Genomic DNA, 60,948 nt, shown 5'->3' on the forward strand with positions numbered 1-60,948 from the left:
AGACGTACGTACGTTCTGATTTCCAAAAGGTGCGTTCTCCCTCTCTCTCATCCCTTTTATACGTCCCTCCATCCACGGGCCCTATTCTTGTGGGCCGGGCTTTTAGGCCCAACATGGGCGAACGGGCCTTAAGCCCATCATTAATAAAACCATCATCTCCCACTCGCACATGGTGGGCTGAATAAGATTCTCTTTACCTCTCTTCAACATTCTTACCGGTGAATAATCTGTGCGACCAGCATACTTTGAGAGCTCGTTGCTATACATATGTTAGGAATATATAGCAGCTCATAATGGGCGTCACAATATGAGTAGATTTAGTATGCAAAAGCCTAAATCAATCGATCACATTTATATCTCTCTTGATCTCTTTCAAACAATGATATATATATTGTATTCACAATTATAATTATCCCAAAGACAGTCATAATTGGTCGACCAGTGAACACAAAACTTAAAATGTGATTCTCCATATTCGATCTTCCTCTTTCCTTCAAACTCTCAATTTCAGTTTAGCTTGCTTTTCTAGAAATGTCCAATTAGATCGAATCAACTCATGACCATTGGCAACATCTTAAGATATCAAACACTAAATAGAAACCTTGAGAATAAGTAAAAGTCATGAGGGCACTAAAATTAAGGAACTATTTTCCTCAAGAGTCTCACACGACATAAAAGTTGAGATCAAAACTTTTGCCACTCTTATTGATTGTTTCATGCATACGTAGTATGAAATACATATTACGGTATTAACTGCTTTCCCATGGAGCGTATGTCTACACCTTCAATACCGTACAGATGATAGTTCAGACATATCAAATGTCTAACTTGAGTTCACGTATCTACTCATTCACAAAAATTCATCAGAACTCACATCTGGCATCATAGACAGATAAAGTAAAATATATGGGTTATTTTACTTTTGGACATAGTAAGTATTATGTCCTCATCTTAACACTCAGTTAAGGCGACATACGTATTTTAAGCTTGAGCTCTCGATTATCACCTAGAAAATAAGCTTAAAAACAGTATTATCTCTATTTATCACACAGTAAATAGAGGTGATTACCCGTGTGAGTGGGCTAATCTTTTATTTGTCCGACATACTTTCTCAACTTAAAATAATGCACTGAGCATTAAGATGCATAAAGATCAAACAAACATTCATAGGCATTAACAATGAAAAAACAAAAGTTCATAAATGTGAACAACTCAGGAAAATTACAATCCAGTACATCAGACTCTACACAATCCTAGAGATTTTACATGACCACAAAACACATCTCTAGATATTGGTTTTGTCATAGGATCTGCTACCATTCTATGTGTAGATATGTACTGTAAGTTCACATCCTTTCGTGCAACCATATCCTTGACAAAGTTATACTTGGTATCTATATGTTTGGTCTTGCCATGATATTTTGGATCTTTGGTGTACGCTATAACTGCTTGGCTATCACAGTTAACCAATAATGGATTTGCAGCTTTCTCAATAACACCTAAATGATCCAAAAATCTCTTAAGCCAAACTCATTCTTGTACTGCTGCTGATAATGTCACGAACTCAACTTCCATCATGGATAAGGCTATACACGTTTGCTTCTTACTACTCCATGATATGGCGCCATTGTTCAAGAAGAGCAAATCCTGAGGTAGATTTTCTTTTATCTAAATCTCCTCCCAACCAGCATCTGAATAGCCTTCAAGTCGCAGATCTTTTCCTTGGTAATTCAACTTGTAATCAGCAGTTCCCTTCAGATACCTCAGTATTCTCTTAATGGCTTTCCAATGTGCTGGACCTGGATTGGATTGGTATCTACTTACCATTCCAACTGCAAAACATATGTCGGGTCTTGTACACATCATAACGTACATCAAGCTCTCAATAACACTAGTATAAGGAACATGTTTCATTTGTTCCTTCTCTTGTGGAGTCATTGGACACAGTCTATGGCTCAATCCTTCACCTTTTGCAATGGGAGTGTTTATGGGTTTACAATCTTGCATACGAAATCGTTCAAGAACCTTGTTTATATATATTTCTTGCGAAAGAGAAAACGATCTCTTTGAACGATCTCTTGAAATCTTAACTCCAAGAATGTATGCAGCCTCGCCCATATCTTTCATCTCAAAGTTGGAAGACAACCAACTCTTGACAGTATGAACAAACTCCATATTACTTCCGGCAATTAGTATATCATCAACATATAATGATATGATCACAAATTGATCCTTGGATCTTTTGATATATACACAATGATCCTCATCAATTATTGTAAAATCATATGCCATTACGACATTATGAAAACGTATATACCATTGTCTCGATGACTGCTTGAGGCCATATATCGATATCAAAAGTCGACATACCTTTTCTTCTTGACCTTTTACTATGAAACCAGCAGGTCGTTCTATATATATTTCTTCATCTAATTCTCCATTGAAGAAAACAGTCTTTACATCCATATGATGTAATTCAAGATCCATACCAGCCACTATTGCCAGAATAATGCGAATCGAGGTAAATCTCACCACAGGAGAAAACGTATCTTCATAATCAATTCCATCCTGTTGATTATACCCCTTCGCCACAAGGCGAGCCTTATGCCTTTCTATCGAGCCATCAGCCTTTCGCTTTACTTTGAGAACCCACTTATTCCCAATTGCTCTGCGTCCTTTTGGAAGATCAACCAATTCCCAAACTTTGTTTGATTTCATTAACTCCATTTCCTCTTCCATTGCATGAATCCATTTTTCCTTACCAGGGCAATTCAGAACCTCATCAATATTTCTTGGCTCATTCTCATCTTGTGGAGCAACCATAAAAGTTTCCCCTTCAATGTCAAAATGTCGACGGGGAATACTTTGGTGACTTGTTCGCCGTATGGGAGATTGTATACTTTGCACATCATTCCCCATTATGCTCCCACTTAGATTAGATAATGATGATGTCGTCTCATTATGTGGTTGTAATTGAGAATGAGTTGAATTCAATTCATCACTTCTCATATTACTCCCACTTGGATGAACTCCACTAATATCATTATCTTGATCCAAGGTTTCAAATAAGGAGTGATCTTCCCTTATTTCTCCCTTCTTAGGAAATTCATCCTCTAAAAATGTGACATCCCGTGATTCAAATTCAGTTATACTCTCACTTTCCTGCTCACCTATGAACACATACCATTTCGAGTGTTCCGAGTATCTTATGAAAATACTCTTATTTCCTTGGGACCCAATTTCCCAAACTTGTGAGAGGACTCAAGTGTATAGGCAGCACAATCCCATGGCTTAAGAAAACTTAAGTCCGGTTTTTCTACCTGTCCATAACTCATATGGAGTAGAAGTAACTGATTTGGAAGGCACCCGGTTAAGTATATAGGCAGCAGTTAACAACGCATCACTCCAAAAAGTAATAGGTAAATTAGCATGCGCCATCATGGACCTAACCATTTCCAGTAGGGTTCTGTTTCTTCTCTCCGCAACACCATTTTGTTGAGGAGTATACAGAATAGACAACTGTCTTTCTATTCCTTTTTCATCACATAATTTTCTGAGCTCAATAGATAAATATTCTCGACCTCGATCGGATCTCAATGTTTTTATTTTCTTGTCTAATTGATTTTCTACCAGGTTCATAAACCTTTTGAAACAACTTATTGCTTCAGATTTATGAGAAATCAAATAGACATATCCGAATCGAGTATAATCATCTATAAAAGTGATGAAATAAACAGCCCCATGCCTTCCTCTTACATTCATTGGACCATAGACATCAGAATGGATTAAATGTAGAGGAAATTCAACTCTTTTACCTTTTCCAAATGGTTTCCTTGTCGTTTTCCCTTCTAGGCAATGCTTACATTTGGGCAAATCGACTTTTTCAATGTTGCCCAACAAGCCATCTTTGGCTAGTCTATTCATACGCTGTTGGCCAATGTGACCAAGTCTAGCATGCCACACATTCACATAATTATCATATGTATTAGGAGACATGTGAAGGGAATAACAAACATTTGCATTAACATAATCAATATCTAATACAATGAAACCATCTAGAAAATAACCGCAACCATAGTAATTTGTATTCAAAAACAAATCCACACCTCTATTATAGAAGTTCATATTAAAACCTAATTTAACCAACACTAAAACAAACACTAAATTTCGACGAATCTCCGGAGCATACAACACATCATGTAGGAACAAAGTGCGTCCACCACGCATATTCAATTGGTATGTGCCAATTCCTTTCACTTCAGCTCTGGAGTTATTTCCCACATAGATCCACTTAGTTCCAGTTGGTACTCGTCGGAATTCCACGAAGGATCCTCTATCCTTCGTTACATGGTATGTCGCTCCTGAATCCACAGTCCACAAAGGATTAGACTCAATTAAGAACACAGAACTCGACACAAAAGCAAATTTCTGAAAAGTACAAGGGGTGCATACCTTCTTTGGCTCATGACAGTCGCGAGTATAGTGACCCTTCTTGTCACAGTTGTAGCATTTCACCCTTGCAAGCTTTTTCATGCGAGGACGCTTTCCTCTTTCATGTTAGTTAAACTTGGGTTTATTCCCTGAAGGACCTGCTTCCTTGCCTTTCCCTTTATCAAGCCAGTTAGGACGTTTGCGCTTGGAGCTTGAAGCTCTATGTGAGCTAGAACTAGCATGATAGAGTTTAGCATTCGGCTTAGCCGCTAAAAGGCGGTCCTCTTCCAGCTCAAGATGGCGCATTGCATCCTCAAAAGTTTTGATATGTTCATTATGGGTCAGGTGCACCTTTATATGCTCCCAACTCTGAGGCAAGGAACGAATCACTACTTGCACTTGCTGCTTATTTGTGAGGACATGGTCAGCATCTTTCAGCTCATTTATCATGTTTGACATATTTCTAAGATGTTGCTTCATGGTCTGACCATGAGGCTTATTGTAAAAGTCAAACCTAATAGTGAGCTGTCTTAGTCTGGTCACCGAAGTATGACCAAATCTAGCTGCCAATGCCTCCCACATTTCTTTGGCATTGTCAAAACGGCTAAACTCTCGCATGATGTCATTTTCCATGCTGCTTAGCAACGTGATGCAAGCAAGAGAGTTCTTTCTTTTCCATGCAGCAAAAGCTTCCTTATCTCTCTTGTGCTGTGCAGTATTTCCTTCTTCAGGTTCTACCATGGTCAAGTTAAGAGCTTCAAGTGCTTCTTACTCTTCCAGCACATATTGGATTTTCATGTGCCATATCTCATAGTTGTCGCCATTGAGCTTTTCACCTTTATTCAGCTCGACAACTATGCTCTTCGTGGCTGAAGCCATTGATCTAAACACATCAGACATACATGCACGAATTATTAATGCTTATCATTTATGCATCACTTTTGCACAGACCCATCATATTAATGAACAATTTCAAGTAAGGTTTCAGATTCAAAATGTCACTAAGTTTTCAATCATCCTCCAAAAAACCTAACTTAAAACTATCATTAATATAATTGTCTTATGCAAAATAAATTCTATGAAGTTACAAAAACTTCTATAACTACCCACAGCAACTAGCAATAACAGAAAGCAACAGATAATTGACATCCAATAAAACAATAATGCTTTCAACTAATACAACCAAGATATCGGTTGCTACATCAACAACAATCAGATAGTAAACATTACATAATATGTCCACAAAGCACACTTAACAACGATCAGCCAATACAACTAACACCAAGTCAACACACGAACTGGGAAAGATCATCTTTTGTTCAATTTCTTGATCTTTTCCCTTGTAATAATCTAGTAATATTCATTTACAAAATCCATCACAATTTTCTTATAAGAAGCAGCTCTGTTGACATCCCATATGCGATTCAACACTCCTTGCCATTCAGGTGGAAGGGTGTTCATTAAAAATCGCACAATCTCTGACTGTGGCATAGGACGGCAATTCCATATGACCTTTTGAATTTTTTTTTTATTGACCTCAAGGACATGATCAATTAAGTCACCACTCTCCTGTCGATGATCAGTCAGCTCAGCTATCAACTTATAAAGCCTTTCCTTTTGTTCATCGGTAATTGCGCGAATAGGTGTGCGCAACCTGAGGGGAGGCATTTTTCCTGCAACAAATGCAGAACAAATAAGGTATCACAAATAATCCACATAGACTTAATTGAAAAAGAAACACATTCTTTTCCTCTTTCTTTTTTTTTTGAGTCAACGGTCGTCGATCAACGGTCAACAGTCAACGGGTCAACGGACAACGGCCAGAGGTCGTCGGTCGTCGGACCAGTCGGATTGGGTTGGAAGAACCGACCGCACGTGCCGCCCGCGTGCGCGGGCTGACGTCACGCAAACGTCAGCTGGCACGTGCCGCGCATGTGCCGCGCGCGTGCGCGAGCTGACGTCACGCAGACGCCAGCCGACACGTGCCGCGCACGTGCCAGGCGTCCGTGGGTCGGGTCGCCGGTCAGGTCGCCGGCCGGTGATCGCCCGGCCAACCGTTGTTGACGCTGACGTCATCCCAGCGGTTACTGATCGTTGGGTGACGTCATGCTGACGTTAGCACGCGTCGGTTCGCCAACCAGCGTGTGCCGGTTCACCGCCGGCGTCACGCACGTGCCGGTTCGCCGATCGGCGCATGGTGTCCACGCGCAGCGGCTTCTGGCCGCGCGTGTGGGCGTGTGCGGTGTCGCCCGGCGGCACACGACATGTTGCCGGACTCGTCTCGACGAGCCCTTTCACCCTATGCCTTCAGAAATGGATTTCGACTTATAGAAACTCGAAAAAACGGACGGACAGTGCTCGGGTGTCGGGATTTCTCGCCCCGATCCGTGTCGGCCGTATTTCTTTGCGAAAAATCAATCAAAAAACATGAAAGAGGTCGGGAAAACATTAACTAGGGCTCTGATACCAATTTTGGGATTAACGGATCCAAAAAAAACCATATTCGACACTAAATTGAACCCCTAAAACGAATGCAGAAGACAAGCCCGGGAAAATCACCGATCCTAAAGCACACCACGGATTCGAGCGTACCTTGTTAGCCACAGATTAAACACCGACGCCAATGTGAGGAAGAAAATTTGGCCATGTTCGATCCGATGACGCCAAATCGTGGTTGAAGGGAAGAAAAACGTTGCCGGAGCCTTAATGTTTTCTTTTTTGTGAGAGAGAGAGAGGGGGGGAGGGAGACGTACGTACGTTCTGATTTCTAAAAGGTGCGTTCTCCCTCTCTCTCATCCCTTTTATACGTCCCTCCATCCACGGACCCTATTCCTGTGGGCTGGGCTTTTAGACCCAACATGGGCGGACGGGCCTTAAGCCCATCATTAATAAAACCATCATCAAGCAAAGGGAAGCAGCACCCTTCTGGAGATCGAGTTTGACCGCGAGCGCAGAATCGTTGGAATTCCAAAAGTAATAATAGATGATGATCTCAATTGGATCCTCCCCAACATGGTTGCTTTTGAACAGTGTCGTGGCCAAGGGGATGGGCACATAACTGCCTATGCCACGTTCATGGGATACCGATACCTCATTCATACGGCCAATGATGTACAACTTTTACGTGATAGTAAAGTCATCTCGAATCACGGCATGAGCAACGAGGATATAGCACATTTCTTCAGTGATGTGTGCAAGGATGCTACTTTCTATGTCAAGGGGAGCTATCTAGAGTCACACTTTGCAATTTTAAACAAGTCTCTCAAGTATGAACGGACGTATCTTTGCTGCGCACAACTCCTAAATACTTTTTATGACAACCTATGGTCGGTTCTCTCAGGCCTAGCTATTGTAGTAACGCTTGCAGGCATGATTCAAATAGTTTATGCTTTATTGCAATTATATCATCCTTCGTTAGAGGAAGCATGTAGAAGCTCTTCCATATCGATTTTATCACGTGTATTGACTGTTTTGAATGAATATTTCGAGTTAAGAGTACTTTATTTGTCGCCAAATCAATCTTGAATAAGTGACAGAACAGTTATCATCACTAAAGTGATGGTCACTAGGGGAGTGCACGAACCAGGCCCCCACGTTGACCGCCTCCGGTCATCAACCACCACCGTCAGCCACCACCTACCGTTGACCATCAATCTCCACCTCAATCATCAACCGTTTATTATTCATAAAAATACAGCATGATTAAAGCAAGCAGGGACACAAGAAGCAAACTGGTGCAGATGTATGTAATGGTCAAGACTCAGGCCATGGATTCAGCATCATCACCTCGCCAACAACCACCATTGATAACCGTGGGAATATATAACACAAGACAGAGAACAGCGATTCGGCAGTATGTTCAGCAAATGTAAAATACGCATGTAATCATGTCAAATGGTTACCGACTCAGATTGCTCCAGGTGAACAACGCTAACAAGTTTCCAAGTCGAACGACTACAGGGAGTGTAATAAGCTCGAATTTGATGCTAAATTCATAGAAAAGTGATTCCCGCATGTGCACAATTAATGAAATTAACTCCTACAGAGCTGATTTGATCTTAACAGAAATCATCCCATTTCAGTTTTTTTCCTTCATCAGAATAGAGCAAGATCTAGTTGAAGTGTTACCATAGTAAGGAGAAATTCTTGATTGCGATAACTAATCAAGCTAGCACAAGGAAGATCTGGGAAGTGTTGACTGTGAAGATGAACAACGGCTATGAAGCTTCAAACACGAATAACCTGCTTCGAGTCCTCGCGGCCAAGAACAGGGCAAACAGAGCTTCCTGTGGTGGTCGAACTGACAGTGACGAGAAGCGATCCGATGATTGCAACGATTGGCAACGTAGAGGCAGGAGAGGATTCAGTGGAAATCACTGAGAGAATGACTTCTAGACGCTCAAAAGTTATTCAAATCTATGCAACGAATGTTCTCTGCTCTAGCTATAGGTCTCTTTCGGTGTATCTGGGCTGAAATCCAAGCAAAGAAAGTGGGCATTTCGGACTCTCCAACTAAAACTCCTCTTTTTCCATCATTTTTTTCATTCATTTTTATTTAATCATTTAATTAATTCTCTCCTCCTCTTTTTTTTTTCCTCTTTTCTCCCCTTTTATTGCCCGACAGAAGCCATGCTTCCCAAATGTTTGTCTATGAATAGGTCTTCGAGAGGCATGTATTTCAAGCGAAATGCTTTCCTTGCAATTTGCTTCCCTATCCTACGTGATGGATTTATGAGATGGGCTTAAGGCCCGTCCGCCCATGCTGGGCCCAAAAGGCCCGGCCCACGAGAATAGGGCCCGTGGAAGGGGAAGGTATAAAAGGGAGGAGAGAGAGAGAGAAGACACTGGTTGGAAAAACAGACGTACATACGCTTTTCTCCCTTGCGCGTTCTCTCTCTCCAAAAGACAAAAAGAACAAGAAGGCAAACGGCACCGTTTTCCCTTCAATTGACATCATCGATCAGAATTTCTTCCTCTTCTTCAGCATCGGTGTCTAATCTATGGCTAACAAGGTACGCTCGAATTCGTGGTGTTCTTTACGATCGGTGATACGTGTTTTCCCAGGCTTCGTCTTCCGCATTGATTTAGGGGTTCGATTTAGTGTCGAATCCGGTTTTCGGGGATCCGTTATTCCCAACATTGGTATCAGACCCCTAGTTCACGTTTTCCCGATCAATTTGATGTTTTTTGATTGATTTTTCGCAAAAACAATTTCGGCCGTACGGATCGGGGCGAGAAATCCCGACACCTGAGCGTTGTTCGGCCATTTTTCTAAGTTTTCGTAAGTCGAAATCCTTTTCTGAAAACATGGGTAGAAAGGCGACGTCTAGACGAGTCCGGCGACATGTCGCACGCCTCCGGGAGACACCGCACGCGCCCACACGCGCGGCCAGAAGCCACTGCGCGTGGGCGCGACGCGCCCGAAGCGCTGGCAATGGCCAGCGCGTGCGCCACACGCGCCAGTGACGAACCGGCACGTGCGCGCCGGCGACCGGCAAAACGGCACGCACCGGTCGGCGAACCGACGCGTGCTGACGTAACTCGCTGCCGTCATCGTGACGTCACCCAACGGTCGGTAACCGTCGGGATGACGTCAGCGCCGACAACGGTTGGCCGACCGACCCGACCCGATCAGCCTGGCGCATGCCGCACACGTGTCGGATGACGTCTGCGTGACGTCAGCACACTCACGCGCGAGGAACGTGCCGGTTGACGTGGGGTGACGTCAGCCAGCGCACGCGCGTGGCACGTGCGGTCGGTTCGTCTGACCGGCACGGCCGGTCCGACCGGCCCGACCGGTCCACCGACCCGCGCGCCCTTTGACCGTTGACTGACCGTTGACCGTTGACCGACGACCGTTGACTTTGACCGTTGACCAAAAAAAAAAAAAAGGAATTTGTTTCTTTTTCATGTATGCCTATGTGGTTTATATGTAATCAATTATTTATTCTGCATTTGTTGCATGAATCATGGAAAATCATGTATTTTCCATTTTGTTAATTGTGGATTATTAGTGATCCATTTAAGTTTTGCATTCGTTGCAGGAGCTATGATGCGTTATGCACGGATGCCTGCAATCCCGAGAATGAACGAGGGAAATGCAAGACTTAAAAGGCTGATGTTAGATTTAGCTAAATATCGGTGGCATAACGGTGATTTAGTAACACATGTGGTCAAGGTCAATCAGATGATACAGGAAATCATCTGGAATGGTTATCTTATGCCGGATTTTGAGAAGGTGCCGGCTTTGATGAACACTCTTCCACCTGAATGGCAAGTAGTGTTGGATCGGCTATGGGAGGTCAACGTGGTCCCGGGTTATAGGAGGCTGGTGGAAGCTTTTGTAAGAGAGCACTATAGGATTGAGTTGGCCAAAACTTCAACCCTTAGATTGAGCGCCACATGGCGTAGAGTAAATGCGCCTTGGTGGCGACATGAATGCTCTCCAAAAGTTTTTCCATGGTTGGCAAATGTGCCTTTAGTTTTCTCAGATTTTTTGACTGATAGATTAGAATGGACATTCCCTAATTATTTCTTAGATTAATTATGAGATGTTTTATGGGTGTAAATATCTCTTTCCATGTTGATATTTTTCTCTGTATATATTGCTTAGTGTAATGTATAGTTGTATTAGATGAAAGCATTGTTATTCTATTGGATGTTAGATATTGTTGCTTTATGTTGTTGCTGGTTGCTGTGGGTAATTAGCTGTGGGTAGTGTTAGAAGTTTTTTTGCAGCTTCATAGAATTGATTTTGCATATGACAATCATATTAATGATAGTTTTAAGTTAGGATTTTTGGAGGATGATTGGAAACATAGTGACATTTTGATTCTGAAGCCGTACTTGAAATTATTCATTAATATGATGGGTCTATGTAAAAGTGGATGCATAAATGATAGGCATTAATTATTCGTGCATATATGTCTGATGTGTTCGGATCGATGGTTTCAAAACTAAGAATGTAATTGCTGATATGAACGGCAGCAATTGTGAAATATTGAATATGAAGATTCAATATGTGCTGAAAAAGCAAGAAGCACTAGAAGCTCTTGACCATGTTATGGAAGATCTTATAAATGATGTGCGCCACTTTGAGCTAGCTGAGGACCGACTAACATCATTTGAGCAAAAAATAGATATTTGCAATGCTGGTTTTAGCTTAGAAAGGGCTTTGTGCTCTAAGTGCAAGCGTATTGATTCATTCAATATGTGTGAATGCAAATGATCAAGTCCTTATTGCAAGAAATCAAGAGTTAACCAACACAAGAGAGGAAAATGTCCTCAAGTAAAGAAAATGTCAAGGGTGAGGTGTTACAATTGTGATAAGAGAGGTCACTATGCTCGCAACAGTTGTGAGCCAAAAAAAGATAAACACTTCTTGCACATTTGAGAACTTTGCTTATGTGTTGAGTTCTGTATTATTGGCTGAATCCAATCCTTTGTAGACTGTAGATTCAGGAACGACAGACCATGTAAGGAAGGATAGAGGATCCTTCGTGGAATTCCGACGAATACCAACTGGAACTAAGTGGATCTATGTGGGAAACAACTCCAGAGCTGAAGTTAAAGGGATTGGCACCTGCCAACTGAACATGTGTGGTGGACGCACCTTGTTCCTACATGATTTTCTAAATGCTCTAGAGATTCGTCGAAATTTAAATGTCTGTTTTGATGTTGGTTAAGCTTGGTTTTAGTGTGAACTTCCGTAATAACGGTGTAGATTTGTATTTGAATACAAACTACTATGAATGTGGTCACTTTCTAGATGGTTTTATTGTACTGAATGTTGACTGTGGTGATGTCAATATGTTATTCCCTTGTTTCACGTCTTTTACTTCATGTGATAATGATGTGAATGTGTGGCATACTAGACTTTGTCATATTGTCCAACAACATATGAATAGACTAGCCAAAGAAGGCATGTTGGGCAATATTGAATAAGTCAATTTGTCCATATGTAAGCATTGCCTAGAAGGGAAAACGATAAGGAAACCATTTGGAAAAGGTAAAAGAGCTGACGTTCCTCTGCATTAATCCATTATGACATTTGTGGTTCAATGACTGTAAGAGGAAGGCATGGGACTGTTTAATTTCATCACTTTTATAGATGATTATACTCGAATCGGATATGTCTATTTGATTTCTCATAAATCTGAAGCATTATGTTGTTTCAAAAGGTTTATGAACTTGGTTGAAAATCAATTAGACAATAAAATAAAAGCATTAAGATCCGATCGAGGTCGAGAATATTTATCTGATAAGTTCAGAAAATTATGTGGTGAAAAGGAATAGAAATATAGTTGTCTATTCCATATACTCTTCAACAAAATGGTGTTGCAGAGAGAAGAAACAGAACCCTACTGGAAATGGTTAGGCCCATGATGGCGCATGCTAACTTACATATCACTTTTTAGAGTGATGCGTTGTTAACTGCTGCCTATATACTTAACCAGGTGCCTTCCAAATCAGTTAGTTCCACTCCATATGAGTCATGGACGGGTAGAAAACCGGACTTAAGTTTACTTAAGCCATGGGGTTATGCTGTCTATACTCATGAGTCCTCTCACAAGTTTGGGAAATTGAATCCTAAAGGAAATAAGAGTATTTTAATGAGATACTCCGAACACTCAAAAGAGTATGTGTTCGTAGGTGAGCAGGAAAGTGGGAGTATAACTGAATATGAATCACGGGATGTCACATTTTTTGGTGGATGAATTTCCTAAGAAGGGCAAAATAGGGGAAGATTAGTCCCTATTTGAAACCTTGGATCAAGATAATGATATTAATGGAGTTCGTCCAAGTGGGAGTAATATGAGAAGTGATGAATTGAATTCAACTCATTTTCAATTACAACCACATGATGAGATGATATCGTCATTATCTAATCCGAGTGGGAGCATAATGGGGAATGATGTGCTAAGTGTACAATCTCCCATATAGCGAACAAGTCGCCAAAGGATTCCCCGTCAACGTTTTGACATTGAAGGGGAAACTTCTAATGATTGCTCCACAAAATGAGGATGAGCCAAGAAATATTAATGAGGCTCTGAATTGCCCTAGTAAGAAAAAATGGATTTATGCAATGAAAGAGGAGATGGAGTCAATGAAGTCAAACCAAGTCTGGGAACTGGTTGATCTTCCAAAAAGGGGACGCAAAGCTATTGGGAACAAGTGGGTTCTCAAAATAAAGCAAAAGGCTGATGGCTCGATAGAAAGCATAAGGCTCGCCTTGTGGCGAAGGGGTATAATCAATAGGAATGAATTGATTATGAAGATACATTTTCTCCTGTAGAGGGATTTACCTCGATTCGCATTATTCTGGCAATAGTGGCTAGTATGGATCTTGAGTTACATCAAATGGATGTAAAGACTGCTTTCCTTAATGGAGAATTAGAGGAATAAATAAATATGGAACAACCTGTTGGTTTCATAGTGAAATGCCAATAAGAAAAGGTATGTCGACTTTGGGGGTCGATATATGGCCTTAAGCAAATAAGTCAAGACAATGATATATACGTTTTCATAATGCTATAATGGCATATGACTTTACAATGATAGATGAGGATCATTATGTATATATCAAAAGATCCAAGGATCAATTCGTGATCATATCATTATATGTTGATGATATACTAATTGCCGGAAGCAATATGGAGCTAGTCAATACTGTCAAAAGTTGGTTGTCTTCCAAATTTTGAATTGAATGATATGGGATTGTAAACCCATTGACACTCCTATTGCAAAAGGTGAAGGATTGAGCCATAGACTGTGTCCAAGGACTCCACAAGAAAAGGAACAAACGAAACATGTTCCTTATGCTAGTGCTGTTGGGAGCTTGATGTACGCTATGATGTGTACAAGACCTGACATATGTTATGCAGTTGGAATGGTGAGTAGATACCAATCCAATCCAGGTCAAGCACGTTGGAAAGCCGTTAAATGAATACTAAGGTATCTAAAGGGGACTGCTGATTATACGTTGAGTTATAATGGAAATGATCTGCAACTCAAAGGCTATTCTGATGCTGATTGGAGAGGAGATTTAAATGAAAGAAAATCTACCTCTGGTTTTGTTTTCTTACCGAATGATGGCACCATATGTTGGAGCAGTAAGAAACAAAAGTGTATAGCCTTGTCCACGATGGAAACTGAGTTTGTGGCATTATCAGCAGCAATAAAAGAATGTGTTTGGCTTAAGAGATTATTGGATCATTTAGGTGTTATTTGAAGTGCAGCAGATTTGTTATTCGTTAACTGTGATAGCCAAGCAGCGAAAGCGTACACCAAAGATCCAAAATATCATGGCAAGACCAAACATATAGATACCAAGTATACTTTCGTCAAGGATATGATTGCACGAAAAGATGTGAACTTAGAGTACATACTACGCATAGAATGGTAGCAGATCCTATGACAAAGCCAATACCTAGAGATGTGTTTTTGTGGCCATATGAAATCTCTAGGACTGCGTATAGGCTAATGTACTGAATATTGTAATTTTCCCTAAATGTTCACATATGATGAATTTGTGTTTTTTCATCATTAATGCCTATGAATTTTTGTTTGATCTTTATGCATCTTAATGCTCAGTGCATTACTTTAAGTTGAGAAAGTATGTCGGACAGATAAAAGATTAGCCCACTCACACGGGTAATCGCCTCTATTTACTGTGTGATAAATAGAGATGAGACTGTTTTTAAGCTTATTATCTATGTGATAATCGAGAGCTCAAGCTTAAAATACGTATGTCGCCTTAACTAAGTGTTAAGATGAGGACATAATACTAACTATGTCCGAAAGTAAAATAACCCACATATTTTACTTTATCTCTGTCTATGATGCCAGATGTGAGTTCTGATGAATTTTATGATTGAGTAGATAAGTGAACTCAAGTTAGACATTGGGTATGTCTGAACTATCATTTGTACGGTATTGAAAGGGATAGACATACGCTCCATGGGAAAGGAGTTAATACCGTAATACGTGTTTCATACTACGTATGCATGAGACGACCAATAAGAGAGGCAAGAGTTTGATCTCAACTTTTATGTCGTGTGAGGCTCTTGAGGAAAAGAGTTCCTCAATTTTTAGTCCCCTCATGACTCTTACTTATCATCAAGATTTCTATTTAGTGTTTGCTATCTTAGGATGTTGCCAATGGTCATGTGTTGATTCGATTTAATAGGGCATTTCTAGATAAGCAAGCTGAACTGAAATTGAGAGTTTGAAGGAAAGAGGAAGATCGAATTTGGAGAATCACATTGTAGTTTTTGTATTCACCGGTTAACCAATTATGACTGTCTTTGTGATAATCATAATTGTGAATACAATATATATATATATATATATATATATATCATTGTTTAAAAGAGATCAAGAGAGATATAAATGTGATCGATCGATCTAGGAACCGCATACTAAATCTACTCAGGATGTGATGCCCATTATGAGCTGCTATATATTCCTAACAGATGTATAGCAACGAGCTCTCAAAGTATGCTGGTCGCATGGATTATTCACCGGTATGAATGTTGAAGAGAGGAAAAGAGGATTATGTTCGGCCCATCATGTTAAGTGAGAGTCTATGATGGATTTTTTTCTGATGGGGCTGAGTAGGGCCTGTCCGCCCATGTTGGTTTTGGACCACCATGTGCGAGTGGGAGATGATGGATTTATGAGATGGGCTTAAGGCCCGTCCGCCCATGCTGGGCCCAAAAGGCCTGGCCCACGGGAATAGGGCCCGTGGAAGGGGAAGGTATAAAAGGGAGGAGAGAGAGAGAGAGAAGACACTGGTTGGAAAAACAGACGTACGTACGCTTTTCTCCCGTGCGCGTTCTCTCTCTCCAAAAGACAAAAAGAACAGTAAGGCAAACAGCACTGTTTTCCCTTCAATTGACATCATCATATTAGAATTTCTTCCTCTTCTTCAGCATCGGTGTCTAATCTGTAGCTAACAAGGTACGCTCGAATCCGTGGTGTGCTTTACGATCGGTGATACGTGTTTTCCCGGGCTTCGTCTTCCGCATTGATTTAGGGGTTCGATTTAGTGTCGAATCCGGTTTTCGGGGATCTGTTATTCCCAACACTACAAAATAGCTCTGCTGAGAATTTCTGTTGCCTTTCCGCGATCTGTTTCCGAAATTCGTATTTAAATTATATCCTAGGAAAGAAGAAAAGTGAGCCTTTAAGCGATTAGAAAAAGGGACATTGAATGACAACTTCCAATTTCTTTTTTTCTTCTTTTTTTCGGTCAACGGAAGTTTTATTGAGTCAAAAGGTTCTCAAACATGGAGGCTCACACCAGGAGTGTTAAGACAAAGTCCCATAATGGCCGGGGGATGTGCTACCCAATTAGGAAGGAAAATGTTAAGTACAAAGTAGTACAAATTTACCTCAAAGTGGTACATTTGTGACAAACGAAGCGTAAAATCCCATATTGGTATACTAGTCAACTGTCACATATTATTTAACTTAATAATTTGATAGTAAAATTTAACGAAAACTAACGGGTAAATTTACTATAAGTGTACCAGTTTGAAATAAAGTTGTCAAAAGTATATCAGTTTTGGGTTTTAGTGGTCAAAAAAATAGTTTTGGGTAAATTTGTTACAGGTGTACCAATTTAGAGTTTTTCAAGGTATTAACCCATTTTCAATTAAGAATCTCAGACATAAATTATACTTTTATGTCACATGTGACATGTGATATGTGATAGTTTTTCGATAAGTGATTTCAAATTTCAAAGTCGATTTAGAATTTTTCCTAAAATTTAAAACTTATCTATCAAAATCCGGTACTGTGATGTAAAAAGAAAAGAGGACTTGTAGAGAAGGACTTGTAAAAGTCTTATTATAATATTAATGAGTGTGTTCTATGTGATGTATGTCCCAGTCTTCCAGCTGATGTTTGTCCCGAGAGTTGTTTATTCACATTTCCGCATGTGCATGATAACAAGATAAAAAGAATTGAGACAGTGATGAGCCTGGGACGTCGCGAAAATAACTCTTGTCGCTCGCGACCCTAGAGATGGAGTCGGGGTCATGACAAGATAGTAAGTCTTTTCTCTTCATTATTATCTCTCATTGAATTCTAACATATGAAATTATTTGCAGATGAGATGTCAACATGCATAGAGTTTGTTCAACCAGAAGAAATATTACATTTAGGCACTTACGTGAGAAGAAAAATGTCTAGATTCAGTCGACTAGATTTAACAGTAAACGTTTGTTTCCAAGATCAAGCAAGTCTAAGTCGATAGTACATAATACATCATAATGGCGCTCATTTTCATGAGCGCCATCATAATGGAGGATTGGACTGCTTAAAACGGCAGAAAAATGGGGTTAAAAAAAAAAAAAAAAAGAAATGGAGTGCTCAAAACAGCACGACTTGCTAGATATGAATCCCACTGAAGATATCACGGAGGAGATTATGGTGGGGAGAATGACATGGTGTGAGTTGATTGAGGCAATCTGATAAATTCTAGTACAGCACCGGTTATCCAATATGGTGGTAGTGGATGATGTACAGGAAGCACTCGTGCTCTCCACGGCTGTCCCTAAAGTTTCGCATGTTCGGACAAGAACGGTTTTTTAGTTGTATATCCGCAGAGTATGGAACCAAATTTTCCACCTTACAATTAACGTAGACTTTTTGCATGCCTTATGCAGTACAGCTATCACAAGCAAGACTCTATATATATTCATGTCCAGCGCAGGTATCTTATCATCCACTTCTTAGTATTACACTGAGAAACACACCTCAAAGATGGGGCCCACGAGAAGAAAAAGAAAAAGAAAAAGAAAAAGAAAAAGAAAAAGAAAAAGAAGGTCATCGTGAGATAAAGGCCAGAAAGGGAGAAAGAGCACTTCGCCCAATGAATAGAGAGGAGGAGGAGCAGAAGAAGGGGCAAGAGGAGGAAGAGGAGCAGAAGAAGAAAGGAGGAGGGACTCCAAATCCTCGCCTTAGACGCCTCGTAAAGCCAAATTTACTTTAATTCGCAATGTTTGGGTAAGTGCTTGCGCCCTTCACTCTCCCAATCAAAAAAGTTTTCGGAATTAAGGGTTAAATTCGAGATTAATCAAAACTTAAACTACAAAGTCTAATTTTGAAGTTGTTAAGCTAAGAAATTGTGGGTTTTGCTAGTTTAAAGTGTTATAGAGTTGTAGGACTTTACAGAACTCGATTTGAGCTTACAGTTTTTCCAAAACAAATTTTTGAATTTGTACATGTGTGATGGACAATAGCAACCAACAGTTTTTTGTTGGTTTTTGCTCGATTTTGGGTCAGCCAAGTTATGGGTTTTCTAGTATTTTGAAAGATATTTCTTTTAACTATAACTTCACGTGAAATAAAGTCTGGTGAAAAAAGTCATGGTGCGATCAAGTTCAACTCTCAAACTTCGCGTTGCAAACGACTTTAAATAATGGCTTTGGAAGAGCGATTTATGAGTGCGTTTGAGTAGTTTTGTCAACGTTTAAGCTTAGTTTGATTGAGTTATAGTTAAAGTAGTATTTTACTTGATTTTAACATCATTTTTTGTTTATTTGATAAGATTGCGAGTTCAACGGTTTGAATAATCTTTTTTGTTTAATTATAGGCATTTCCAAGTGAGTGGTATCATCTCTTTTATATATATACTATGAGTTAAGAAATCACACCATTGTTGCATAAAAACCTAGATCGAGCATCTACTCCTTGGTTATTTACGAAAATTTTTTAAACGTGTTATACTAAATATTGTGGAGACATGTATGTATGCATGTATGTATGTGTTGCTTTACGAACTAGTTTATGAAAGGATTTCTAAAAGATATTATAAATGTTTTGAGAAAGGTACTTTCAGAGGATGAGATGAGTTTGCAAAAGTATTATTTATTTTAGGTTGTAAAATGTTTAGTAGTTTATGAGATTGATTCTTGATTGAAATTTTGCTATGGGAAGATAATTGCTTGATGTTCAATATGACTGTGCATCCAATTAGGGGTTTTTTGGTATGCATACCAGTTTATGATATCTTTTTGAACAAAGCCATTACCTTATAAAAAGTGGAGATCTTGCCAATAAGGAAATCTTGGTCACTTTATTACCAGACGTTATGTCGTAACCACAGTAATATATTAAACAATAGATGGTTGATGGATAGACCATAGATATATAATTTGAGATTGATCAATGAAATGGATCATAGAAGTGATTTTTTTTTATATAAAAATTGATTCATGGTCTAGACCATTGATGTTTGAATTGTGATTGTGATTAAATGAGTATTTTTTATTTGTTTAAAGCTTTGTTGAAATAAGACAACTCTTATTTGATTTGAAATATTATATATGAGATTGAAGTATGAGTTTCTAGTTTTTCTTTGTATATATATATATAGTGATTGTTCGATCTGCTTAGAATATATGCTACTCACTAGCTTTTAGTTGTCATCCCTTCCTTTCAAATCTTTTCAGGTTCCCAAGTTAGCAGCTATTGATAGTAAGATAGTGCTATTGATCAAGACTTTTGGGAGTTGGATTTTGGGTATGGTTTAAGGCTGTGTCCTTCAGTAGGAAAGATGGCCATGACATTCTCCTATTCTTGTAGGATTTTGAGGTGTGACAGCATGTCCCTCACATTTTTCATGGATACACTACAGTTCTAATATCCTCTCCATTCTCTATCTAGATATTGAAATTCCAGCAAGAATTCACGTTGATTTTACAATTTAACTTGCCCATGGCCAACGATGGAGGAGGTCATCAAGTAGCCACCCAACGTGAGATCGAGCTCATGAGGCAGCAGTTATTACCTTCCATGTCAAAAGATATTGAGGCAGTATTGAAATTGTTGAATGAATCAGCAGGTGAAGATAGTCGTAGCATCTTCAGAGTCCCTCAAGCACTCGCCGGAGGAATTGCCGAGGCGTCCCTGCCTCGCATCGTCTCTATTGGCCCGTACCACCATGGAGAATCGCTGCAAATGTTTCAGGTGGACAAGTGGAGATACCTCCACACTATGCTGGAAAGAACTCAACCGCACGGTATCCACCTCGAAAACCTCATTGATGTCGTGGCACCGAAAGAGAAAATTATCCGGCAGTGCTACTCGGAGAGCATCGAGAATTTCAATGGACCTGATCTTGTGAAAATGATGGTTCTCGATGGATGCTTCATCATTGAATTCCTCCGTCAAATTGCAGGATATGTACCGCCCGACAGAATCCTATTAATCAATTCCAATTCATTCGTGTTACTTTCTCTTGGACGAAATCTTCTACGACTTGAGAACCAAATCCCGTACTTTGTTCTTGAGGATTTGTTTGAAATGACGAGTGTTTCAGGAAGAACCTCGTCTTTGGACAATCTTGCCTTTCGTTTCTTCAGCTGCTTCCTAGAAGGACCTGCTATTGTCGGGGAAAGACCAAAAGGAGTGCATTTACTCGATTTATTTCGTTTGAGTTTAATACCCACAAATCAACAAGATAATCCAGTAGACGAGAGTTCATCTTATCATATGATCAAATCTGCTTCCGAGTTCTGTCGATTGGGAATTGGATTCAAGCGAAGTGAAGCCAGCACCTTTCTGGAGATCATATTTGACAGTAGACGCAGAACCATTGGAATTCCAAAAATAAAAATAGATCATGATCTCAATTGCATCCTTCCCAATATGGTTGCTTATGAAAACTCTTACAGCTTCATCATTGAGTTCATCCGTCAAATTTCACGACCCGAACAGTTCGACGATATCCTATCAAACAATTCATACATGTACATTTCTGTTGTGCAGGACCTTTCACGGCTTGAGAACCAGGTCCCTTACTTTGTTCTTGAGGATTTGTTTGAAACAACGAATGTTTCAAAAGAAAAGACCAGCTTGACCATTCTTGCCGTCTCCTTCTTCGACGGCATCATGGAAAGATCTGACCGTTTCTCGGAAAGAGATAGAAATTTTAAAGTAGTGCATTTACTTGATTTACTTCGCTGAGCTTAATTACTGGGGGTCAGCAAATCATCGGTCCAGAAGGGAGGCGCTCGTCCTATGAATTGATCGGTTCTGCTTCCGAGCTCAATCAAGCTGGAATTGCATTCGCGCGGAGAGAAGCCAGCACCTTTCTCGAGATTAAAGTTGACTCCAAAACGGGAATCATGCAAATTCCAAAACTAAGAATCGATGACACTCTCCAATGTATCCTCCACAATATGGTTGCTTTTGAACGGTGTTTTGTCTATTGCGACAAGCACTTGACTCCCTATGCCATATTCATGGGATCACTCATTGACACAGCTAACGATGCACAACTTTCGTGTGACCATGGCATCATGTGGAATGACGGCGTGAGCAAGAAGGGTATTGCAAGCTTCTTCCGTGATGTTAGCAAAGACGCTGTTTGGGACGTCTCAAAGAGCTATCTAGAGTCGGAGATTGCAAGAGTCAACAGCTATGTTAGGCATCAACAGATTCGTGTTTTCTTCACACAACTGATATATACTCCCTGTCGCTACACATGGTCGACTATAGCTGCTGTGCTGATGCTTACAGGTGCGATTCAAACAGTTTACACTGTGTTGCAGTATTACCATCCTAGGTAGCACTAAGCGTCCAGAAGCTCCATCTTTCGTATTAATTCCATTACACGTGTTAACTCTGTTTTCAGTGAATCTTTTGTGTTGTTGATACTTTCTTTGTGGCCAGAATAATTTTGTATAAGCAAATGAACAATTTTCATTACTAAAAGTGGTGATCACTAGGAGAGAGCATGGACGGACAATCTGCGTCTGCCCGGAATCTGGAGCTTACCTAGCCCTAGGCCTAGCTACTAGCTAGTTCCATGGAATTGAGGATTGGTGAGGACTGGATCGCCCAGTTCAAAACCGTGCAATTTTTTTTTTCTAGAATTTTTCAGTTTATGAAGTTAAATTGACTAAAAAGAGTTCTACAACTAATAAAACTGAAGTTACACAACAATGCGAAAAAAGTGAAGGTGGTGAAAAACCATCGTTATTTTATTAGCATGCTAATACTTGTGTGACAAATACTTGAACCTTTCCACCCAGAAAGAGCGCAAGGCATCAAAAAATTGCGAAAATTTTAAGACTAGTGCGAAGCGGCTAATGTATGTATCTCTATTTTTGTCAAACTATTCTCAAGTGTCTCTTCTTATTTTCTTTTTTTGTCAAACGAGTTGTCTCTTCCAAATATCGAAGTCGTCGCCCAGGTCACTGTCACTGCGACATAAAACCCGTTCCTCCAGTTGACTACTCTTGTGAGATAAGTCGAATGCCAAATTAGCCAACTCGTGAAGCCTACGTGCGATATTCCTTTCGCATTCTGCATAAGTGACAACTATTAATTCAGCAAATTATAAAGCATGCGTGCATCAAAATCTGGCTATTAGGAAAGAAAGCCATTAATATGACATGGTAGCACGTTATGTACCTTATACTAACGTAAATTGATGAGCACTTTATAACTCAAATGGGTCTCCTAGAGGTATATCTTTCGACAAAATACTTTCCCTCCATTTTGCTTCCCTATCCTAGGAAAGAGCTCCGTGAAGAATTTCTTTTCCCTTTTTGCGACCTGTTACAGAAATTCGCATTCATAGTATTTCCTAGGAGAGAAGAAAACTTAGCCCTTATACAACGAGAGAAAGAGAAAGTGAATGGCCACTGTGAATGTTACTATTTCCCATATGTTAGCTTTATCGAAGGGCAAGGGAGTAAGAGGCAACAACTTATCATCATTTCTTTAGCATTTCTTCCCATAAGAAATCGAAAAAATGTAGACGCTCTTCTTTCTTTTTCTTTTTTTCTTTTTTCAAATGGAAAATGGTCAATTTATCAATTGCAATTCAAACATGTGTATGAAGTGTGTGTGTGTCTGGGCACTCGTCGATGTATCTATGTACGTATATTAATCAACGAGAGGATGCGGCTATATATTAAACCAATGTGGGCAAGCTCTAAGCGGGAAGATTAGTGTAAAAAAGAAAGTTTTAAACATATTACATTTGTACAAAATTAATCTTAAACCTTTTAATTTGGCTAATTTAATCCTAAACTTTTTGACAATTTATCACTGTAGTCCATCCGGCCAAATTTGATCAGAAATTAATAGTATGGATGCCAACCATCTATGTGGCACAATTGATACTCATATGAAATTTTTTAGTTTTTCAAAAAAATCTGAAATTTTGTCTTTTTTTTTTTTTCCTTTTTTTTTTTTTTTTTGGTTAAAGGCTGGTAGGAGGTCGTCCCCAGTCACCGCCTCTTTCATTAATATAATATTTTTATGACTTTTTTGATAATCTTTTTGGCTTTAAGGCTACAACCGAAGAGAAAGGCTACTAAAAGTGGTTTTTTCATTGTAAACAAACGCATTTACCATACGAATACGATGGAGAAAGGCCATCACTAATCCCCCTCCAACTTTACGATGCCCAACATTCCTACAAAAGTTTTACATCGTGTCTCATTTGCAATATAAGTTCATTGCAAAATGAATAGAAAATTCAAACATTTTACAAATTAGAAGCGATATCAATATATTATCATGATATACCAAAAATATTCTTCAAACTGTCGTAGTCCTAAAATAGTACGATGAATAATTACAACTAAATATTTAGAAATTTCTGTATTTAACAAAAGCTGGTTTTTAAAGAGGGCCACTCTTCCAAAATGTTTTAGGATACAAAATGTCTTAATACATATAGGCAGCACTAAAACGTTTTCAACAATCTAGAAGAGCGAATGAAGGCAAGTCGACTCAATTTGCATAAGAAATAAGATCTCTTTTTTTTTTCCTTTCCTTACATTGCTTGAAAAAGTCATTCATTGCGAAGGTGCAAGTGCAATTTAATATGTACTTTCACTTCAAAGTAAATGACACAAATATAAATTTCCATCACCTTAAATTACAGAAGAGTGTCCTCATCATGTTCGAGTTTTAGAAGTTTATTTTTGGAGCCAATTTGTACATCCATTAAGTAGTTAGATCCTATTTTTTCGAGTATGCATGCAAATGTAAAAATATTATTGAAACCACTTAAAGATACGTAATTACTTTATGTCCACATTTTAATCGAAATTTCGATTTTTCTCTTTCTTTTTGTACTGAATTATTGACTTTTTTTTTTTTTTTGGTCGAAACTGAATTATTGACTTCACCAACTTACATTTTGTCTTTTGTGTGGCTACTTGTCCCCGCCCAACATGCACTTCCTTAAAAAGGTCTTTATCTAGGCAACTTCTTATAAGACCGAGCTCAGTATCACTTATTTTATGAAATTTCGATCTTTTTATCTTTCTTTCTGTCCTAAATCATGGACTTCACCTGCTTACATTTTTTCCTTTGTGGGGTCTTCTGGTCCTCGATCTGATCGCAGTTCCTTAAAAATTGTGCACCTCCGCACCTCCGGAAGCTTTGGGATGCAACTCTGCAAGTGCAATGCATAACTCTTTCATCACTCCTTTTTTTCACCGTCCAGCTGGCGCACTTGTACAGATCCTTTTTGCTCGATGGGCATTCAAGAATTCGAAGGAAATGAAGATTTGACATCACCAAAACGATGCATTATATATATATATATATATATATATATATATATATATATATATATATATATATATTCGTATTAATGTCGTATTAATATTCTCATTTTCACATGTCCCTTACAATGATTTAAGTATAAAATTAACTGCTTCACGCACTAACCTACGTACATTTGGCCTTTCGCGTGTCTTCTTCTCCTCGATATGGTCGTCGTTTCTAACGTACAAACATTTCCAACCGGTCTTGATATAAAACTAGCACTAGTCATTTTTTATCCAACAGCCGGCGATGATCGTCATTCAACAGTAGTCAGCAGGCAGTCATTGTCAGCTACCCGACGACTTTGCCGCTTGCAAGAGCAGCCCTCTTTCATTTTCAATGACAGAAATAAACTATACTTTGTTACATGTGACCTTTCCCAGTACTTACCGCTATAGCTTGTTCCAAGACCTTTTTATAAATCTCTACTTGCCCCTCACGTTTTTCCTAGATACCCTACACTTTTGATAGCTTTCAATTTTCACTCTAGCTATTGAAATTCCAACAAGAAATTCACATAGATTTTACAATTTAACTCAGCATTGACAACACTCAAGGAGGTCACCAACTTATATACATGTAGCAATAAAAAATTACAAAACCAACTTATATATATGCGTCAAAATATTCATTTGTCTTACTTTTCATTTTCCTACATTACCCTTGAATCAAAATTGAAACTGCCCGTCTAGTCACTATTCTATCCCTCATACATTACCCATTACGCATACACTGCTTCTTAAAAAAAAAAAAAAAAAATGGCTTATCACGAACACGACGTGTGTAGTGCGTGGCCCCAATATTAGTATACGAGAAAAAAAAACATAGAGTGGGGAGGTAGGCTTTATTTTCAATTGAGGTTTGTGATAGATGAAGTCCATTTAATTGGTCTATCACTCTAGTTCCACAGTCGATGCAACTGATGCTCAAGCTTTATGAGGAAAAAATGCCAACATAACATTAAAGTACACCTATCACGTTAAGAAACTAATAGCTACGAATGTTAGCATTTCCCCATATGCCAGTTTTATCGGAGAGCAAGGGAGTCGGAGGCAACAACTTATCATTATTCTTTTAGCATTTTTTTCCCAAAAGAAATGAAAAAGTGTAGATGCTCTTTACTTGTAGCTTTTTATGGAAAATAGTAAATTTATCAATTGCACTTCAAAAAAGTGTATCTACGTGTGGGTGCTCGTGTCTATTCAGTTTACATCATATATTATTTTTTTTCTTAACTATATTGCTCGAATAATTCATTAATTCCTAAAAATGTTAGTGCAATTTAATATTTAGTTTCACTTGAAAGTAAAGTGTGCAAAATTCAAAATCGCATCACCTTAGATATGGAAGAGTTTTCTCGTGATGTTCAAATCTTATAAGTTCATTTAGAGCCAATCCATAGTAGTAGGAATGCATACATCAATTAATTAGTCTAAGTTTATTTTGTCTAGAATGTGTGTATGTGTATATATAAATACGTAAAAGTGGGTAGATTCATAATGATTTTTGCCTTTTTTTTTTCTGTACTAAATCATTGACTTCAACTACTTACATTTTGTCTTTTGTGTGCCTTCTTCGCCTCGCGCCGACTGTAGTTCCTAAAAAAAATGTTTGGTTGCTTTGGCACCTCCCTAAATAAATGGGCTGTGAAGAGATTGACCTTCATATTCATTCATATTTATGAAATTTTGATTTTTTTTTTTTTTTGTCTTTCTTCTTGAACTACTTGCATTATGTCTTTCGTGTGGCTTCTTGTCCTCGCCTAAATTTCTCAAGCCAATCATTTTAAATTTCTATGAGCATGTGTTTTTCAATTGTCATCATAATAGCAATGAAGGAGAAAATAGTAATTTTTTATTTATTTTCTAGATAACAAGAAGTCTAAAATTCATGAAAAATCATAAAAGGAAAATAATTATGTCAAAGGAGATAGCAAAAGAGAAATGAAGGTTGATCTTGTCGGTCTAGTAAAGATATGAATAGCCTTACTCATATATGGGATAGGAAAACCCTGTCCAATCCTAGTCATTGGCCACATGATATATTGATTTGTAATTATTTTCGTAAGATTTATATATACTCCCTAAGCATAAACAAAAGAATTGCTTACTGTGATTTATATTTTAAATTTTTTGGGTAATTTAAGTTATAAATTCACCTTTTAGTCTTCCTACCGTGAAAATGGCTAGTCAAAATCCATCAATGCAAATTGCTTCGTTTGTGCCCACGCGTTTTTGGATATTCCCCCGAGACGCAACCCCACCCACTCCACGGAGGCGCCCCAACGAGCGAGGACTTGCCTGCATGTAAGTCAAGTCCTCTTTTCCGACCCCAAAATAAAAATTAAAAAAAAAAAGTCCTCTTTTGAAGAGGGAGAAGGAAGAGAAAAATAACAGAGAGAAAGAGAGAGAGGGAAGTGGGACCAAGGGCAGGCCGGCCCATTCAACGGACGAAACGTGGCTCTCTAGGACCTAGTTCTACTCCCTGTCATCTCCCTCGTCCTTGTCTCTGTCCGCTGCTACACTTGCTCTTCCTTCTCTCTCCTCTGCTCCACTGAGACCATCCCCGCACTGGCCGCTCCAGGTTGTTCCATGCCCTCTTTAAATATCTACATGTCCCTCACATTTTTCACGGTTACACTACACTTCTCGTATCCTTTCAAATCTCTCTCTAGCTATTGAAATCCCAGCAAGAAATTCACGTTGATTCTACAATTTAACTCGGCATGGACAACAATGGAGGAGTTGGTCAAGGAACCGCTGAGGAACATGGGATCGAGCTCATGAGGCGGGATTCATTGGCTTCGATGTCAGAATATATGGAGGTAGCGCCGAAATGGAATAATGAATCAGCAGACGAAAGCAGATGTAGCATCTTCAGAGTTCCTCTGGCACTTGCCGGAGGAAATGCCCAGGCGTCTCGGCCTCGCATCGTCTCTATTGGCCCATACCACCATGGGGAACCCCCGTTGCAGATGCTTCAGGAGCACAAGCGGACATACCTCCAGACCATGCTGGACCAAACTCAACCGCACGGTGTCGGCTTCGAGGACCTCATCAATAAAGTGGCATCGAAAGTGGAAATAATCCGGCAATGCTATTCGGAGATCACCAAGTGTTTCAGCGGACCTGATCTTGTGAAAATGATGGTTGTTGATGGATGCTTCATCATTCAGTTCCTCCGTCAAATCGCAGGGGTCATACGGATGGATCCCCCATTAAATAATTCATACGTGTTAAATTCTGTTGCACGGGACCTTCTTCGGCTTGAGAACCAGGTCCCATACTTTGTTCTCGAGGATTTGTTTGAAACAACGAATGTTCCAAAAGGAACGCGGTCCTTGGCCAATCTTGCCTTCAAATTCTTCATCTCTTTCGATGCAGGACCCGGCTTTGTCTTGGAAAGACAGATCAATATAAAAGGAGTGCATTTACTCGATTCCTTTCGTCTGAGTTTAATAGCTCAGGGTCAACAAGACAATCCAGTAGAGAAGAGTTCATACTGTCGTTTGATTAGATCTGCCTCAGAGCTCCGTCGAGTGGGAATTGGATTCAAGCAGGGGCAAGCCAGCAGCTTCCTGGGGATCAAATTTGACAGTGAACGCAGAACCGTCAGAATTCCACAAATAGCAATAGATGATGATCTCAATTGCATCCTCCCCAATATGGTTGCTTTTGAACAGTGCCGTGGCCAAAAGGACGGGCACATAACCGCCTATGCAGTATTCATGGGATGCCTCATTCACACTGCTGATGACGTACAGCTTTTGCGTGACCGTAAAGTCATATCAAATCACGGTATGAGCAACCAGGATGTTGCACACTTCTTCGGTGACATATGCAAGGATGCTACTATAGACATCCTCAAGACCTATCTAGCGTCGCACTTTTCATTTTTAAATGAGTCTTTTAAGTATGAGCAGGCTCATCTTTGCTGGGCACAACTCCTAAATGCTTTTCATGACAACCCATGGTCAGCTCTTTCGGGCTTAGCTGTTATAGTGACGCTTGTAGGCATCATTCAAACAATGTATACTGTGTTGCAGTACTATCATCCCAAGTAGCAGGAAGCATATAAAAGTTGCCTCTTCCAATTTCATTCCATATATATAGAGTATGTTTTTAGTGAATCTTTTGAGTTGTTGATACTTTCCTTGACCAGATCAATCTTGAGTATGTGGATTAACAGTTATCATGACTAAAGTGGTGATCATTAAGGGAGAGCACAAACTGGTGATCCCATTCCGCTTGGGAATCCAGAACTTACTCCACTCTAGGCCTAGCCATTACCGAATTCCATGGAACTAAGGACCGGATCAGCCGGTTAAATGGTGTTCTACAACTAATAAAACCAAAGTTACACGACAAAAAAGGCATATTGGTGCAAAACCATCATTATTGTACTAGCCATGCTAAATACTTGTGTTACAAATAAATGAACCTTTCCACCCAAAAAAGAGCCCAATGCATCATAAAATGCGTCTCTACCATTGTCAACCTATTCTCGAGTTGTCTCTTCCAAATACCAAAGTCATCACCTAGTTCACTACAACGTAGAACTTGTTCCTCCAATTGACTACCCTTGTGAGATAAGCTGAATGCCAAACCAGCCAGCTCACGAATCCTGCGTGCGATATCCCCTTCGCGTCCTGCATAAAAGAATGTTTGCATAAGTGACATCAATTGATTCCATGAATCGGAGAGTACTAGGTATTGGGAAAGAAAGCCATAAGTTTCGCACGGTAGCACGTTATGCACCTTCGACTGGCGTAAATCGATGAGCGCCTTGTAACGCCCAACATAAGCCATGCTTCCCAAATGCTTGTACACAAATGGGTCTCCTAGAGGTATGTCTTTTAAGCAAAATGCCTTCCCTCCATTTTGCTTCCCTATCCTATGAAACAGCTCCTCCAAGAATTTCCCTTCCCTTTCCGCGAACTGTTTCAGAAATCAGAATTCATATTATTTCCGAGGAAATAAACCCTTTATGCAATAAGAAAGAGATAGCGAATGACCAATTCCAGTTTCAAAGGGAAGGATTCATGCCACATCTTGTGCAAAGTAGAGCAAGGAGATGAAGATTGTCGATCAAACGAGTGGAGATCAAACCAAAAACAACAGCGAAAAATCTTCAAAGGAGTCAGATTGGTTGACTGGATCTGAGCTAAAGCACCAGCCTCGTCTCTTCAAGAAAACTCGATCACATATTATTTCACTATGAGATTTATTTGCTCTTTATATATATATATGGCATCTCTCAATCTTTGACTTTAAGGTTTTGGGTTGGATTAGCCAACGCACTCTGATATGAAATAGTTGAGAGGACATATCGTCCACTTAGAAGATGGTCAAATGCTAAAATGAGATTATCACGAAGTTGTTGATTTAAGCGACAAAGGAGAGAAAAGAGATCTTTTCTCCTGCGTTTCACCAGCGGAATTAGGGAAGTTCAAGTGACTTGACAAAATCTGAGGGTCCAATGCCGGCGGACCAGACTAGGAGAGCATATGGAACATCTGTCCCATCATTCAGCACGATTTTCTTCGCATGAACCTCTTTCACCGGGCCTCTTTTAAGATGAACTCCTGACTAGCATTGCGAGCATTAGATCAGCAACACAATGAACTGCTAGAAAAGATGACGGTAGCTTGAGAAAGAAAATCAACTTACCCTTGTTAAGATCTTTAGTCATTGAGAAACTGTAAGTGAAAACAATGAGCATCTTCTTCTATTCCTGAAACTTTGAAGGTTGCTCTGTAAGCGCAATTCATATAGTTGTAGAATTAAAATACCTGGATTTTCGGAGAGCATGAGGTTCAACAAAAGCCTCTTCCTGATTTCTTGGACATGATTCACCTCACGTAGCAAGTAGGCATGTTCCTTGATCGATAAGGGATGGGATTTAGCAAAAGAGAAAACCCTAAGGGAAAAACATAGTGGATTTGGAACAACTAGTGTTATTTGATATTTCTTATAGGTGCGACTTCTGTTCCATCATGCTGAAGAAATGAAATTCTACCTTATCTCACTGTATAGTATGTACCTAAAACACTTCTCAACATGTCTAACACTGGGGACAATGCATGTTGATATTTGTTAGAATAATTGATTTGCCAGGTAACCGCACATGGGACTTTTATAGCCGGGGGCCTTCACGGAAATGCAAATGCTTGGACAATGCACGTCGACAATTGTTTACGCAGTATATCATAAATTTCTGATTTTTTTTTTTTTTTTTTGGTAAAAATAAATTTCTGATGTTTGTCAATTGCTAATTGAAGAACATGGAGGAAAATTCCAGCTGCACACCGCGAATAGCCAGATGTTCAACTTACTTCGTGCTCGTCAGCGTCAAATTCCAGTGCAGGAAGCCAAATAGAAGTACGAATTGGGGGTTTGCCACAAGAGCAGGCTGCATCCGGCTAACGGGCTCAGCCACTGAACGGAACTCCAAAGTTCGACGGAAGAAGGCGAGTGAAAACCATGTGATTTCAGGGTGAAATGCACACGACATCATGCACATTCATATTAAGCCGCTTCATAAACCAGCAAGCCGCCCAACAGGTACCAAGAACGACCACCCTCGGCTTTTCTCCGGGCTTAGTCGGTTCAAGACCTGGATATCTGATGCTCTCATATAATGAGAAAATTTCTTCTGATTTTCCATAAACAAATAAAAGACGAAAAAAGCTCATATTTCTTGGAGGAAAGGGGTCGATTTTAACAGTCTCATTTAATCAAAGGCTCATTCTTTTGTGCAACAACCAAATTGATGATTTCATCAATCTCATTTGACTGCCCTCCTAACATCCACCAAATGCAAATCTCACTAGTGTGAGCATAAGCATGGAGTTTTTCTTGGTATGCCATGACCAAGAACAATGAAAAAAGAATGTCAACCGAGACAAATGGTTTCCTTTAAACAATTAAAGCTGTAAATGTACATGGCGAAATTCCTCTTTTCACGAGTCAATTGTAGAAATGAAGTTCATTTCACGTTCTCTGTCATTGAATGAACCCCCAGACAAAAGCAGAACAAAAGGCAAGAACAGAGATTTTTTCACTTGAAAATTTTATTAATCCCTCAAGATGGATCACATCATGTTGGACGCAAATTGCGCAACCCCAAGATCTCCATAACCAGAACAAGAACGTAATTGAGTAGAAAGATTAACGCACCTGTTTTGGGATCCATCGAACATAAAGCGGAAGCAGGAAAAAGGATTACCCACATATATCAAGGGGATCCACGCATCAAATCCTTCTCCTCTATTGCCCTCCGTATCACCGGCTCAATGAGGCGGCCCCCTCACGTGCAGCGTTAGGTAAACGCCCTTAGGTGAGGATACATGTGAGAATTAGAGTTAGAGGAGAGACTTGAGCACTATTTATAGAGTTTCCAGCCAGTCTCTCTCATTACGGGTCAGGCTCAACTCAGCCCACACTAGCCAACCCATATTAGACTAATTAAGAAACCTTCTATCTCACCTTAGACCAACCCTGTTTTATGGTAGCCGTAAAAACAGTAAATTACAATATCAATTAATTTAGTCCACATTAGGAAAAACTCTTACATTCTCCCACTTGGACTATATTAATTGAAATCGTACTGTATGTGCGCTCATTTGGTTCAGAGATAATTCTTAATAGTCAATCCTATCCCATAAAGTCTTAAACACCGAATCATGGCAGTAACTGCATGTATACACACAGAGCCTTCCATGGTCACGAATGTTCTCAACTTTATTGATATGGATTCAATATGGTAGTGTGGCAAATGGATAACATCTCTCATAGAGAGATCCCATTTGTCAGTCATCATTCTCTTAACTTTAGGCGTCACAAAAACGTGTGCCACTAGAGAATGCTTTATGGTTCCAATGAACCCACATATGTCTTGTCCTTATGGTTAACCTTTATTTATGTATCACAAGACATATGCACAAGGCTAATAACCGGATGCTCAGATGCCCCTAGCCTTCACTCAAGGTTTATACAATCCCTTGAGACTTTATCAATATGTATTCAACATAATAATAATACATTCAAAAATATTTTATTGAATGCAAAAGTTGATACATATCAAACCGTTACAAAATGTAACGAATACAGATGAAACCCTTATCAGAGTAAAGCCAAAATAGCTTCCACTAAATAACAGCATCTCATGATGCTCCTAGGCCCATGCTAACAATATGTCATTCAAATACACACGAGCGTAGGCCTTCAGTTAGTGGATCTGCAATCACATCATCTGTGAAATATATACTATATTAAAACCTCACATTTCTGTACTGTTTGCTTTTGGTAAAAAATTTTGACCACCATATATTTAGATCCCTTGAGACCTCTGTAGTAAATAAATAATACTACAAATTTGTTATCTCAATACAACCGTATGGATCTATACATAAAGTTAAAACGATCAACTCCTTTAATGAGGTTTTGGAGCTTAAAAGCCCAAGTAACAGCCTAAAAGAATGTTACTAACACTGCTTACATAGTAGAAGATGACATATAATTTTATTTATTGCACTTACTGCTAACATAAATATGTATTATGTTATTGATTGCATGTCATCAGAATAGCCAGCAAAGTTTACATTTAAATACCCTACTAACTGCAAGAATTGAACATGTCTATAAATTAGCATATAATCTCTTGTTTTCTTTAAGTACCTTTAAAATCTTCTTGGCAACAACCTAGTGATCACGTCATGGATTTGACTGATATCTTCCTAGAAGTCCCGTCACAAAGACGATATTTAGTCTAGTGCAAATTTGAGTATACATTATACTTTTAAGTGCACTGACACAAGGTACACCATTTAATTAGATTTTCTCAATATCTAAATAAGGACAATGTGATAGATTTAGTCCATCACCCTTAACAACAGGAGTAATTCCTGGCTTGCAATGATGTATATTGAATATTTCCAATATACAATCAGCAAATGTCCTCAGAGAAAATCTAATATAATATGGCAAAAACAATCCTTACAGACCTCAGTACAAAGGATATAAGATGTCTCAAGGTCACAACTTGTAAGCAAAACACCATGTACATAAAGTATGAGAAAAAATAAATTTCCTCCCACTGACCTTGCAGTATATTGAATTACTTTGTTCCCAATTGAACAAAATAACAACACTATGAAACTTTAAGAATATTGTCTGGAAACTTGCTTAAGACCATGAATTAGAACTTTTCAGTCTACATACAAGTTTACTTGAATCTGCTGCAAAATCATCTAGTTGCACTATATAGATTTTGAATCTGTTTAATGTAACTCCAAATAAAAAAGAGTTATTAATGGCACGTTCACTCTGAAAGAATATTTAAAGAAATAATTATTTCTTCACTATAAACTATCCACCCCTCTTTTAGAGTGAAAACTTTAGTTATCAATTTGGCTTTAAATTCCACAATCTTTCTTTGAAATTCTTGTAATTTTGAATGCCAATTTGCAACTAATGAACTTGTAATCTTTAGACAAGTCAAGAAGTTTCCAAACATGTTTCATATATTGTATATCGCATTTTATGGCATCTAATCACATACTTAATTGAGAATAAGAAACGACATTTATAAATATGTCATTACATCAACCATATAGTGGATATTGTAATCATGCTCTCACAAATAGACTATATAGTCTGATGGTATAACTGATCATATTTCCTTAACAAATCTCCTTAATAAAGTTGCAACCACTTCATTCTGCACTTGAGAGGTTTAAGAAATTTCATTATAAACTATATCAAGAATAGTACCTTAAACCTCAACAAGTTTAGTCTATGGTTACAGGAGATTCCATAATTATCTGTATAGGTAAAGACAAAAACATAGTAACCTCCATCATACTATTATCTTTAATAATCTGAGAGCAGTTATCCTCTATAATTACATCAATATTTAGAAACTTTAGAATATGTGATTCTATAATTCTTGTACCTTCTTTAGGGTCATAAAATCAATACCCTTGATTTCATAATATCAGCCCACAAAAAACCAGATAAATAGTCTTACTAATCATACTCATCACCATGTTCAATATGGTGCATTTATGCCTTTCGCCCAAATCTTTTTGTCAGAATTTTCAGGTATAGTAATTAAATTACCACCCCAGAATCTATCAAGTATTTGACAAATGACCCTTTAAGCTATTACGCATTGTCATACTTGCCAAAATACTCATTGCCATTGTTAAACCTGACAACATTTTTAATCATATACGAGATGTATATGTCATTAGGATTTAAACACAATTTTTGCAGATGTGTCCTAATTTCAATATCAGACAAGACATAATTTCAAGCAACTAAGGCTTCCTTCATCTTATAGCAGTGCAGTCTGCAGGCAAACCTCTTTTCAAGTGTTCTAGAATGGAATGCTTCATGGACAATAAGCAAATTCAATTGCTCTTTTCTCAAGCAACAAATCATATGTCCACAACTTAAAATTTGAAGCAGTAAAAAAACCTCAATGATGACGGAATTACCATTTACAGAAAAGGTGACTGAAAAACAAGCAGTATATAATTAGCATCATGTGAGCATTGTATAACTTGACGTACAAGTACACATCTAGAGAGTTACATGCAAAATCACATAATCACATTTGGACAGAATACATGACATGCAATTGTACACTCCCCACATGATAAGGGTTATGAGAATATGTTCCAATTCTTTGTAAATTCATCACATTTGGGCATATGAATCACTAGAATCAGTCACTCCTCCACCACACTATCATGTATCCCTCCATGAACTAATACACAATCACCTCCTTTGGGAGTATGATTACGCATTAGACCAGGAGACATCCCAATTATCATACGAGACCGAAATTTCTCAAACTCAATCAAGCGTGCCACTTTGGCGGTCACTACTCAATTGAATCATTGAAATTCTCTCATACCAGGGATATAAACTTTAGTCCTCACATACACCATATACATGTGATTTTAACTTTAGTGATAGGGGCAGCATATCACCAAAATCACATATTATGCTAATTATATTGCTTTATTCATTAATAAAAATTAATCATACATATATATATATATATATATATATATATATATATATAGCGAACCTGTTTTGACAGATTCTAATGAGATCATTGATTACAAAAGAACACAAGAAACTTCTCATAACAGAGAATAAAACATCTCTTATGCACCCTGATTACATATTACCAGAACAACATAAAAAGAATGCTGATCTAAAATATCTTTCACAAATTAACATCAATAGTAATACAGGATACACCAAATCAACAAGCACTATTGTTCATGAGTTTCATACGACAAAACATGACTCCAAGGCCAACATATGATTTATTAGCCAATTTTAAGCAACAAATTATCATTGTAATCAACCAGTGACCTATTAATTGAGTCAAACCAGAGAACTAAATATCTAAAATTTAACAATAGATATTATTGCTCTGCATAAATGTTGTCATACTCCTTAACCATAAAAAATATTCAACTTGATAGACATTAACAAGTGACCAGATACTGACCAAAAAAAAAAAAAAAAACAAGTGACCAGATGAGTTCATGTACAATATGCAATAACTTAATTGACATGCATTACCCACATTCAGTAGATGTGTTAATCAGTACATCAGCTTGGTCACGAGTCCTTAAGTCTTCTATCATCCAAAGATTACTAGTGTGTAAAGGAGTATACTTGAGTAACAAAAGTTTCATAATCTTTATTGTTTCTCATTATCTTAAGATATATTCAATTACTATCTCATAATGATTGAATCTCATTAAGCCAGCTACAGTTCACAATAAAATTTGATTTTTATTGATGAATCACACCTTTATAATGATTATGTGATAATATACCTATAACCCAACACTTATATTTCCAAAATCACAGAAAATATAAGAAAAATACGCAAAAATACACGTATTTAGGGTTCCGTATATATTTTCACATCAATAAAATTATCAAACATATAAAATAAATATACCACGAGATAGGAAATCACCGTACGAGTCCAACGCCGCCAGACACGCGCCGAACGGAGCCTCCACGTGCCTGCACGCGCCGCCTGAGTGCGCGGCGTGTGGAGCACACGAGCGGCGCGTGTTCGACGCGCAGGAGGCGCGTGGGGGAGTGTGCGACCTTCTCTGGCGATGCGCCGCCCATGGTTTTCTTCGTCTCGTCGAGCCCAGTCCGAATATATAAATTAATTTAATTTTTATTGAACGAAAAGTCTCGAAAATCGCAAATTAGGGCAAGATTCGCACTAATTAGGGCTAATTCGTACAAATTAGGGCAAAATCAATTGCGTTCAAATTCTAAGGTTATGGAGGCTCTGATACCACATGTTGGACGCAAATTGCGCAATCCCAAGATCTCCATAACCAAAACAAGAACGTAATTGAGTAGAAAGATTAACGCACCTGTTTTGGGATCCATCGAACATAAAGCGGAAGCAGGAAAAAGGATTACCCACATATATCAAGGGGATCCACGCATCAAGTCCTTCTCCTCTATTGCCCTCCGTATCACTGGCTCAATGAGGCGGCCCCCCTCACGTGCAGCGTTAGGTAAACGCCCCTTAGGTGAGGATACATGTGAGAATTAGAGTTAGAGGAGAGACTTGAGCACTATTTATAGAGTTTCCAGCCAGTCCCTCTCATTACGGGTCAGGCTCAACTCGGCTTACACTAGCCAACCCATATTAGACTAATTAAGAAACCTTCTATCTCACCTTAGACCAACCCTGTCTTACGGTAGCCGTAAAAACAGTAAATTACAATATCAATTAATTTAGTCCACATTAGGAAAAACTCTTACACATCAATGGTCATTAGGTAACACTGTTCAAGAGCGCACTAATCGCGTGAGGAATATGTAATGGACAAACTACAAAGAGGTAAAATAAACCAACTGCAGATCTAACCAGTGAGCTCTGTTAAGAAAAACCAACAATCAATTAAAACCGGTGCCTAAACCATACGATAACGGCAACCAATCAAAGAATAAGAGCAAGAACATGTTTACATGGAGACCTACTAGAAAATGGAGCAAGAAGAAAGGACGTGAAAGCAAGCCTACAGGATGAAACGAAGCGTTTCAACGTTGAGAAACGTGTTGGTGTGTTTTTTGCTGCTGTTGGACTCCAATGCGTCTCCAAATGTCGTTGAAAGGAGGAGATGGTCTATCAACTCGATCAAATAAAGGGCATTTCCAACAAAAGATCGTTAATGACTTCTTTAAATTGGTAAAAAAAAAAACAGTTATTTATAAAAGAGAACAAAAGCTTGGGTGAAGATGTTAGAAGAAGCCATTGCAACTTGTTTGATAATAACTGAGAGAATGAAAGAGTTAAAAAATGCCAGCAGGTTGTGAGAAAATATCGAGGACTATACAGGTATTGAAGTCCGATATTTGACCTCTGGACACGTCAGTTTCATATATTTCACATTTGAGATGCGTAACTTTAGAACATGAAAAGTGGATAAAGTTATTCATGCATCTATGGGTATCTATATAACATATTAGAACCTTAAATCAACTTTTTATTTGTAACTTCTTCTGTTTTTAGTCGAAAGTCGAACTCCACCTTATTTTAAAAATATCTTTCTTGTACATGAAAAGTTACACATAGTAGAACTAGGGACAAGTTCAGTAAGAGTGCTATAACCCCTCTCTCTCTCTCTCTCTCTCTCTCTCTCTCTCTCTCTCTCTCTCTCTCTCTCTCTCTCTCTCTCTCTCTCCTGCTTACTTAAGTACCACATTAGAATAAAATCAACCATTTTTCCGCAAATCTTCCTACCTGGATTTTTTTATTAATTTCCCATTCCGATGTGGATTTATTTTTTATTTTTGAATTTTTTATTAATTATCCTCATCAACTCCAGAGATATCACGTAGGACAACTAATGTCCACATTAGATTTTCTAGCAAGACAAATCACTGATAACACTAAAATGATCGATTTTTCAAATTTAAGGCACTCAAATGAGCATTGTATAAAAGTTACGGTACTCCTAATGTACTTTTCCTAAAAATGCTTATACATGTGTCGTTGAATGAATGATTATTTAAATATTTAAGAAAATTATCAATTAGTCTTAAACAAATTTTACAAATATCAATTCAGTTTTAACTTTCTAATTATGTTATAGTCCTACACAATTGCGTGATATTTAAATATAGCATATCTTGCCATTTGCCATCGCAAATTATGACGTGGAAATTAATAAATTGTCCACATTAGCATGCCACTTAGGACGCCGGCAATGACTAGATGCCACATTAGCGATTTTCAATGGCAATTAGCAGGAAAGACTACATTCAAATATAACCCAAAAGTTTTGGACTACATTAACAAAATTAAAAAGTATGGCTGATCAAGTGGAATAATTAGTTGTTGACAAATAAATTATGAAAATTGTAATTGCATTATGAGACAATCCAATCAGAACATTGCCAAATGCATATTTTTGTCAATTCTAAATGCAGAATTTCCAAAGAAAGATAAAAAAAAAAGGTAAAAAAAAAATAATTCTAAATTTGGCACCTACAAGAGATAGTATGATCAATTTAAGATAATAGGGCATCAGAAGTGCAAAAATGAATGGAAAAAGCACGAGCCTTTATGAGTTTATTCTTTTCACATAATTGCTCATTTAAATGTTAAACCTAACCTTTGAGTTGATGCGAGTAAAATAAGGAGAGAATATGGTGGGTTTCTAGAGTCAAGGGCCAGATGATAGTTAAGAAAAGGGAGAGGGAAGGAGGTAATTTAAAAGAAGGAGAGAATATGGTGGGTTTCAGTTTTTTAAAATGTAATGTCTTTCCCAATTAGATTTTTATTTAGCAAAAAAAAAAAAAAAAAACTTTTCAAACTATACAAATAAAAACATGTAAAAGCTTGTATTTTTCGTAATTTTATAAAACCTAATCTTTTAAAAGTAACGAATTTTGCGTAGAATAATACAGTTTTAACTTTACAAGCTCTGTATGTACGTCAATTAGAATATCTTAAGAATTCAATTTCTTTCTCAGAACCCTATATGGCAGGTAAAAGATATTATTTTTCTCATGAAAACCGTAGTAAGGAGGCCAGTTTCCGGGGAGTAATGTGTATTCGGAAAGCACCACTACTGGGGAAAAAATTTAAGGGGTTGTCACCATCGCTTTGCTCTTTCGCTAACACGTAGTCATTTCTTTTACAAAAAAGACGGCCGTGAAAATTCATGGTCGATCTATCGCTTGATGATGATTGTCAATCAGCATCCGACAGCTCATGAGCACTCGATGACTTTACTACATGTAAGTCAAGCTTCTCCCCTGGCATTTGTCATAGGATACACTGCACTGCTCTTGACATCCTTTCGATTCTCCATCTTTCTCTCTTTTTCCTTTTTTTCGCTAGGAATTTCGATTCTCTATCTAGCTATCGAAATTCCAGCAAGAAATTCACGTAGATTCTACAATTTGAATCGGCATGGACAAAAACCGAGGAGGTCATCAAGCAACCACCCAAAAACATGACATCGAGCTCATGAAGCAGCAGCTATTGCCTTCCATGTCACAAGATATTGAGACAGTGCCGAAATTGTTGACTGAATCAGCAGGCAAAAGCAGATGTAGCGTCTTCAGAGTGCGCCGGGCACTTGCTGGAGGAAACACCGAGGCGTGCCGGCCTCGCATCGTCTCTATTGGCCCATACCACCATGGCGAAGCGCAGCTGGGAATGCTTCAGGAACACAAGTGGAGAAACCTCCAAAGCATGCTGGACCAAACTCAACCGCACGGTGTCGGACTTGAGGACCTCATCGATACATTGGCGCCGAAAGTGGAAATGATTCAGAAGTGCTACTCGGAAAGCACCGACCGTTTCAGTGGACCTGATCTTGTGAAAATGATGGTTCTTGACGGATGCTTCATCATTCAGTTCCTCCGTCAAATGGCAGGGGTCATACAGAGTGATCCCTCAATAAAAAATTCATACGTGTTAGCTTCCGTTATGCGGGACCTTCTTCGGCTTGGGAACCAGGTCCCGTACTTTGTTCTCGAGGATTTGTTTGAAACGGCGAATGTTCCAAAAGGAACCTTGTCCTTGGCTGATCTTGCCTTCCATTTCTTCAGCTGCTTTCCGGAAGTATTTGGCAATGTATGGGAAAGACGGAGCAATCTAAAAAAGGAGTGCATTTACTTGATTCATTTCGTCTGAGTTTAATACCATGGGATCAACGAGACATTTATCCAGTAAATAAGAGGTCGTCTCATCATCTGATCAAATCTGCTTTCGAGATCCGTCGTGTGGGAATTGGATTCAAGCAGAGGGAAGCCAGCACCTTTCTGGAGATCAAGTTTGACTGCGAGCGCAGAATCATTGGAATCCCAAAAGTAACAATAGATATTGATGTCAATTGGATCCTCCCCAACATGGTTGTTTTTGAACAGTGTCGTGGCCAAGGGGATGGGCACATAACTGCCTATGCCGCGTTCATGGGTACCGATACCTCATTCATACAGCTAATGATGTACAACTTTTACGTGATCGTAAAGTCATCTCGAATCACGGCATGAGCAACGAGGATGTTGCACATTTCTTCAGTGACGTGTGCAAGGATGCTACTTTCTATGTCAAGGGAAGCTATCTAGAGTCGCACTTCGCAATTTTAAACGAGTGTCTCAAGTATGAACGGACGTATCTTTGCTGCGCACAACTCCTAAATGCTTTTTATGACAACCCATGGTAAGTTCTTTCGGCCTAGCTATTGTAGCAACACTTGCAGGCATGATTCAAATAGTCTATGCTTTATTGCAATTATATCATCCCTCGTAAGAGAAAGCATGTAGAAGCTCTGTCTTCCATATCAATTTCATCACGCGTATTGACTCTGTTTTGAATGAATATTTCGAGTTATTGGTACTTTCTTTGTGGCCAAATCAATCTTGAATAAGTGACAGAACAGTTATCATCACTAAAGTGATGGTCACTAGGGGAGTGCATGAACCAGGCCCCCATATTGACCGCCTCCGGTCATCAACCACCACCGTCAGCCACCGCCTAACAGGACCGTCAACCATCAATCTCCACCTCAATCATCAACCGTTTATTATTCATAAATATACAGCATGATTAAAGCAAGCAGGGGCACAAGAAGCAAACTGGTGCAGATGTATGTAATGGTCAAGACTCAGGCCATGGATTCAGCATCATCACCTCGCCCACAACCACCATTGATAACCGTGGGAATATATAACACAAGACAGAGAACAGCGATTCAGCAGTATGTCCAGCAAATGTAAAATACGCATGTAATCATGTCAAATGGTTACCGACTCAGATTGCTCCAGGTGAACAATGCTAACAAGTTTCCAAGTCGAACGATTACAGGGAGTGTAATAAGCTCGAATTTGATGCTAAATTCATAGAAAAGTGATTCCCGCGTGTGCGCAATCAATGAAATCACCTCCTACAGAGCTGATTTGATCGTAACAGAAATCATGCCATTTCGGTTTCTTTCCTTCATCAGAACAAAGCAAGATCCAGTTGAAGTGTTACCACAGTAAGGAGAAATTCTTGATTGCGATAACTAATCAAGCTAGCACAAGGAAGATCTGGGAAGCGTTGACTGTGAAGATGAACAACGGCTATGAAGCTTCAAACACAAATAACCTGCTTCGAGTCCTCGCGGCCAAGAACAGGGCAAACAGAGCTTCCCGTGGCGGTCGAACCGACAGTGACGAGAAGCGATCCGACGATGGCAACGATTGGCAACGCAGAGGCAGGAGAGGATTCAGTGGAAATCACTGAGAGAATGACTCCTAGACGCTCAAAAGTTTCTCAAATCTATGCAACGAATGCTCTCTGCTCTAGCTATAGGTCTCTTTCGGTTCATCTGGGCTGAAATCCAAGCAAAGAAAGAAGGCATTTCGGACTCTCCAACTAAAACTCCTCTTTTTTCATCATTTTTTATTCATCTCATTTTTTTTCACTCATTTTTATTTAATCATTTAATTAATTCTCTCCTCCTCTTTTCTTTTTTTTTTTCCCTCTTTTCTCGCCTTTTATTGCCCGACAGAAGCCATGCTTCCCAAATGTTTGTCTATGAATAGGTCTCCAAGAGGCATTTATTTTGAGCGAAATGCTTTCCCTGCAATTTGCTTCCCTATCCTACGAAACAGCTCTGCTGAGAATTTCTCTTGCCTTTCCGCGATCTGTTTCCGAAATTCGCATTTAAATTATATCCTAGGAAAGAAGAAAACTGAGCCTTTATGCGATTAGAAAAAGAGACATTGAATGACAACTTCCAATTTTTTTTTTTTTTTTTTTTTATTTTTTTCGGTCAAAGGAAGTTTTATTGAGTCAAAAGGTTCTCAAACATGGAGGCTCACACCAGGAGTGTTAAAGACAAAGTCCCATAATGGCTGGGGGATGTGCTACCCAATTAGGAAGGAAGATGTTAAGTACAAAGTAGTACAAATTTACCCAAACTAGTATACTTGTGACAAACGGAACGTAAAATCCTACATTGGTATACTAGTCAACTGTCACGTGTTATTCAACTTAATAATTTAACAGTAAAATTTAATGAAAACTAACGGTAAATTTGCTACAAGTGTACCGATTTGAAATAAATTTGTCAAAAGTATATCAGTTTTGGGTTTTAATAGTCAAAAAAATAGTTTTGGGTAAATTTGTTACAGGTGTACAAGTTTGGAGTTTTTCAGGGTATTAACCCATTTTCAATTAAGAATCTCAGAAATAAATTATACTTTCACGTCACATGTGACATGTGACATGTGACAGTTTTTCGATAAGTGATTTCAAATTTCAAAGTCAATTTAGATTTTTTGCTAAAATTTAAAACTTATCTATCAAAATCTTTGTACTGTGATGTAAAAAGAAAAGATGACCTGTAGATAAAGGATTTGTAAAAGTCTTATTATAATATTAATTAGTGTATTCTATGTGATGTATGTCCAGTCTTCCAGCTGCTATTTGTCCCGGGAGTTGTTCATTCACATTTTCGCATGTGCATGATAACAAGATAAAAAGAATCGAGACGGTGACGGTGACGAGCCTGGGACATCGCGAAAATAACTCTTATCGCTCGCGACCCTAGAGATGGAGTCAGGGTTGTGACAAGATAGTAATAGTATTTTCTCTTCATCATTATCTCTTGTTGAATTCTAACATATGAAATTATTTGCAGATGAGATGTCTACATGCATAGAGTTTGTTCGACCGGAAGAAATGTTACATTTAGGCACTTAGGTGAGAAGAAAAATGTCTAGATTCAGTCGACTAGAATTACCAGTAAACATTTGTTTCCAAGATCAAGCAAGTCTAAGTCGATAGTACATAATACATCATAATGGCGCTCATTTTCATGACTTTTGCAAAAGGAGAAATGGAGGATTGGACTGCTTAAAACGGCAGAAAAATGGGGTTAAAAAAGAAAAGAAAAAAGAAATGGAGTGCTCAAAACAGCACGACTTGCTAGATATGAATCCCACTGAAGATATCACGGAGGAGATTATGGGGGGAGAATGACATGGTGTGAGTTGATTGAGGCAATCTGATAAATTCTAGTACAGCACCGGTTATCCAATGTGGTGGTGGTGGATGATGTACAGGAAGCACTCGTGCTCTCCACGGCTGTCCCTAAAGTTTCGCATGTTCGGACAAGAACGGTTTTTTAGTTGTATATCCGCAGAGTATGGAACCAAAATTTCCACCTTACAATTAACGTAGACTTTTTGCATGCCTTATGCAGTACGGCTATCACAAGCAAGACTCTATAAATATTCATGTCCAGCGCAGGTATCTTATCATCCACTTCTTAGTATTACACTGAGAAACACACCTCAAAGGATGGGGCCCACGAGAAGAAAAAGAAAAAGAAAAAGAAGGTCATCGTGAGATAAAGGCCAGAAAGGGAGAAAGAGCACTTCGCCCAATGAATAGAGAGGAGGAGGAGCAGAAGAAGGGGCAAGAGGAGGAAGAGGAGCAGAAGAAGAAAGGAGGAGGAGCGACTCCAAATCCTCGCCTTAGACGCCTCGCCAAGCCAAATTTACTTTAATTCGCAATGTTTGGGTAAGTGCTTGCGCCCTTCATTCTCCCAATCAAAAAAGTTTTCGGAATTAAGAGTTAAATTCGGGATTAATCAAAACTTAAACTACAAAGTCTAATTTTGAAGTTGTTAAGCTAAGAAATTGTGGGTTTTGCTAGTTTAAAGTGTTATAGAGTTGTAGGACTTTACGGAACTCGATTTGAGCTTACAATTTTTCCAAAACAAATTTTTGAATTTGTACACGCGTGATGGCCAATAGCAACCAACAGTTTTTTGTTGGTTTTTGCTCGATTTTGGGTCAGTCAAGTTATGGGTTTTCTAGTATTTCGAAAGATATTTCTTTTAACTATAACTTCACGTGAAATAAAGTCTGGTGAAAAAAGTCATGGTGCGATCAAGTTCAACTCTCAAACTTTGCATTGCAAACGACTTTAAATAATGGCTTTGGAAGAGCGATTTACGAGTGCATTTGAGTAGTTTTGTTAACGTTTAAGCTTAGTTTGATTGAGTTATAGTTAAAGTAGTGTTTTACTTGATTTTAACATCATTTTTTGTTTATTTGATAAGATTGCGAGTTCAACGGTTTGAATAATCTTTTTTGTTTAATCATAGGCATTTCCAAGTGAGTGGTAACATCTCTTTTTTGAGTTTGTAAATTCATATTTTGAAAGTAATATAAATTATATATATATATATATACTATGAGTTAAGAAATCACACCATTGTTGCATAAAAACCAAGATCGAGCATCTACTCCTTGGTTATTTACGAATATTTTAGAAAACGTGTTATACTAAATATTGTGGAGACATGTATGTACGCATGTATGTATGTATGTATTGCTTTGCGAACTAGTTTATGAAAGGATTTCAGTGGATGAGATGAGTTTGCAAAAGTATTATTTATTTTAGGTTGTAAAATGTATTGTGGTTTATGAGATTGATTCTTGATTGAAATTTTGCTATTGGAAGATAATTGCTTGATGTTCAATATGACAGTGCATCCAGTTAGGGGTTTTTGGGTATGCATACCAGTTTATGATATCTTTTTGAACCAAGCCATTACCTTATAAAAAGTGGAGATCTTGCCAATGAGGAAATCTTGGTCACTTTATTACCATACGTTATGTCGTAACCACAGTAATATATTAAACAATAGATGGTTGATGGATAGACCATAGATATATGATTTGAGATTGATCAATGAAATGGATCATAGAAGTGATTTTTTTTTAATATAAAAATTGATTAATGTTCTGGACCATTGATGTTTGAATTTTGATTGTGATTAAATAAGTATTTTTGATTTGTTTAAAGCTTTGTTGTAATAAGACAACTCTTATTTGAATTGAAATATTATATATGAGATTGAAGTATGAGTTTCTAGTTTTGCTTTGTATAAATATATGTATATATTGTTCGATCTGCTTAGATTATATGCTACTCACTAGCTTTTAGTTGTCATCCCTCCCTTTCAAATCTTTTCAGGTTCCCAAGTTAGCAGCTATCGATAGTAAAATAGTGCTATTGATCAAGACTTTTGGGAGTTGGATTTTGGGTATGGTTTAAGGCTGTGTCCTTCAATAGGAAAGATGGCCATGACATTCTCCTATTCTTGTAGGATTTTGAGGTGTGACAGCATGTCCCTCACATTTTTCATGGATACACTACAATTCTGATATCCTCTCCATTCTCTATCTAGATATTGAAATTCCAGCAAGAATTCACGTTGATTTTACAATTTAACTTGCCCATGGCCAACGATGGAGGAGGTCATCAAGTAGCCACCCAACGTGAGATCGAGCTCATGAGGCAGCAGTTATTACCTTCCATGTCAAAAGATATTGAGGCAGTATTGAAATTGTTGAATGAATCAGCAGGTGAAAGTAGTTGTAGCATCTTCAGAGTCCCTCAGGCACTCGTCGGAGGAATTGCCGAGGCATGCCTGCCTCGCATCGTCTCTATTGGCCCGTACCACCATGGAGAATCGCTGCAAATGTTTCAGGTGCACAAGTGGAGATACCTCCACACTATGCTGGAAAGAACTCAACCGCACGGTATCCGCCTCGAAAACCTCATTGATGTCGTGGCACCGAAAGAGAAAATTATCCGCCAGTGCTACTCGGAGAGCATTGAGAATTTCAATGGACCTGATCTTGTGAAAATGATGGTTCTCGATGGATGCTTCATCATTGAATTCCTCCGTCAAATTGCAGGATATGTACCGCCCGACAGAATCCTATTAATCAATTCCAATTCATTCGTGTTACTTTCTCTTGGACGGGACCTTTTACGACTTGAGAACCAGATCCCGTACTTTGTTCTCGAGGATTTGTTTGAAATGACGAATGTTTCAGGAAGAACCTCGTCTTTGGACAATCTTGCCTTTCGTTTCTTTAGCTGCTTCCTAGAAGGACCTGCTATTGTCAGGGAAAGACCAAAAGGAGTGCATCTACTCGATTTATTTCGTCTGAGTTTAATACCCACAGATCAACAAGATAATGCAGTAGACGAGAGTTCATCTTATCAAATGATCAAATCTGCTTCCGAGTTCCGTCGATTGGGAATCGGATTCAAGCGAAGTGAAGCCAGCACCTTTCTGGAGATCATATTTGACAGTAGACACAGAACCATTGGAATTCCAAAAATAAAAATAGATCATGATCTCAATTGCATCCTCCCCAATATGGTTGCTTTTGAACAGTGTCGTGGCCAAGTGGACGGGCACATAACTGCCTATGCCATGTTCATGGGATGCCTCATTCACACGGCCAATGATGTACAACTTTTACGCAACCATAAAGTCATCTCGAATCACGGCATGAGCAATGAGGATGTTGCACGCTTCTTCGGTGACCTCTGCAAGGATGTTTATTTCGATGTTAAGGGGAGTTATCTAGCGTCGCATTTTGCAATTTTAAATGAGTATCTTAAGTATGAACGGGCTTATTTTTGCTGTGCACAGCTCCTAAATGCTTTTCATGACAACCCATGGTCAGCTCTTTCAGGTCTAGCTGTTGTAGTGACACTTGTAGGCCTGATTCAAACAGTGTACACTGTGCTGCAGTACTATCACCCAAATTAGCAGCAAGCATCTAGAAACTGCATCTCCATATTGATTTCATAACATGTATTGACTATGTTTTCAGTGAATATTTTGAGTTGAAGTGATGAATAGTTATCATCAATGAAGTGATGGTGACTATTGATGATAACTAGGGGAGAACACGAAGTGGTAATCCCCTTCCACCTGTGAATCCAAAACTTACTCCGCCCTAGGCCTAGCCACTTCCAAGTTCCATAGAACTGAGGGCTAGATTGGCCAGTTCAATGGCGTTCTACAACTGATAAAACTAAAGTTACATGACCAAAAAAAAAAAAAGAAAAAAGAAAAGAAGAAGAAGGTAAAGTAGTTCAAACCATCCTTATTTTGGTAGCCAAGCCTAACATCTCCCGCCTATGAATCTAGAACTTACTCCACCCTAGGCCTAGCCACTACCAAGTTCCATAGAATTGAGGATGGGTCGGCCAATCAAATGGCGTTCTACAACTGACAAAACCAAAGTTACACAACAACGTAAACTTGTGCAAAACCACCTTTATTTTGCTAGCCATGCTTAACACTTTCGTGAAAAATAAATGAACCTTTCCACCCAAAAGAGCACAGTGTATCCTAGAAGTGAGAAACTTTCAAGACAAGTGTGAAGCAGCTAAGATATGTATCTCTGCCATCTTCAACCTATTCTCGAGTTGTCTCTTCCAAATACCAGAGTTATTGTCCAGTTCACCGTGCCGTAGAACCTGTTCCTCCAACTGACTACCCTCATAGGATAAGCCGAATGCCAAACCAGCCAACTCACAAATATTGGGTGTGATATCCCCTTCATGTCCTACCTTAAAAAATGATGTTTGCATAAGGGACGACTATCAATTCTGTGAATCATGGAAGAACGGGCATCTCAAAATCTAGGTACTAGGAAAGAAAGCCGTTAGTATGTCATGGTAGCATATTATGTACCCTAGACCGGCGTAAATTGATGAGCGCCTTGTAACGCTCTACAGAAGCCATGCTTCCCAAATGTCTGTACGCAAATGGGTCTCCTAGAGGTATGTCTTTCGAGCAAAATGCTTTCCCTCCATTTTGCTTCCCTATCCTACGAAACAGCTCCTTTAAGAATTTCTTCCCTTTTGGTGGCCTGTTTTAGAAATCAGCATTCATATTATTTCCAAGGAAAGAAGAAAACTGATCCTTTTATGCAATGAGAAAGCGATAGTGAATGCCCACTTCCAAGTTCAAATGGAAGAATTCATGCCACATCTTGTACAAAGTAGAACAAGGAGATAAAATTAAAGACTATAGATCAAACGAAAAGCCATGATGAGACCTCTTCAAAGGAATTAGATAGCGTGAGTGAACCTAAGCTAAAGCAGGAAGCACTAGCCTCCTTGTCTGTTCAAGAAAACCCGTACAATCCCCTAGCACAAACACATCTTCCACTGAAGGTACCATCAACCATTCGTCAACCCCAATCCTGAAATGGTTGAGAGGACAAATCATTTGATTGGAAGGTGGTGGAATGCTAAAATAAGATTGTCACAGAGTTCTCATCATGAAATTGCTATTGCAGATTTAGATGACTAAGGAGAGAAGAAATCTTATTCCCTCACCTCATGCTGAGGGATTCGAGAAGATAAAGTGACTTGATAAATTCTGAGGGTCCAACACCGGTGGACTTGACTATGAGGCCGTATGGAACATCTGTACCATCATTTAGTACAATTTTCTTCGCATGCACCTCTTTCACCATGCCACTTTTAAGATGAATACCAGACTAGCAATTGAAAGCATTAAATCAGCACCAAAATGACCTGTTGGAAAAGATGACGTTAACTTGAGAAAGAAAATCAGCTTACCCTTGTTAGATGATTCATCACATACTATCGTAAGCCAACATTGAAAAACGACAGAATTTCGTTTGCCTATTAAAGGGTGTACTTGTCAAATAGTGTCGTTTACATTTTTCCAAATAGATGCGAGCATCTTTATGCAAGTGTATATGAGTACCTCAATAAGGGTGACTTGGATGTAATCCTTCACATGAGGAAAATGTTCATGGACGTCTTTCATGATAAAATCGCTTAATTCACCGCTGAACTCCACCCCAGTTGGTCCACCACCAATAACAACACAGTGTAAAAGGCCTTTCTTCTTTTGATATATGCCTATAAGATACAGAGAAGGAATCGCTCGCCCATTGTCCATGAAGCCATAAAATCTTGCTGATCAGTAATCATTGAGAAACAGTGAGCATCTTCTTCTATTCCCGAAACTTTGGAATGTTACTCTGTAAGTGCAAATCATAAGGTAGGAGAATTGAAGTACCTAGATTTAAGAGAGCATGAAGTTCAACAAAAGCTTCTTCATGATTTCTCGGGCAAGATTCACCTCACGAAGGAAGTAGGCGTGTTCCTTAACGCCCTTTATACCAAAAGTCAAGGGCTTGGCTTCGGCTATGATGACTAGCTTGTTGTATGCGACTTTAAACCGCTAAGGCTTTTCGGGCAGTCCATCGTCGCCAATCGTTTCACAGTACACGATAGGGAATGAGATTTGGCAAAAGAGAAAACTAGAGAGGAAAAACATAATGCACTAACAAGTTACTTGACATTTCTTACTAGATATCGTCGGTTCCATCATGCTGAAGAAATGAAATTTGCCTTATCTTACGACGTAGTGTGAGCATAAAATAATTGGGAAAAGTACCAATGCAATCCTAAACTTATTGCATTAGTACCAATTAAGTTCTAAATCTTTTAATTGGACTAATCTAGTCTTAACCTTTTCATATTAATACAAATTCAATCAATCCGGTCAATTTTAACTAAAAGTTGCTAATGTAGACACCGGTGGTCATGTCAATGCTAACGTAAACATTTTTAATAATTATTTTGAATTTTTTCTTTGGTATATTTCCCTTCTCCTTTTGTTGATGAGGGCCAGCCTTGTCCCTGACCATGGCTTGTGCTGGGAACCAAAAGAAAGAAGGGAAAGAAAAAGAAAGAAAAAATATTAAAAAATTAAAATGTCAACATTAGCGCCGACCATGCCATAAGGATCACCAACGTCTACATCAAGAAGTTTTGATCAAAATTGGCCAGATTGACTGAATTTGTATCAATTTGAAAATGTTAAAGATTAAATTGGTCTAATTGCAAGGTTTATGACTACATTAACAAATCATTAAAATGTTTAGGATTAAATTGGCATAATTGAAATGCTTATGGCTAAATTGGCAAGTTGTAAAAATGTTTAAGACTAAATCAATACAATTAAAATATTTAGAATTGAATTAACAATCATACCGTATTTTTAGGTCTTTTTGGATAATTCTCCCCCAATTTGGTAGCATGAACTCATCAAACATATTGCTTAACAACTTGTTAACATTTGATAAAAAAAAAACGAGATTTTTTTTCTTTTACATGTGAAAAGATGGCTTTTAGAAAAGATCAGGCAAAAACCGACCTATATATAGGGCAATAATTGCTCAAATCCCCATTAATTGGCGCTTCAGGTAATAACTCTCAAACTCTGAAAAGTTCTAGATCTCGTCCCTGAATTTCAACAACGATGCTCAATCGCCTCTAAAACTTGAAATGTTATAGATTAACAATTGAACTTCTTACTCTTGGTGCAGCCGCTTGTTTATCCATTTACGTAGTCGTTAGGTGTTACTAAAATATGGACTAATTATTCTTCTTGACGAAAATAGCCTATGCTAAATGGTTAATGAAGTTTTTTTTTGGTCGAAAATAGTAATTTCATTACTAACCTGCTAAAGGGGCATCATTAGTTGGCAAGTCTAAACATAAAATTAAACATAGAGAACGAGGAGGATTTGCAATCCAATTACTAGGAAGTGAGTTGGTCCGATGGGCTTTGGCAACCCAATCCGCAGCCTTGTTAGTATCTCGTGGTTCATAGATGATTGACACTCCACTAACTTGAGCCAAAATTTCTCTGCAATCTGCGACTATGGGCTGGGTCGGCCAAGGTGGATCCTCTAGGCCTGATAGGCTATTTATGAGTGATAGGTTATTAGATGAAATGAGCACTTGCAGATCAGTTTCTTTTAGCTTGAAGTCTTCTCCTGTTCGTGCAAGTTTTCTGTTATGTACCTAGAATGCGGCTTCTCTCAAAGCTAGGGCTTCGGCGACCCACACGGACAGAGCAAAAATGGACCTCACGAAGCCATGAAAGAGGATGTCGGCTTCGTTTCTGCATACGCCAGCAACCAATCTAGCCTTAGACGATTCGCACCAGGAGCAATCGACATTTATTTTCATCTCATTTGCTGCAAGTGGGTTCCATTTCAGCGCTGATCGTGGAGCTTCTGGTGATTTTCTTCAGCCTTTCTTCCTTCGCAAGTTCCATTTCTTGAAGAGTGCAGTTGTGATGCTCGTTTCTTCTTGAGCTACGATTGGATCGGGCCTTCGCCCTTCAATTTTGGATCCGCTCGTGAGGTGAGATTTTCAAAGACCCACTTATCTATGCGGGTAATTCTTTATGGAGATGTATCGGCACGAAGATTAAGGCCTGACCATATATTTTTTGTCCAATCACAGAGAATGAAGAGGTGCTCTACTGATTCCGGGGCTTGTCCACATATTTGACAGGTGGGATTGGGTAGCATTTTCTTTTTATACAAGTTTTCCTTCATGGGGAGTGTATTGCTGCAAATATTGCATAGTAAGAAGTGAATTTTGGGAAATGTCTTAATCTTCCAGATTTCATTCCATAGCGACTTAGGAGTTTAGTAAGATGGATACGGGATATTTGTAGAGGGGATTTCAGCCTTGTTATGTAGTCTGTTGTAGCCGCTTTTCACAGTATAGGAGCCCGATCTGTTTGTTGTCCACACTAGCTTATTTGGATGTGACTTTAAGCCGATGGGAATGGCTAAAATCTCTTTAGCTACATCTTCCTTGAACAAGTTGTTCACTCGTTGAGTATTCCATTCATGTAACTCATGATCAATTAAATCAACCACCATCCTTAGTTCATCCCGATTTGCAGGGCCGAAAAGCTTTCCTGGCGGTAGCCAAGTGTCTTGTCGAATTCTTATTTTCTATCCATCCCTCGCTACCCACCTAGAATCATGTTCAATCATTTCTCTCCCCATCATTAGGCTTTGCCACCCCCCACAAAAGGCCGAAAGCCTTTGTTTGCTGACCAGAAATCGCCTCTAGGAAAATAAATGCTTTTCAAAACTTTACACCATAGTGCATCCGGTGTTTAGATAAATCTCCAAGCTTGCTTCCCCAGCATTGCTTTATTAAAATCCAGTAAATTTTTAAAATTGAGGCCACCACAATCTTTCCTATTTTTCAGATCTTCCCACTTTTTCCGGTGTATACCTCTTCTAGCTACATTATGTTTCCACCAAAAGGAGGCTACTCACTGCTCAATGGTACGGCAAATGGATATTGGGATTTTGAAAATAGACATAGCATATTGAGGTAAGGCTTGAATAACTATCTTGATGAGAACTTCCTTTCCCGCCTTTAAAATCAACCTCTCTTTCCATCCTTCAAGTTTCCGTTCAACTTTAGCAAGGATCCACGCAAACATTTCCTTTTTGGTTTGACCCCAGTCGGATAGAATTCCTAGGTATTTACTTGTTTTATCTATGACTGGAACTCTCAATTCAGCAGCAAGATTCTGTTTTAGGCTCTGTGGGCAATCTCTCCCAGTGAAAAGCCCTAACTTATTGAGATTTATAGCTTGTCCCGACACATAGTAGTACTGGTTCAGCACATTAGCCACATTTTAAGCTTCTCTTATTGTTCCATTTAAAAAAAAAATTGGCATCATCAGCAAAGAGAAGGTATGAGAGAGTTGGGCAAGTGGAATTTAGGCAGATGCCCTTAATACTTCCATCTGTTACTGCTTTTCCCATAAGGGTAGATAGGATGTTAGCCATGATAATGAATAGATAATGGGAGAGAGGATCACCTTGTCAGATTCCTCGGGTTAGCTTAAAGACAGCTGAGGGTTCTCCATTAACTAGGATGCTAAAAGACACTGATGAAATGCAATGCTTAATCCACATAACCCATTTCTCATTAAACCCTTATCTCAGTATATAATCACATAAAAAATCCCATTCGACCCTATCATAAGCCTTCTTCATATCTAGTTTTAGAATAGCCTGATAATGACGCCTTCTCCTCTCACCCTAAGTTGATGAATCACCTCTTGGACTATGAAAATGTTGTCTTGAATCTGATGATCTCTTAAAAAAAAACACTTTGCTCCATAGAAATAAATTTTGGAAGTCATGGTTTTAGTCTATTAGCCATTACCTTCACTATGATCTTATAATTAAAGTTGCACAGGCTGATAGGCCTAAATTGGGTGATATCTTCTGGATTTGTTACTTTAGGAATGAGAGTAATATGCGTTTTATTAAGCTCTGGATCAAAAGTACCTTGGCGAAAGAAGGATTGAACCATGGTGAAAAATGTCTTCAGGTATAATAGGCCAATGACTTTGATAAAAAAAAAAAAAACTCCATTTAGCCCATATGGACCTGGTGCTTTTGTAGCCCCTAACTGAAAAACAACTTCTAAAACCTCCTCTCTTGTGACTGGTTTGACCAGGTCAGCATTTATCTCCTCATTCACCACCCCTGGACATTGGTCTAATACTGGTTAATAATTCCTTTCTCCCACCGAACTAAATAAGGATTGATAGAAGCTGTAGATACGTTGTTTAAGGGTTGAGGAATCCTTGCACCACGTCTAGTCATCGAGCCTTAGCATGGAAATTTTGTTGCATTGTCTCCTTTGAATTGTTGTAGCATGAAAGAACTTTGTGTTTTGATCTCCCTATTTTAACCATTGAATTCTGGACCTCATACACCAGTACATATCTTCTTGTCACCATAACTCTTCCATTTTCCTTACAATATTGCTGACTTCCTCTCTATTTTGCTCCCCATCAGTTCTGTTAGTCAATTCTTGGAGCTTATATTTGAGTGGAGTGAGCTGTTTTTGAGCATTTTTAAAATTCCTCCTGCTCCATTTACTTAATTCATCAGCTACCCGCCTTGTTTTACCTGCTAAAGTAAATTTATTTGTTCTATTTTCATTCCAAGCTTTCTTGACCACCTCCTCACACTCTAGATGTTCTAGCCAATATGTCTCAAATCTGGAAAGTTTATTTCTTCTCAACTCTGTTGGATTTAAAGATAACATAATTGGGCTATGGTCGGACCCTATTGTCAGAAAAGCAAAAGCCTCCGCATTTGAATAAAGGACTCTCCACTCCATATTGCAAATCGCTCTATCCAATCTCTTCTTTACTAATGGATTGCACATTCACAATCTTGGAATCAATTGCCTTGAACGCATTGTTATGTGCTAAAAGAGTCTATGATTGCCAATTTAGGACGACTTTAGCAACATGAGTCCTTTTTTGTTTTCCATGTTCATCCACATCAGTGGGGGCAAGTATCTTAGGAGCATGCCGAAATCTGCCTTGTGAATCAATAAATTCCTCTAGAGCAGGGAACGAAAGTTTAGAACTTTCTCAAACAATAGGGGGAAAGTATGTCTCATGAAATATGGCAATGGAAGAACTTGGTGGTGTTTCTACTGGAGCCTCAAGTGAGTAAGAATGTTTTTTCACCCATTTTACAATTGGCTTATAGAATGGGGAAAGAGTTGGTTTTTTTCTGGGGAGGAGATGGAAGAGGTGATGATGGTGGAGTTGGTGGTACGGAGGGTGGAGCAGTGAACTCTGGTGGTGGTGTTGGTGCATAAGAAATCATAAACTGAAATTTATCACACTCACCAAGAGTATCAACGGAGCGATCTCCGTTCAAGTACCCTTGGTAGATAGTATCCTTTGGCTTCTTGTGCTTCCGTCTAGGTTTTGCAAATGGGTCTACCTCATTGAGAGAATTTGTGCAATAGGAACATTGACACAAATGATCCCAAAATCAGTGACCATATTGGTCTTTGTAGTAATGGACAAGATATCCATCACTTTTGAAGTATTAAACAAGCTTTTTTGGATCTGGCTTAGAAATTGACTCAGGAACACATGGTTCAATCATAAAGAGGGTCTGAAAGATATAATGACTATCTTCCTTTTTCTTGACAAATTTGATGGAAATAGTGCCATCTTTTTTTCTAACAAATTTGGAGTCTGAAGACTGGAAAGGCTTGTTGTTCTAATGCAACTTTTCCGAGTTGGTAATCCATGTCTCCGGGACGAGCTTGGCCAACTTTTCCTTAGAGACCTGTCTAGGAACATGAATACATGATGCTTGATCATTCTGCATGGAAATGAATAAAGCATTTTCATTTCCATTGTGGAAATTCAAATCAAGAGCATGATTCTGCACTCGATAAACCATATGGTAGTGCAGTGTTGCTGCTATAGAGTTAGCAGTTTGAGGAGCTCCAATGAGCTGAACTTAAACTTTTAGAAATGAAAGTAGCTGAAGGTCTGAAAGAGCTATATTGAAGTTTGCATATAAGGTTACGAAGACTATTCTAGCATTCAAAATGGTTTGGACAATACCAATGCAAGCATGCTGGTACTCTAGGAACCTGGTTTAGGCAGAGGTCCTTGAAGTAAAGTAAGTGTTTTGTGAAAACTCTCCATGGCTTTCTAAACTTCTCTTTTTCTCCAGCCTAGTAGGATCCTCTGAGAAATGCAGCTCGGATAGTTAGAAACATTACCATCCTGCTCTTCTGAGTATTTCTAGGCTCCGAACTAAATGTGGGAGTGATTTTTTGCTAAAAGGCTATCCCTGAAGGGCTTGAACGGGAGTTGTTCGCCCACTATAGGAAGGCATACCTACAAGAAACTGACTTCGTCCTCCTTGGTTCTAAGTCTAGGCCCATTCATGGTATCAGTTTGGGGTTTTAGTGGTCAAGAAAATAGGTTTGGGTTCTAAGACAAATTTACCAAAAACTATTTTTTTGACCACTAAAATCCCAAACCGATATATCTTTAACAAATTTACACCAAACTGGTACACTTGTGACAAACGGAGCGTAAAATCCCACATTGGTATACCAGTCAACGGTCATGAGTTATTTAACTTAATAATTTGATAGTAAAATTTAATGAAAACTAACAGGGGTAAATTTGTTACAAGTGTACTAGTTTTTGGTAAATTTATCAAAAATATACCAGTATGGAGTTTTAGTGGTAAAAAAATAGTTTTGGATAAATTTGTCACAGCCGTACTAGTTTGGGGTTTTTCAGGTTATTAACCCATTTTCAATTAAGAATGTCAGAAATAAATTATACGTTCACGTCACATGTGACATGTGACAGTTTTTCGATAAGTGATTTCAAATTTCAAAGTCGATTTAGATTTTCATTTAAAACTTATCTATTAAAATCTTGTACTGTGATATAAAAAGAAAAGACAACTTGTAGAGAAAGGACTTGTAAAAGTCTTATTATAATATTAATTAGTGTGTTCTGTGTGATGTATTTCCCAGTCTTTCAACTGTTGTTTGTCCCGAGAGTTGCTTATTCATATTTCCGCCATGTGCATGATAACAAGATAAAAAGAATCGGGACGGCAACGAGCCTAGGACATTGCGAAAATAACTCTTGTCGCTCGCGACCCTAGAGATGTAGTCGGGGTCGTGACAAGATAGTAATAGTCTTTTCTCTTCATCATTATCTCTCATTGAATTCTAACATATGAAATTATTTGCATATGAGATGTCTACATGCATAGAGTTTGTTCGACCGGAAGAAATGTTACATTTAGGCACTTAGTTGAGAAGAAAAATGTCTAGATTCAGTCGACTAGAATTAACAGTAAACATTTTCTTTCCAAGATGAAGCAAGTCTAAGTAGATAGTACATAATACATCAAATATGGCGCTCATTTTCATGACTTTCGCAAAATGAGAAATGGAGGATTGGACTGCTTAAAACGGCAGAAAAAAGGGGTTAAAAAAGAAAAGAAAAAAGAAATGAAGTGCTCAAAACAGCACGACTTGCTAGATATGAATCCCACCGAAGATATCACGGAGGAGATTATGGGGGGGGAGAATGACACGGTGTGAGTTGATTGAGGCAATCTGATAAATTCTAGTACAGCACCGGTTATCCAATGTGGTGGTGGTGGATGATGTACAGGAAGCACCCGTGCTCTCCACGGTTGTCCCTACAGTTTCGCATGTTCGGACAAGAACGGTTTTTTAGTTGTATCTCCGCTGAGTATGGTACCAAATTTTCCACCTTACAATTAACGTAGACTTTTTGCATGCCTTATGCAGTACGGCTATCACAAGCAAGAGTCTATATATATTCATGTCCAGCGCAGGTATCTTATCATCCACTTCTTAGTATTACACTGAGAAACACTTACACTTACAACTGTGCAATGGCATTTTCTCTCAAGAGTGAATTCATCGTTGCCCTTGCTCTAATTCTTAACGCTTGGGCATGGCATGCCACTTCAGTCCGCACATTGCATGAATCCAACATTGCCGAGCAGCACGAGCAATGGATGGCCAAATATGGTCGGACATACAAGGACCAAGGGGAGAAGGAGAAACGCCGGGCGATTTTCAAGAAACACTTGCAGTTCATTGAGGATTTCAATGCATCCGGGAATCGGACTTTCAAGTTAGGCATCAATCAATTCTCGGATTTGACTGATGACGAATTCATTCAGAGCCACACGGGATACTTGGCGTCCAAGCAAGTGAAGTCCCGCAGAAATGCGTCATTGAGCCAACAATATCCGAGTGGGGATGTTCCTGAGAGCATCGATTGGGTGGAGAAAGGCGCCGCAAATCCAATCAAGGACCAAGGCCAATGTGGTAAGAATCTAAACGTCCTGTATGCATCCAATTGTGATATCAAGTTTGACCTCTACTTAGAAATAAGTTTTGGAGCCTAGCTTTGTCGAGAATTTAGATACCAACGGTAACAAAATGTGAAAAATACTTTGTACTTACCATGTCGACAAATTTTATGAATTTAGGATCCTGTTGGGCATTCTCAGCAGTCGCAGCAGTAGAAGGAATCACGCAGATCAAAAGCGGTAAACTGCCGGTACTGTCCGAGCAACAACTAATCGATTGCGATACCAAAAACAATGGCTGCGAGGGCGGTCTTCCTGATGATGCTTTCCAGTACATCATCCAAAACCAAGGAATCACTTCTGAGGATACATACACGTACCAAGAGAGGGACGGGACTTGTGACTCAACGAAAGAGGCCCAACAGGTGGCGCAGATCACGGATTTTGCAGACGTGCAGCCTGGTGAGGACAAGCTCCTGAAGGTAGTTGCACAGCAGCCGGTCTCGGTCGGAATCGCCGCAAGTGGGCAGGAGTTCCGACACTATAGCGGCGGAGTGTTCAATGGAGATTGTGGCGAGCAGCTGGACCATGCAGTCGTTGTGGTCGGGTATGGGACGAGTGAGGAAGGAAAGTTCTGGAAGATCCGAAACTCCTGGGGGGAGAGTTGGGGTGAAGATGGTTACATGAGGATTCAAAGAGGTGGTGAAAGTTCTTACGGATTATGCGGGCTCGCATCGCAAGCTTCTTATCCGATTGCATGAGAATAATTAAAAGATATATACACAAAGTACGACCATCGTGAGCCTACGAGTTGCTCCTTTTCTCATAATTATATATTCGTGTGTCTGTCTTCATTGTTTAGCTATATAGTGTAGTACTTGTAAGGAGGCAATTATGTAGCCACTAAGTTATGTGGAGGATCACATATTAATTCCCCGTTTTGGAAAGATCTTGATGCCATCAGTACAATTACCCAATATTAAACTATTAACGTCACCTTATCATGAGTTCTAACCCCTCATATAAATTTCTCATACCTATAATCTCATATTATTTAGATTTTGATATTTCATTTTAATCCTTGGAATTAGTTAGATTAGATTCAAAAAACAAATAATAATACTATTATGTGAAATACTCCTCATTTATGGCCAAAATCTTTAATATAATAATGATGATGATGAAGATATTAAGAAGATAATTTAACGGTAAGTGTTGTTACCTAAATTTTCCGTGACATGCGTTGAGGCCAAAAAAAAAAAAAAGGTCTATAGGTATTGCTTAAAAGGCGAGACCATAGGCCATCGGTTTAATTACGGGATTTCCTAAGCTCATACCTCGTGCGACACTTGAATTTCTCATTTTAACATTCTTTAACAACCCAAGTATGTATAGGAGTCGTTATTAGCCTGTTGGGGTTAGCTAGAACCCAATTAAGATGTGAGAGTGTTATCTCAATTCTTATGCAACTAGAGATTCTCAATCCCTATGCAACTAGATCTTCTAAGCATAGAGACTTGATTACATTAATGTTACTATTAATATCTTTTCGGTACCTAACTAGCTGGTTGTTTAGTCTAATTGATCATAAACTGTTGGTTATGCTGATTAAAATCCAAAAAGGTCTTTCAAAGTCGCTATATGAGCATGCAAACATCTTTGTTTTCATTAGGATTCTAAACTAACCCTAAACTATTCTAGAAAAGGAAATAACACTCAATTTATTATAAAGTGGTGCGATAAGTAAACATCTAGATATTGAAAGCAGCCATATTAGTAAACACTCAAGCAAACTGACAACTTCTGAGTAAAGTATGAGAAAATAAAGCCGATGCAACATCGGACAAAAAATACCACATGACCTCGTTATGAGCCTCGGGACAGTAATCCCGTGAGCTTAACATTAAAAACTAATTCCAAAAGTTGGGCTAGACTAAGGCGAGCCCAACTCTACTAATTTTAATCCATGATTAGACTAACCTAAGCTAAATAACCATTATTCTAAAAG

At 38.8% G+C, this 60,948-nt stretch overlaps 6 protein-coding genes and 1 pseudogene across 6 annotated transcripts in view; 6 read left to right on the top strand and 1 right to left on the bottom strand.

The window, feature by feature from the left end:
• LOC104447270 (UPF0481 protein At3g47200) overlaps window positions 1-8,811 on the top strand; it is a 16,879-nt gene extending 8,068 nt beyond the window's left edge. The window contains exons 3-4 of the mRNA XM_018873481.2: window positions 7,462-7,697; window positions 8,565-8,811. Of these exons, the coding sequence (XP_018729026.2) occupies window positions 7,462-7,697; window positions 8,565-8,811 (483 nt within the window). The remainder of the gene's footprint in view (window positions 1-7,461; window positions 7,698-8,564) is intronic.
• A 9,416-nt stretch (window positions 8,812-18,227) lies between these two features.
• LOC120286063 (UPF0481 protein At3g47200-like) lies at window positions 18,228-22,043 on the top strand. The gene is made up of 2 exons (XM_039311907.1): window positions 18,228-18,444; window positions 19,893-22,043. Exon 2 carries the CDS (start codon window positions 20,158-20,160, stop codon window positions 21,406-21,408), a length of 1,251 nt encoding a protein of 416 aa, XP_039167841.1. The 5' UTR covers window positions 18,228-18,444; window positions 19,893-20,157; the 3' UTR covers window positions 21,409-22,043.
• LOC108959613 lies at window positions 21,624-22,013 on the top strand. Its single transcript, XM_018873482.2, has one exon. The coding sequence runs from the start codon at window positions 21,624-21,626 to the stop codon at window positions 22,011-22,013; it is 390 nt and encodes a 129-aa protein (XP_018729027.2).
• Window positions 22,044-27,742: 5,699 nt separating the features above from the next.
• On the top strand, window positions 27,743-29,080 carry LOC104447271 (UPF0481 protein At3g47200). Its single transcript, XM_010061032.2, has one exon. The coding sequence runs from the start codon at window positions 27,743-27,745 to the stop codon at window positions 29,078-29,080; it is 1,338 nt and encodes a 445-aa protein (XP_010059334.2).
• Window positions 29,081-29,417: 337 nt separating this feature from the next.
• On the bottom strand, window positions 29,418-53,141 carry LOC104447275 (annotated as a pseudogene).
• Window positions 44,870-48,212, top strand: LOC104447274 (UPF0481 protein At3g47200). The gene is made up of 2 exons (XM_018875137.2): window positions 44,870-45,111; window positions 46,576-48,212. The coding sequence occupies exon 2, from the start codon at window positions 46,841-46,843 to the stop codon at window positions 48,170-48,172; it is 1,332 nt and encodes a 443-aa protein (XP_018730682.1). The 5' UTR covers window positions 44,870-45,111; window positions 46,576-46,840; the 3' UTR covers window positions 48,173-48,212.
• Window positions 53,142-58,484: 5,343 nt separating the features above from the next.
• LOC104447276 (zingipain-2) lies at window positions 58,485-59,907 on the top strand. Its single transcript, XM_018875142.2, has 2 exons — window positions 58,485-58,956; window positions 59,121-59,907. Exons 1-2 carry the CDS (start codon window positions 58,515-58,517, stop codon window positions 59,699-59,701), a joined length of 1,023 nt encoding a protein of 340 aa, XP_018730687.1. The 5' UTR covers window positions 58,485-58,514; the 3' UTR covers window positions 59,702-59,907.
• The last annotated feature ends 1,041 nt before the right edge of the window (window positions 59,908-60,948 follow it).

Source organism: Eucalyptus grandis, chromosome 5, assembly GCF_016545825.1.
Source record: "Eucalyptus grandis isolate ANBG69807.140 chromosome 5, ASM1654582v1, whole genome shotgun sequence".
Lineage (NCBI taxonomy): Eukaryota > Viridiplantae > Streptophyta > Magnoliopsida > Myrtales > Myrtaceae > Eucalyptus > Eucalyptus grandis.

Coding starts and splice junctions, on each gene's coding strand:
- LOC108959613 (XM_018873482.2), top strand. CDS start 21,624: ATGGTTGCTTTTGAACGGTGTTTTGTCTATTGCGACAAGCACTTGACT.
- LOC104447276 (XM_018875142.2), top strand. CDS start 58,515: ATGGCATTTTCTCTCAAGAGTGAATTCATCGTTGCCCTTGCTCTAATT. Junction 58,957..59,120: donor CAAGGACCAAGGCCAATGTG/GTAAGAATCTAA, acceptor TTATGAATTTAG/GATCCTGTTGGGCATTCTCA.
- LOC120286063 (XM_039311907.1), top strand. CDS start 20,158: ATGGCCAACGATGGAGGAGGTCATCAAGTAGCCACCCAACGTGAGATC.
- LOC104447271 (XM_010061032.2), top strand. CDS start 27,743: ATGGACAACAATGGAGGAGTTGGTCAAGGAACCGCTGAGGAACATGGG.
- LOC104447274 (XM_018875137.2), top strand. CDS start 46,841: ATGGCCAACGATGGAGGAGGTCATCAAGTAGCCACCCAACGTGAGATC.